Below are 67,593 nucleotides of genomic sequence, written 5' to 3'. Positions count from 1 at the left end.
GAAAAGAAAAAGACTTTAGTTCTGTATTCAATTTATTCTGAAAAAATAAATGGGATTTAAAAACATCATGGAACTGAACTCAGTGAAGGAATTCATCATCAGTGTTTTTTGCAGGTGTCACTGACTGCGCCTCCTCTTCCTGGTACGAGGAGAAACCAGATGTTTCACACACACACACACACACACACACACACACACACACACAGGATCCATTTTTGTATTCAGACTCAACATTCCCTGGAAAATATAAACTATAGATTGGATTTACCTGAGGTCACTCGAAGGTCATCTGAGGTCACCTGAAGGTCGCCTAAGGTCACCTGAAGGTCATCTGAGGTCACCTGAGGTCACCTAAGGTCATCTGAGGTCACCTGAAGGTCACCTGAGGTCATCTGAAGGTCACCTAAGGTCACCTGAGGTCATCTGAAGGTCACCTAAGGTCACCTGAGGTCACATCCTCCCAGGAGACACTTAGTGCAGAATAAGAGTCAGGTCACGTGGTCTGACAAGTCCAGACAACCCTGGTCCAGACCCTGACCCTAACCCTGGTCCAGACCCTGACCCTAACCCTGGTCCAGACCCTGACCCTAACCCTGGTCCTGACCCTGACCCTAACCCTGGTCCAGACCATGACCCTAACCCTGGTCCTGACCCTGACCCTAACCCTGGTCCAGACCATGACCCTAACCCTGGTCCTGACCCTGACCCTAACCCTGGTCCAGACCCTTACCCTAACCCTGGTTCAGACCCTGACCCTAACCCTGGTCCAGACCCTGACCCTAACTCTGGTCCAGACCATGACCCTAACCCTGGTCCTGACCCTGACCCTAACCCTGGTCCAGACCCTGACTCTAACCCTGGTCCTGACCCTGACCCTAACCCTAACCCTTAAGCCTTAACCCTTAAGTCTGTCCATGTGGGGTCCACAGGGTTTGGACTCTGGTTCTGGATTTTCTGGTCCACAGTCGGAGTCGGTCCAGTCCTCCAGATGTGGTGTCGCTCACAGATGGGAGGTGGAGTCCTGAAGGGGGGTGGAGTCCTGGAAAGGGAGTGGAGTCATGGAGGGGAGTGGAGTCCTGGAGGGGAGTGGAGTCTGGAAGGAGGTGGAGTCCGGAAGTGAGGTGGAGTCCTGGAAGAAGGTGGAGTCCTAGGAACTCAGTGTATAATCATGTGTGTGCGTTGGCCTGGTCGCCGGTGGCGTCCACAGTTTTATAAAATACACACTAATTACAGACCAGCTAACGGTCCACTGCGTCTGTCTGGAGGTCTATGTGGGGACCTGTGCTCTGGTCTAAAACTTTGGACCAGTAGTGTGTGTGTCTCCATGTCCCTTCCTTCTTCTCCTTCTTCTCCTTCTTTTCTTTAATCCCACTCTTCTTTCCTCTGTACATTCTTTCTCCTCCTCTGCAGGTGTGAGGAGGCGTTTCAAACTCTTCCACCTTTTCATTTAGCTCCAAACTGAGGACAGAACAGACGGTGAAGCACTGACTGAAACAGCTGCTGGACCGGTCTGAACCCCAACCCAGTCCTGCTGGACCCTAACCCAGTCCTGCTGGACCGGTCTGAACCCCAACCCAGTCCTGCTGGACCCTAACCCAGTCCTGCTGGACCGGTCTGAACCCCAACCCAGTCCTGCTGACCCTAACCCAGTCCTGCTGTACCGGTCTGAACCCCAACCCAGTCCTGCTGGACCCTAACCCAGCCTGGTTGGACCGGTCTGAACCCCAACCCAGTCCTGCTGGACCCTAACCCAGTCCTGCTGGACCGGTCTGAACCCTAACCCAGTCCTGCTGGACCGGTCCTGAACCCCAACCCAGTCCTGCTGGACCGGTCTGAACCCTAACCCAGTCCTGCTGGACCGGTCTGAACCCCAACCCAGTCCTGCTGGACCCTAACCCATTCCTGCTGGACCGGTCTGAACCCTAACCCAGTCCTGCTGGACCGGTCCTGAACCCCAACCCAGTCCTGCTGGACCGGTCTGAACCCTAACCCAGTCCTGCTGGACCGGTCTGAACCCCAACCCAGTCCTGCTGGACCCTAACCCAGTCCTGCTGGACCGGTCTGAACCCTAACCCAGTCCTGCTGGACCGGTCTGAACCCCAACCCAGTCCTGCTGGACCCTAACCCAGTCATGCTGGACCGGTCTGAACCCCAACCCAGTCCTGCTGGACCCTAACCCAGTCCTGCTGGACCAGTCTGAACCCTAACCCAGTCCTGCTGGACCCCAACCAGTCCTGCTGGATAGGTCTGAATCCCAACCCAGTCCTGCTGGACAGGTCTGAACCCTAACCCAGTCCTGCTGGACAGGTCTGAATCCAACCCAGTCCTGCTGGACAGGTCTGAACCCCAACCCAGTCCTGCTGAACCCTAACCCAGTCCTGCTGGACAGGTCTGAACCCTAACCCAGTCCTGCTGGCCCCTAACCCAGCCCTGCTGGACCGGTCTGAACCCCAACCCAGTCCTGCTGGACCCTAACCCAGTCCTGCTGGACCGGTCTGAACCCTAACCCAGTCCTGCTGGACCCCAACCCAGTCCTGCTGGACCGGTCTGAACCCTAACCCAGTCCTGCTGGACAGGTCTGAACCCTAACCAAGTCCTGCTGAACCCTAACCCAGTCCTGCTGGACCGGTCTGAACCCCAACCCAGTCCTGCTGGACAGGTCTGAATCCCAACCCAGTCCTGCTGGACCCTAACCCAGTCCTGCTGGACCGGTCTGAACCCTAACCCAGTCCTGCTGGACCCCAACCCAGTCCTGCTGGACCGGTCTGAACCCTAACCCAGTCCTGCTGGACAGGTCTGAACCCTAACCCAGTCCTGCTGAACCCTAACCCAGTCCTGCTGGACCGGTCTGAACCCCAACCCAGTCCTGCTGGACAGGTCTGAATCCCAACCCAGTCCTGCTGGACAGGTCTGAACCTCAACCCAGTCCTGCTGGACCCTAACCCAGTCCTGCTGGACCGGTCTGAACCCTAACCCAGTCCTGCTGGACCGGTCTGAACCCTAACCCAGTCCTGATGGACAGGTCTGAACCCCAACCCAGTCCTGCTGGACCCTAACCCAGTCCTGCTGGACCGGTCTGAACCCCAACCCAGTCCTGCTGGACCCTAACCCAGTCCTGGTGGACCGGTCTGAACCCCAACCCAGTCCTGCTGGACCCTAACCCAGTCCTGCTGGACCGGTCTGAACCCTAACCCAGTCCTGCTGGACCGGTCTGAACCCCAACCCAGTCCTGCTGGACCGGTCTGAACCCTAACCCAGTCCTGCTGGACCGGTCTGAACCCCAACCCAGTCCTGCTGGACCCTAACCCAGTCATGCTGGACCGGTCTGAACCCCAACCCAGTCCTGCTGGACCCTAACCCAGTCCTGCTGGACCAGTCTGAACCCTAACCCAGTCCTGCTGGACCCCAACCCAGTCCTGCTGGACCGGTCTGAACCCCAACCCAGTCCTGCTGGATAGGTCTGAATCCCAACCCAGTCCTGCTGGACAGGTCTGAACCCTAACCCAGTCCTGCTGGACAGGTCTGAATCCCAACCCAGTCCTGCTGGACAGGTCTGAACCCCAACCCAGTCCTGCTGAACCCTAACCCAGTCCTGCTGGACAGGTCTGAACCCTAACCCAGTCCTGCTGGACCCTAACCCAGTCCTGCTGGACCGGTCTGAACCCCAACCCAGTCCTGCTGGACCCTAACCCAGTCCTGCTGGACCGGTCTGAACCCTAACCCAGTCCTGCGGGACCCCAACCCAGTCCTGCTGGACCGGTCTGAACCCTAACCCAGTCCTGCTGGACAGGTCTGAACCCTAACCCAGTCCTGCTGGACCGGTCTGAACCCCAACCCAGTCCTGCTGGACAGGTCTGAATCCCAACCCAGTCCTGCTGGACAGGTCTGAACCTCAACCCAGTCCTGCTGGACCCTAACCCAGTCCTGCTGGACCGGTCTGAACCCTAACCCAGTCCTGCGGACCGGTCTGAACCCTAACCCAGTCCTGATGGACAGGTCTGAACCACAACCCAGTCCTGCTGGACCCTAACCCAGTCCTGCTGGACCGGTCTGAACCCTAACCCAGTCCTGCTGGACCCTAACCCAGTCCTGCTGGACAGGTCTGAACCCTAACCCAGTCCTGCTGGACAGATCTGAATCCCAACCCAGTCCTGCTGGACCGGTCTGAACCCTAACCCAGTCCTGCTGGACCCTAACCCAGTCCTGCTGGACCGGTCTGAACCATAACCCAGTCCTGCTGGACCCCAACCCAGTCCTGCTGGACCGGTCTGAACCCTAACCCAGTCCTGCTGGACCGGTCTGAACCCTAACCCAGTCCTGCTGGACAGGTCTGAATCCCAACCCAGTCCTGCTGGACCGGTCTGAACCCTAACCCAGTCCTGCTGGACCCTAACCCAGTCCTGCTGGACCGGTCTGAACCCTAACCCAGTCCTGCTGGACCCCAACCCAGTCCTGCTGGACCGGTCTGAACCCTAACCCAGTCCTGCTGGACCCCAACCCAGTCCTGCTGGACCGGTCTGAACCCTAACCCAGTCCTGCTGGACCCTAACCCAGTCCTGCTGGACAGGTCTGAACCATAACCCAGTCCAGCTGGACCCTAACCCAGTCCTGCTTGACCGTCTGAACCCTAACCCAGTCCTGCTGGACAGGTCTGTGTACCAGGACCGGGTTCCACCAGGTCCTTTCGTGGCAGGTCCAGGTCCTGGACCTGTGGAACCCCCACAGGTGTTTAGTGTCAGACTGCAGTGGAAGCTCCTCTTCTCCTAAAATGACTCCCATTAAATGCTCAAATCTGTTCAGTTGTTTTCATTTCATTGACTCCAAATGTGTTGGAACACGTTCATCTCTCAGACCAATTGGTTCAGAATCAGTTTGATCCCAGATCAGTGGACTGGATGTTGTTCACTTCTCCTCCATTCCCGTGTCTGTGTTTGTTCATTCCATCTCTGCTCAGTGCATTTGTCCGTAGACGCTCAGCGTCCATGCACTTCAATGGGACTGAGTGGAACTGCTGGAAAAACCACTACAAACTGGACCAGCACTGGACACATGACACCTGTTGTCCCGCCCCCAGACGCTCAGTGTCTCCGGGGGGCGAACGGAGCTGTGGGCGGAGCTCAGCCGGGCCGGACGCCGAGCTTCTGTGCACCGATCGGAGGACGGGTCCGAAGGCTGAATGCGGTTTGATTGACAGCTGTTTTCAGATCTGCTCCTTCACTGACACAGTTCAGTTTAATACCGTCACACATTCTGCTGGGAAATCACAGAAACCAAATGAACTGTTCATTTACTGACCTGGAAGAAAACACAAGCACTGGACTAACTGGTACACTGGACTGAAGTTACATGTTTACTTGTTTCAGTTCCATAATTTAATTATTTCTTGTTCAGTTTCATATGGTTGATTCAGGCAGACTGAGGTCTGAGCCTCCAGTCCTGGATTTGAACGAGGACGAACAGGGAACAGGAAAACAGGGAATTCTGGAGTTTTCTAACAGATCTGGAATTGGAAAGTTCAGCGCCTCAGCTGAACAAACTGGTGTCACCAGTCTGAACAAACTGGTGTCACCAGTCTGAACAGTGTCAGCTCCATGTGCAGGAGGAGAACAGAGCTTCTGGAGTTTAAAGGCTCCAGTTCTAAAGGCCTAAAGCCGACTGAGCAGACCAGACCACGCTGGTCCAGTCCTGGACCTTCAGTGGACACCGGTCCAGTCCCTGAACAGACACCTACTACAATAAGGTCACTGAGCATTTTCTGAAAAAGGAACGGAGGGAACAATTTATGTTTAAAGAACTGGACAATTTTTTTTTTGATGTAAGCGACAATGAACTAACCCTGAAAGACGAACAGCTGACACTGGGTCCATCAGAACCCTAACCCAGGTACCTGGTCCATCAGAACCCTAACCCCTCTGGTATGAAGGACTCATTGGACTTCATTCAGCAGTATTTTCATTCCACACATAACCCTGATCCTGGGTTAGGGGTCTGGGTCCAGGTCCATGGACAGGTTCTGGTCCTGCTTCACTGACCCCCCTCAGGGTATGGGTCCAGGTCCATGGATGGGGTCTGGTCCTACTTCAGTTGTGCTTGGTGTCTTCAGCGTCTGCAGGTCTGCTGGTACCTGGACCGACCCCCCTCCCTTACCTGTGCCACGTTGGCACCCCCAGCCCACTAAAGTCTTTATGGGCCCCCTTTAAAACCGGGCCCCCCCAGGTCCATCAGTGGGGGGCTCCAGGTCCTTCTTCCTCCCCTTTCTTCTTCTCTTTTCATCTTACTTGTTCTCTCTTTCTCAGCAGTTTTTAAATGGTGTTTGTTTCCACATTAGCGTCTTTGAACCTTATTAACCATCCCCCCCCCCATTAACCCCCCCCCCCCCCGCTCCTGCACACGTCTGAACCACTGCTGTTTTCTGTTATTACATAGCCACGTTAGCAGGGCACTGTGGGTAAACAGGCTGTTTTCTGTTAGCATATAGCCACGTTAGCAGGGCACTGTGGGTAAACAGGCTGTTTTCTGTTAGCATATAGCCACGTTAGCAGGGCACTGTGGGTAAATAGGCTGTTTTCTGTTAGCACATAGCCACGTTAGCAGGGCACTGTAGGTAAACAGGCTGTTTTCTGTTAGCACATAGCCACGTTAGCAGGGGACTGTAGGTAAACAGGCTGTTTTCTGTTAGCACATAGCCACGTTAGCAGGGGACTGTAGGTAACAGGCTGTTTTCTGTTAGCACATAGCCACGTTAGCAGGGCACTGTAGGTAAACAGGCTGTTTTCTGTTAGCACATAGCCACGTTAGCAGGGGACTGTAGGTAAACAGGCCACACCTCCACCTCCTAATGAGGACAGGCTCTGTGTAGACTGGGCCTGCAGGTTTTGAAGTTTTATGGAGGTGTTTGAACTGGGTTTTCTGGGCCTTTAGGGTCCTCCAGGGGCTCCTCTACAGATGCGCACCTCTGCCTGTTTATGGTGAACTCATTTATGGTGGACTGGTTTATGGTGGACTGGTTTCTGTTTGTCACTTTAAGGATGTCCTGGTGTTCACATCTGCAGAAGACACTTCATCCACAGGAGGACAGTCTGGACATGACCACGGCAATGGCAATAAATGATGCAATAGAAGAAATCACTAACACACTAGATAAAAAAAAAAAACTCATACAATTGGAATTTTTATCGATCTCAAAAAAGCATTTGATGTAATCAATCATTCAACCCTACTCAATAAACTTCAACTCTTGGGTATGGGGGGGTTGCTGGGGAGTGGCTTTGAAGCTCCCTAACACAGAGGGCGCAGTCTGTAAAAATGGGACAATAGTCATCAGGACATCTTGGCATTCTTGTGGTGTCCCCCAAGGATCTGTTTTGGGACCCAAACTACTCAACGTTTATATTAATGACATATTTAATGTATCTGAATTGCTTAAACTCATAGTTTTTCCAGATGATACTAACATATTCTTCAGTGGGGGTAATCATAACGAACCTGGAACCACAGTAAATGTGGAATTAAGTCAACTGAAAAAGTGGATGGATAATAATAAATTGTCATTAAATTTAAATAAGACTAAGGCAATAATGTTTGGAAACTCTAAAACCAGCTCAGAACTACCGATAATGATTGACAGAATTCAAATTGAAAATGTCAATGAAACTAAATTTGTAGGAGTTCTAACAGACAGTAAACTGTCATGGAAAGGCCACGGCACACACAGAAAAATAAAAATCTCCAAAAGCCTAAATAAATAAATAAATAAATAAAATGAAAACATACCTTGATGAAAATGCACTCTGTACTTTGGACTGCTCCTCCCATACTTTACAGATTGTGTTGACGTGTGGGGAAACGGTTACCAATGCACCTTTAATCCATGAGTCATATGACAGAAAGCAGCAGAACAGATCAGACAGAAGGATGGACTTTTAGAACACACTCACACTGTTTATTCAGTCTAAACCCATCATCTGTCAAATATTAGACTGCAATAATCTAATTTAAAGCATTCAACAAATTACTACGAAGTAATAAACAAAAAAAAAAAACAAAACTGCACAATTCAGGAGAGGACTCATAATCTGAGAGGTTTTGGAGATTTGGCATGACCCACATTTGGAAGCACTGGAAACTGTTTTTGTTTGTATGTGCAATGAAACTGTGGAACAGCCTGGACATCCAACACAAGCAACAGCAGCATATGCTCTGATTTAAAGTGTTCTATAAACAGATGGTCTGGTCCCAGTGTAAAGATGGAGGGTCTAAAAACTGATGTTCCATTAATATTCTGTCTTAAATGTTCATGTGTTTGTTCCTCTAGTCGGTCTGTGTTGTCCTTTACCTTCTGCTATTCTCACCATCACTGGGATGGGCTGTTCTTTACCACGAGAGCTATTGGAGTTTGGTGGGTTTTTTGCCATTGTTGGTCTGTAATTATTATCGTGGAAGTTGACGGTTAACTGTTACCATGGTAACACCACCAGGAATGTACTTTGCTTCTATTTTTTTTTTTTACACACATTTTGGCTCTACAATGTAAATACTGTCAATTGAGTTCATTCTAATTTGGTTTAGGCCTATTTTGTTCTATTTTATTCTATTTTGTTCATTGTTCTGGTTCGAAGTCAAAGGACAGGAGTGAGTATTTAAAATGTTCTGTTCAGTTATTGGATGATGAGATTGGGGGTGGGATTAAATCACTTTTTCTTCTTTCCACTCCTTTTCAACTGTAGATGAATGAGTTTTGTGGAATTTTGAATTTGCATGAATTCTGTAAATGCTGGAAAGAAACAAACAAACGAATGAATGAAATGAAAGAATGAATGAATGGATTTGAGCCCCTGTTCTGGTCCAGTCCACCCCCAAAGGCCCCTGTTCTGGTCCAGTCCACCCCAAAGGCCCCTGTTCTGGTCCAGTCCACCACAAAGGCCCCTGTTCTGGTCCAGTCCACCACAAAGGCCCCTGTTCTGGTCCAGTCCACCCCCAAAGGCCCCTGTTCTGGTCCAGTCCACCCTCAAACCCCCCTGTTCTGGTCCAGTGCACCCCAAAGGCCCCTGTTCTGGTCCAGTCCACCCTCAAACCCCCCCTGTTCTGGTCCAGTCCACCCCCAAAGCCCCCTGTTCTGGTCCAGTCCACCACAAAGGCCCCTGTTCTGGTCCAGTCCACCCCCAAAGGCCCCTGTTCTGGTCCAGTCCACCCTCAAACCCCCCTGTTCTGGTCCAGTGCACCCCAAAGGCCCCTGTTCTGGTCCAGTCCACCCTCAAACCCCCCTGTTCTGGTCCAGTCCACCCCCAAAGGCCCCTGTTCTGGTCCAGTCCACCACAAAGGCCCCTGTTCTGGTCCAGTCCACCCCCAAAGGCCCCTGTTCTGGTCCAGTCCACCACAAAGGCCCCTGTTCTGGTCCAGTCCACCCCCAAAGGCCCCTGTTCTGGTCCAGTCCACCCTCAAAGGCCCCTGTTCTGGTCCAGTCCACCCTCAAAGGCCCCTGTTCTGTTCCAGTCCACCCTCAAACCCCCCTGTTCTGGTCCAGTCCACCCCAAAGGCCCCTGTTCTGGTCCAGTCCACCCAGCCCCCTGTTCCGGTCCAGTCCACCCTCAAACCCCCCTGTTCTGGTCCAGTCCACCATCAATGACCCCCCCCCCCCGTACTGCCCAGGTGTCCTCAGAAAAAGAACTGTGGGGGACAGACAAGGACTTAGGACGCTGGACACATGAGTCTGTGTTAGTGGTCTACAGGGTTAGGGGGTTCAGGACCAGACTAATGTGTTAGTGGTCTACAGGGTTAGGGGGTTCAGGACTAGACTAGTGTTTTCGTGGTCTACAGGGTTAGGGGGTTCAGGACTAGACTAGTGTGTTTGTGGTCTACAGGGTTAGGGGGTTCAGGACTAGACTAGTGTTTTCGTGGTCTACAGGGTTAGGGGGTTCAGGACTAGACTAGTGTTTTCGTGGTCTACAGGGTAAGGGGGTTCAGGACCAGACTAATGTGTTAGTGGTCTACAGGGTTAGGGGGTTCAGGACTAGACTAGTGTTTTCGTGGTCTACAGGGTTAGGGGGTTCAGGACTAGACTAGTGTGTTTGTGGTCTACAGGGTTAGGGGGGTTCAGGACTAGACTAGTGTTTTCGTGGTCTACAGGGTTAGGGGGTTCAGGACTAGACTAGTGTTTTCGTGGTCTACAGGGTTAGGGGGTTCAGGACTAGACTAGTGTTTTCGTGGTCTACAGGGTTAGGGGGTTCAGGACTAGGCTAGTGTGTTTGTGGTCTACAGGGTTAGGGGGTTCAGGACTAGACTAGTGTGTTTGTGGTCTACAGGGTTAGGGGGTTCAGGACTAGACTAGTGTTTTCGTGGTCTACAGGGTTAGGGGGTTCAGGACTAGACTAGTGTTTTCGTGGTCTACAGGGTTAGGGGGTTCAGGACTAGACTAGTGTTTTCGTGGTCTACAGGGTTAGGGGGTTCAGGACTAGACTAGTGTTTTCGTGGTCTACAGGGTTAGGGGGTTCAGGACTAGACTAGTGTTTTCGTGGTCTACAGGGTTAGGGGGTTCAGGACTAGACTAGTGTTTTCATGGTCTACAGGGTTAGGGGGTTCAGGACTAGACTAGTGTTTTCGTGGTCTACAGGGTTAGGGGGTTCAGGACTAGACTAGTGTTTTCGTGGTCTACAGGGTTAGGGGGTTCAGGACTAGACTAGTGTTTTCGTGGTCTACAGGGTTAGGGGGTTCAGGACTAGACTAGTGTTTTCGTGGTCTACAGGGTTAGGGGGTTCAGGACTAGACTAGTGTGTTTGTGGTCTACAGGGTTAGGGGGTTCAGGACTAGACTAGTGTGTTTGTGGTCTACAGGGTTAGGGGGTTCAGGACTAGACTAGTGTTTTCGTGGTCTACAGGGTTAGGGGGTTCAGGACTAGACTAGTGTGTTTGTGGTCTACAATTTGTTTCCATCACCTTCACAAATGCACTCAATGTAAACTGGCCGTCCAAAGTTTTAGAACACCCCAGTTTTCCTCTGGTCTCAGAGTTAAACCAGTGTGATCTTCTGGTGTTAAACTGGTCTCAGAGTTAAACCAGTGCGATCTTCTGGTGTTAAACTGGTGTCAGAGTTAAACCAGTGTTATCCTCTGGTGCTAAACTGGTCTCAGAGTTAAACCAGTGTGATCCTCTGGTGCTAAACTGGTCTCAGAGTTAAACCAGTGCGATCTTTTGGTGTTAAACTGGTCTCAGAGTTAAACCAGTGTGATCCTCTGGTGTTAAACTGGTCTCAGAGTTAACCAGTGTGATCCTCTGGTGTTAAACTGGTCTCAGAGTTAAACCAGTGCTATCCTCTGGTGCTAAACTGGTCTCAGAGTTAAACTAGTGTGATCCTCTGGTGTTAAACTGGTCTCAGAGTTAAACCAGTGTGATCCTCTGGTGTTAAACTGGTCTCAGAGTTAAACCAGTGGGATCCTCTGGTGTTAAACTGGTCTCAGAGTTAACACAGTGTGATCCTCTGGTGTTAAACTGGGGTGCTCAGAGTTAAACCAGTGGATCCTCTGGTGTTAAACTGGTCTCAGAGTTTAAACCATGTGGATCCTCTGTGTTAAACTGGTCTCAGAGTTAAACCAGTGCGATCCTCTGTGCTAAACTGGTCTCAGAGTTAAACTAGTGTGATCCTCTGGTGCTAAACTGTTCTCAGAGTTAACCAGTCAGTGGACTCTGCTCCTCCTCTCTTTACACTGGTACCCCTGCTGACCCCTGGTGGACACTTACACAAACTGCACTGACACAAACCACAACTTCCATTCACACACTCAGACCCTGGACCTGGGACCAGGACAAGGACCAGGACCAGGACCAAGGACCAGGACCACGGACAAGGACCAGGACCGGTTCTACTGGGTTCTACTGGTTCTGCTGGGTTTTACTGGGTTCTACTGGTTCTACTGGTTCTACTGGGTTCTGCTGGGTTCTACTGGGTTTTACTGGGTTCTACTGGGTTTTACTGGGTTCTACTGGGTTCTACTGGGTTCTGCTGGGTTCTACTGGGTTCTACTGGGTTCCGGACTGGACTGGACTGGACTAAACTGGACTGAACTGGACTGGACTGGACTAAACTGGACTGAACTGGACTGGATGGGATGGGACTGGACTGTACTAGTCTGGACTGAACTGGACTGGACTGGATTGGACTGGTCTGGACTGGACTGGACTGGACTGGTCTGGTCTGGTCTGGTCTGGGCTGGACTGCACTGGACTGGTCTGGACTGGAAGGGACAGGACTGGACTGGACTGTACTGGACTGGTCTGGACTAGACTGCACTGGACTGGACTGGACTGAACTGAACTGGACTGAATTGGACTAGTCTGGACTGGTCTGGACTGGACTGCACTGGACTGGACTGGACTGGGCTGGACTGAACTGGTCTGGACTGGACTGAACTGGTCTGGACTGGACTGGTCTGGTCTGGGCTGGACTGCACTGGACTGGACTGGACTGGACTGGACTGAACTGAACTTGACTGGACTGAACTGGACTGATGAAGGGGACGGCAGCAGACACACACACACACACACACGGGTTTGTGTTAGCGTTAATAATAACACTCATATGTTAGTGTTAATAATAACACTCTGATGTTAGTGTTAATAATAACACTCGTATGTTACGGTTAATAATAATACTTACATGTTAGTGTTAATAGTAACACTTATATGTTAGTGTTAAAAATAACATTCATACGGTAGAGTTAATAATAACACGTATATGTTAGTGTTAATAATAACACTTATATATTAGTGTTAATAATAACACTTATATGTTAGTCTTAATAATAACACTTACATGTTAGTGTTAAAAATAACACTCATATGGCAGTGTTAATAATAACAGTTATGTTAGTGTTAATAATAACATTCATATGTTAGTGTTCATAATAACACTCATATGTTAATGTTAAAAATAACACTCATATGGTAGTGTTAATAATAACAGTTATGTTAGTGTAAAAAATAACACTCATGTTAGTGCTCATAATAACACTCATATGTTAATGTTGAAAATAATACTCATATGGTAGTGTTAATAATAACACTTATGTTAGTGTTAAAATAACACTCATGGTAGTGTTAATAATAACACTCGTATGTTATTAATAACACTCATATATTAGTGTTAATAATAACACTCATATATTAGTGTTAATAATAACACTCATATGCTAGTGTTAAAAATAACACTAATAGGGTAGTGTTACTAATAACACTCATATGTTAGTGCTCATAATAACACTCATATGTTAATGTTAAAAATAACACTCATATGGTAGTGTTAATAATAACACTTATATGTTAGTGTTAAAAGCACTCATATAAGATAAGATAAGATAAGATAAGATAAGATAAGATATTCCTTTATTGATCCCACAATGGGGAAATTCACAGTGTTATCAGCAGCATGAAACATACACATACACATAAACATACACATACACGTAAAAACAGTCATAAATTTGAATAAAAAAATTGTTTAAAAAGGATAGTGCAAATATGGTTTGGTATGATGTAGCGCAATGGTTATAATATATATATATATATATATATATATATATATATATATATATATATATATATATATATACACAGGGGTTGGACAAAATAATGGAAACACCATCTATGATGCCACAATGTTAGGTGTTTCCATTATTTTGTCCAACCCCTGTATATATATATATATATATATAAAAACAGATTTGAATATATACAGCATAGATGGGATAGAGGGAGGGTTGTTCTTCCTCCACATATGTGGTGATCTACTGGGAGCAGGACTGGTTGTGCAGTCTGACAGCAGAGGGAAGGAAGGACCTGCGGTATCTGTCCTTTGTACAGCGTGGGTGAAGAAGCCGGTCACGGATGGTGCTTTCCAGGGCTCTTACAGTCTCATGTAGGGGGTGGGAGACATTGTCCATGATTGATGACAGCTTTGCTGTCATTCTTCTGTCCCCCACCACCTCGACTAGATGGAGACTGCAGCCTAGGACCGAACCGGCTTTCTTCACCAGTTTGTTCAGTCTTATCCTCTCTGCTGCCGTGATGCTGCTGCTCCAGCAGACCACACTGTAAAGGATGGCAGATGCCACTACAGAGTCGTAAAAGGTCCTCAGAAGAGCTTCCTGCACTCCGAAGGACCTCAGTCTCCGCAGTAGGTGGAGTCTGCTTTGGCCCTTCTTGAAAAGAGCCTGGGTGTTGGCAGCCCAGTCCAGGTTCTGGTTCAGGTGAACACCCAGGTACTTGTAAGAGTCCACTATCTCAATGTCTGTTCCCTGGATGTTCACCGGAGAGGGAGGGGAGGCCTTGTGCCGGCGAAAGTCCACCACCAGCTCCTTTGTTTTTCCAGGATTAATCTGGAGGCAGTTCCGCTGGCACCAGGCCACAAAGTTCTGCGTACTCATTTTCGTCGCCATTGTTGATGAGACCAACAATAGCTGAGTCATCCTGGTATGGTAGTGTTCATAATAACACTCACATGTTAGTGCTCATAATAACACTCATATGTTAATGTTAAAAATAACACTCATATGGTAGTGTTAATAATAACACTTATATGTTAGTATTACAAATAACACTCATATGGTAGTGTTAATGATAACACATACATGTTAGTGTTATTAATAACACTCATGTTAGTGTTACTAATAACACTCAAATGTTAGTGTTATTAATAACACTCATATCTTAGTGTTAATAATAACGACACTCATGATAGTGTTAATAATAACACTCATATGTTAGTGTTATTAATAACACTCATATGTTAATGTTAATAATAACACATATATGTTGGTGTTAATAATAACACTCATATGTTAGTGTTATTAATAACACTCATGTTAATGTTAATAATAACACGTATATGTTAGTGTTAATAATAACACTCATATGTTAGTGTTATTAATAACACTCATATGTTAATGTTAATAATAGCACGTATATGTTGGTGTTAATAATAACACATATGTTAGTGTTATTAATAACACTCATGTTAATGTTAATAATAACACGTATATGTTAGTGTTAATAATAACACTCATATGTTAGTGTTATTAATAACACTCATATGTTAATGTTAATAATAACATGTATATGTTAGTGTTAATAATAACACTCATATGTTAATGTTAATAATAACACATATATGTTAGTGTTAATAATAACACTCATATGTTAGTGTTATTAATAACACTTATATGCCAGTGTGTGTGTGTGTTTTTGGTCTGGACTGTTTATGAAGTCAAAGTGGGTGGAGCTTTTAAATGGGGGTGGGGCTGGGGGTGGGGGGTGTGCTCCTCCTGCTGTGGGTTCAGATCCGTGAGCGTCAGCTGGACACATGTACGTGTGTGTGTGTGTGTGTGTGTGTGAAGAGGGCGGAGCCACAGACAACAGAGGTGTGTTTTGATTGGCTGTCAGTTCCATGTGTTTTTTGGACCGGTCCGTTCTCTAATTTCTCTAATGTTTCCTCGTCTGAGTCCTCACACACACACGCAGTACACAAGGATGTGTTTAGAGGGTCAGGGTTAGGATTAATCCAGACCCAGACCCTGACCCAGACCCTGACCCTCCAATTTATCAACTTGTGTGAACACATAATGTCCCCATAAAATCAGTAAGACCAAACTGAAGCCTGTCCACACCCTCCCAGTCAGACCCCGCCCCCCCTCTGACTCCCAGATGGAAACAGCAGACTGTCCATCAGCTCCAGCAGGAAACAGGCTGGTGTGGGTGGAAACAGCCACGTAGAGGCTGTTCAGTAATTAAAGGAAAGCACCGAGGAAGAGTTAGAGACATGAACGAATGAACGAAAAAACAAACAAACGAATGAACAAACAAATGAACTACAAACAAATGAACTACAAATGAACAAACAAACTCCTACTGCTTTAAAACAATTTGAAACAGGAGCTTTAACACACCAACCTTTAATAAAGAGGTAGACTGAGAGCCTACATGGTACCAACATGGTACCAACATGGGGCCAACATGGGGCCAACACGGTACCAACATGGGGCCAACATGGTACCAACATAGGGCCAATATGGTACCCCCATTTTACCAACATGGTACCAAAATGGGACACACATGGGGTACTGACATGGGGCATATATATATATATATATATATATATATATATATATATATATATATATGTGTGTGTGTGTGTGTGTGTGTGTGTAGTTGTGAGCCTGTCGGTGCCTGCCTCCTCATTCCTGGAGTTCCAGATTCTTTCTAATGGTTTTTCCTTGTGTGTGTGTGTGTGTGTGTGTGTGTCTGTGTCTCTCTCTCTCTCTCCCACAGTTGTTTTCCACAATTTCCATTCCATCTGTTTTTTTCTTCTTAAAATTGATGTAGTTGGTCTGAAATATTCCTTCAATATGAACCATGATCACAACTGGAAACACCTGAGATCAGGACTCCAGGAAATATACACCACCCTATGAATTCATGTAAATATACCCCACCCTTTGAATTCATATAAATATACACCACCCTTTGAATTCATATAAATATACACCACCCTTTGAATTCATATAAATATACACCACCCTTTAAATTCATGTAAATATACACCACCCTGTGAATTCATGTAGATATACACCACCCTGTGAATTCATATAAATATACACCACCCTTTGAATTCATGTAAATATAGACCACCCTTTGAATTCATATAAATATACACCACCCTTTAAATTCATGTAAATATACACCACCCTGTGAATTCATGTAAATATACACCACCCTGTGAATTCATGTAAATATATACCACCCTTTGAACTGACCTGTTATTATTATGAGATTTACACTTGTATGTTCACAGTGTTCTGAACCCTGAACAGATGAGTGCAACAGCAGACAGAGGGTTAGTGTTAGCATTAGCATTAGGGTCAGGGTTAGGGTTCTTCAGTCCTTCAGGGTTAGTGTTAGCATTAGCATTAAGGTCAGGGTTAGGGTTCTTCAGTCCTTCAGGGTTAGTGTTAGCATTAGCATTAAGGTCAGGGTTAGGGTTCTTCAGTCCTTCAGGGTCTCTGGAAAATGAAAATGACTGAGTTTGAACAACAGTTAAATGTAGACGTGTCCTTCTGCTGCAGCAAACTGAAGGACAACACTGCCCCTGTGTGGACATGATGGGGGTTTACACCAGTGGGTTTGTACCAGTGGATTTACACCAGTGGGTTTACACCAGTGGGTTTGTACCAGTGAGTTTATACCAGTGGGTTTGTACCAGTGGGTTTACACCAGTGGGTTTGTACCAGTGGGTTTACACCAGTGGGTTTGTACCAGTGGATTTACACCAGTGGGTTTACACCAGTGGGTTTATGCCAGTGGGTTTGTACCAGTGGATTTACACCAGTGGGTTTACACCAGTGGGTTTATGCCAGTGGGTTTGTACCAGTGGGTTTATAGTTCTCGGTCCTCAGGTTAGGCTCCTAGTTCTAGGTCTTCAGGTTGGGGTTCTAGTTCTAGGTCTTCAGGTTAGGGTTCTAGTTTTAGGTCTTCAGGTTAGGGTTCTAGTTCTAGGTCTTCAGGTTAGGGTTCTAGTTCTAGGTCTTCAGGTTTGGGTTCTAGTTCTAGGTCTTCAGGTTAGGGTTCTAGTTCTAGGTCTTCAGGTTGGGGTTCTAGTTCTAGGTCTTCAGGTTGGGCTTCTAGTTCTAGGTCTTCGGGTATGGGTTCTAGTTCTAGGTCTTCAGGTTAGGGTTCTAGTTCTAGGTCTTCAGGTATGGGTTCTAGTTCTTCAGGTTAGGGTTCTAGTTCTAGGTCTTCAGGTTAGGGTTCTAGTTCTAGGTCTTCTGGTTAGGGTTCTAGTTCTAGGTCTTCAGGTATGGGTTCTAGTTCTAGGTCTTCAAGTTAAGGTTTTAGTTTTAGGTCTTCAGGTATGGGTTCTAGTTCTAGTTCCTCAGGTATGGGTTCTAGTTCAAGGTCATCAGGTTGGGCTTCTAGTTCTAGGTTTTCAGGTTAGGGTTCTAGTTCTAGGTCTTTAGGTTAGGGTTCTAGTTCTAGGTCTTCAGGTTGGGGTTCTAGTTCTAGGTCTTTAGGTTAGGGTTGTCCAGACCTAGTCCTAAACTCAGACCCACAGGTGCTAATGCTAGCAGGTCCTTTGTGTCTGTGTCATCCTTTAACCTTTAATCAACAGCGATGACAAAGTAATCTGATTACATTTATTCAACAGGACTCTCATTTTACATGTGTTTATTTATCATGGATTAAAAAAAACAAACAAAAAAACAATCAACGCTTCTGCATTTACACACAAGAATCCTTGGTGAAGTAAACAGACATATTAATGTAAACAACGACAAATATTCACTGAATTCTGATTCAAAACTATGATTGTGTGCATGTTTTAATCTTAAACTTTATTACTGAATAGAAGCACAGTTCTGATATTTAAACTAAAGCTATTAGCTATAGTTACTACTGAGCTAACTGCTAATTACGTAGTGTGTCCACTATACTTACTGTTAGCTAAAGCTATTAGCTATAGTTACTAATGAGCTAACTACTAAAGGCCACTCCCACTCATTTGGTAACGTACACACTTCAAAGCACTTTCCCTTAATGTGACAAAAGAACAAAGTTTGTAGCTAACGTCGCCTAAAAACTTTTACAACGGAAAGAGGTGGTAGAGCTGGTGTTAGGGTTAGAGTATAATGCTAACGCTAACCCAGTGGTTCCAACCTGTCTTTTATTCCTGACCCCATTTGAACATCTCTACAATTTCAAAACAGACATTTTTGCTAAAATCTGTTTGTTTTTGATCCTTTAATAGTTTTCTATCATATGTTTCAAATCCAGGTTCATTTTACAGGACAGTTAGTCTGCAGAATAATGTATACAATGCACCTTTGTGGTGTGTGCGTCTCAGTTTCTCTTAGACGTTTTACGACCAGGTGGGTTAGGGTCACGTGATCAGGTCATTCCACATTTGTCCTGTCAGATATTAGATCTTGCATTTGATTTCAACTGGATTTTTATAAGAAAAATCTGTGATTTTTAATTATTCTGAAATATATATTGAATTAATTTTTTAAAATTATTAGTATTTTTTTTTAATCAATTACTAGAAATATTTGAGTTCCAGGTGAGTCCATGTGGGGTCGTGACCCCAAGGTTGAAGAACACTGAACTCAACCTGATCCATGTGTCAACGTGAAGCTAATGCTGCGTTTCCACGACATAGTAGTGACTTGACTCAACCTGGCCCTTATGTGTTTCCATTATGAAGAAGGACCTGGAATCTGGTACCTGGTACTAGTTTTTTGGACTCTGGTACTTGGTACTAGTTTTGTGGACTCTGGTACCTGGTACTAGTTTTTTGGACTCTGGTACCTGGTACTAGTTTTCTGGATTCTGGTACCTGGTACTAGTTTTTTGGACTCTGGTACGTGGTATTAGTTGTTTGGAATTTGGTACTTGGTACTAGTTTTTTGGAATCTGGTATCTGGTACTAGTTTTTTGGACTCTGGTACTAGTTTTTTGGAATTTGGTACCTGGTACTAGATTTCTGGACTCTGGTACCTGGTACTAGTTTTTGGGAATCTGCTACCTGGTACTAGTTTTTTGGAATCTGGTACCTGGTCCTAGTTTTTTGGTACCTCCTCCTCTGAGGTTCCAGGACTGGGGACGAGATCCTAAAGGTGACACTGTGTAAACACTGCAGAGCTCTGATTGGTCAGAGTGGTGTGTGTGCCCCGCCCTTTTCCAGTAAATCTGTCAGTAGGTGAATCCACATGATGACAGTCTGTAAAACTACACCATGGTTTGTCCAGGAGGTTCAGACGCAAACATTCAGCAGGAGTTTGACCAGACAACAGGCAACCAGTGAGTTTATCAGCAACTGTGAGCAGAGCACACAGAAGGAACGCACCGCATCGCTATGACGACCAGGGACTGGAAAGAGGGAGGATCTGGAATGGAAAGGGTCTGGAATAGGACCTGGTACCAGAGTGGAAAGAGTCTGGAATAGGACCTGGTACCAGAGTGGAAAGGGTCTGGAATAGGACCTGGTACCAGAGTGGAAAGGGTCTGGAGTAGGACCTGGTACCAGAGTGGAAAGGGTCTGGAATAGGACCTGGTACCAGAGTGGAAAGGGTCTGGAATAGGACCTGGTACCAGAGTGGAAACAGTCTGGAATAGGACCTGGTACCATAGTGGAGTTGAACCGGTTCCACGTAGTGGAAAGGCAGTGTAATGTTCCCTACATGGAAGAAGAAGAACCCTTTAAGAACATGTGGAGTCCGGACTGGTGGGCGTCCTCCTGTAGCAGAGGAAGTTCAGTTTGTGGGTGCACTCTTCAGTTTGGAGGTGAGGTGGTCCCTTCTTCTGTAGAACACCACAGCCCCGCCCATCAGGTGGACAGTCTCCCTCAAACTGAGCCGCTTCTCCACCCACCCACCGCCACTGACCGGCCAGGAACCGCAGACCGGTCCACACCTGACACAGAGTGGGAACAAAGAAACAATGAACAATGAACCCTAACCCTGGACCCATGGACCCTAACCCAAGGACCCTAACCCTGGACCCTAACCCAAGGACCCGTGGACCCTAACCCAAGGACCCTAACCCTGGACCCTAACCCACAGACCCTAACCCTGGACCCTAACCCAAGGACTCATGGACCCTAACCCAAGGACCCTAACCCTGGACCCTAACCCACAGACCCTAACCCAAGGACTCATGGACCCTAACCCAAGGACCCTAACCCTGGACCCTAACCCACAGACCCTAACCCTGGACCCTTACCCAGGAACCGCAGACCGGTCCACACCTGACAGAGGTGGAACAAAGAAACCATCAACACCAACAACCCAATTATCGACCTGTAAGCCTCCTGCCTGTCAGGTCTAAAGTTCTAGAAAAAAAATATTACAGAACAACTTTTACAACATCTGGAAAGCAAAAATCTTTTGCATCCCTTACAATTCGGCTTTTGACATAATTATTCAACCAAAACCGCTACTTGTCTATTTCTAGAACAAGTTAAACAATCACTTGACAACGATAATATTGTTGGAGCTGTGTTCGTTGATTTAAAAAAAAAAGCTTTTGACTCTGTTAACCTGTTCATATCAGAACTTTCATCTGTTCATTTCTCTAAACGGTCAGTGTCCTGGTTCCGTTCAGATCTGCAGAATCGTGAACAATGTGTTGTCATCAATAAATGTAAATCCTCTTTCCAGGAAATTCAAACAGGAATTCCTCAAGGACCCATCCTGGATCCACTTCTTTTTAGTTTGTATCAATAATCTTCCTGTGGTTTGTCCAGAAGTCCGTTTGCAGATGTATGCTGATGACACCGTTGTTCATGTTTCAGGGCCAGACTCTGTGGTAGTCCATGAAAACCTGAACCACAGTCTGAATCAGGTCTCCTCTGGGTCCAGGACTCCTGTCTGACCCTTAGCACAAACAAAACCACGTGGATGTGTTTGTCCATCACAAAAGCTTCAAATGCAGCTGTGCAGGTCCAAAGAAAAGGGCAGAGCACTGAACAGCTGAAGGAGAAATATGTGGGAAGGATTTTACATTCACAATTAAATTTTCAACGCCGTGTCAAGAGAATGTGTAAAAGTGTCAGACATGAACTGCTTTAAGATCAGAAGGAAATACTTAACTGTTGAGTGTGCAACGCCTCTACAACTGGGCCCTGAAGATCTGGGACCATAAGACCATTAGATTTAATGACTGTAACCCTTGATCAAATACAGGTTTCATCATTTACCAATTTTATTAATTTGAACACAGTGAAACTGTTTTAGAAGCATTCATGGACTGGACTGAAGCCTGTGAGTGCCTGTGTGTGTTGGACCAGGGTCAGACCAGGGTCACCAGAGCAGGGTCAGCAGGTCCTCTAATGCAGACTGCAGGTTCCGCACAGAAAAACTGCCTCTGCATTCACTGTGAAAGGAACTGATGTGTGGAACCTTCTAATGTGTGGAACCTTCTAATGTGTGGAACCGTCTAATGTGTGGAACCTTCTAATGTGTGGAACCTTCTAATGTGTGGAACCGTCTAATGTGTGGAACCTTCTAATGTGTGGAACCGTCTAATGTGTGGAACCTTCTAATGTGTGGAACCTTCTAATGTGTGGAACCTTCTCTCTGTTGAAATCAAATGTGTGACATGCTGAGGTTTATTCAAACTCTTGTAAAAACATGCATGTGTCAGACACAGCAGTGTCCTCCTGTTTAATGCTTGGATCATGTTCATCTGTTTCTTTGTTTTAACTGGTTCTTTTCTTTCTTATCCCACAGTTTTATCTGTTAAAGCTCATTGTCTCTTCATTTCTCTCTGTGTTTGAACTTTTCATAAAAGTCCATCTGGACCACTGCTGCACATGAGCTTTTGTTCTAAACACTCTGATGCATGTGTGGAACTGCTGTGGTCCAGTTGGTCTGTGTTTGTTGTATCTGTCCCATCAAAGAAAGAAACCCACAGACCCTAACCCTGTTCCTAACCCACGGGCCCTAACCCTGTTCCTAACCCTGTTCCTAACCCACGGGCCCTAACCCTGTTCCTAACCCTGTTCCTAACCCACGGGCCCTAACCCTGTTCCTAAACCAAGGACCCTAACCCTGTTCCTAAACCAAGGACCCTAACCCTGTTCCTAACCCACGGGCCCTAACCCTGTTCCTAACCCTGTTCCTAACCCACGGGCCCTAACCCTGTTCCTAAACCAAGGACCCTAACCCTGTTCCTAAACCAGGGACCCTAACCCTGTTCCTAACCCACAGGCCCTAACCCTGTTCCTAAACCAAGGACCCTAACCCTGTTCCTAACCCACAGGCCCTAACCCTGTTCCTAACCCACGGGCCCTAACCCTGTTCCTAACCCACGGGCCCTAACCCTGTTCCTAACCCACGGACCCTAACCCTGTTCCTAACCCATGGGCCCTAACCCTAACCCTGGTCCTAATCCTGGACCTACCGTGTCAGTGGTGGCCTCTTGGATCTTCTCTTGGGCGTAGTGGTGGTCATCTGCAGTGACCAGGGTGGCCAGGTTGTAGCGGTGGCTGTTGTAGGCCATGGGGTCCATGGGGTCCTGGTCCTCCATAGTCCTGCAGTGTTCTAAGGCCTCCTCCCAGGTCTTGTTCTCCTTCACCAGAATCAGGCGTTCATTCCAACATGTGAATGTGTGTAGTGTGTTGCACTGGTCACTCTCCCAGACCGTCTGGCCCTGGTACTTAAAGGCGCAGTGTTCATGGTCCTGAGGATGACCTGAAAGGAGGACAAGTCCCAGAGGCTTGAACAGGTTCTATCCACACACAAGGTCAGCGTTGGCTTCAGACTCTGGACATTCACAGAACTGACCACTGCATCATGACGGAATTTGGATACCTTGTCATTTACATTATACAAATATATGTAGTTATACAAATGAGTGTTTTCAAAGAAGGCCGATATATTCAAACGTCCTGAGGACAGTAGAGTGTGCACGGCTGGCTCAGGTTTCATCTGTTTGAACATTTACATGGAGGGCAGGTGTGGTTCAGGTGGAACTGGCATTTTTCCAGAAAACAAACCTGAATGCAAACAACAGTTAAGGATTAGTTTATGATGAACCAACAGCTGATGTCCTGGAGGATGTGTCCCATTTTTAGTCCAACGGTCTGATGGACTATTGGTACCATTAGTCCAACGGTCCAAAGGTTAGGGTTAGGTACCATTAGTCCAAAGGTTAGGGTTAGGTACCATTAGTCCAAAGGTCCAATGGACTATTGGTACCATTAGTCCAAAGGTCCAAAGGTTAGGGTTAGGTACCATTAGTCCAAAGGTCCAATGGACTATTGGTACCATTAGTCCAACGGTCCAAAGGTCTGATGGACTATTGGTATCATCTGTCCAGGTCTAGTTGGACCTACTCTCAGTCCAGTTCCTCTTTAGTCCAGGTCTAGCTGGACCTACTCTCAGTCTAGTTCCTCTTTAGCCCAGGTCTAGTTGGACCTACTCTCAGTCCAGTTCCTCTTTAGTCCAGGTCTAGTTGGACCAACTCTCAGTCCAGTTCCTCTTTAGTCCAGGTTTAGTTGGACCTACTCTCAGTCCAGGTCCTCATCAGTCCAGGTCTAGTTGGACCTACTTGGTTCCCAGGAGGTGAAGTTGGCCCTCTGGTTTCCTCTGGACCACCTCCACACGGGGTCACCCCACCCCCGGTGTAAACCGATCCATCCGTGGACACGCACAGCCTGGGCGTTGTCTGCTTGACCGCTGATGGTGACCAGGTCAGTGTGGTGTTGTCTGCAGTAGGACCGCGCTGACCACCACGTCTGACTGAAACCACAGTAGAAGTACTGGGGAGTTCGCAGGTTTTCTGCCACACACACAGGAGGAAGGTGGAGCAGCAGCAGAAGCGTTAGCATCAGCGGCGTCGTACCCTTCATTGGATCGCTACGCCCTGCACAAACAAATAAGACAGATTCAAATGAGGAAGAGCGATCAGTTCTGATGGGACTGGACAGGTACCAAAGGAACCAGAGGAGAATTTACACTGATGAGTACAAGAGAAGCAACTGTGGAAACAACAACAACAACAACAACTTAAACACTGATGAGTACAAGAAGAGCAACTTTGGAAACAACACCAACAACAACAACAACTTAAACACTGATGAGTACAAGAGGAGCAACTGTGGAAACAACACCAACAACAACAACCACAACAACAACAACAACTTAAACACTGATGAGTACAAGAGGAGCAACTGTGGAAACAACACCAACAACAACAACAGCAACTTAAACACTGATGAGTATAAGAGGAGCAACTTTGGAAACAACACCACCACCACCACCACCAACAACAACAACAACAACAACAACTTAAACACTGATGAGTACAAGAGGAGCAACCGTGGAAACAACACTGACAACAACAACCACAACAACAACTTAAACACTGATGAGTACAAGAGGAGCAACTGTGGAAACAACACCAACAACAACAACAGCAACTTAAACACTGATGAGTATAAGAGGAGCAACTTTGGAAACAACACCACCACCAACAACAACAACAACAGCAACTTAAACACTGATGAGTATAAGAGGAGCAACTTTGGAAACAACACCACCACCACCAACAACAACAACAACTTAAACACTGATGAGTACAAGAGGAGCAACTGTGGAAACAACACCAACAACAACAACCACAACAACAACAACAACTTAAACACTGATGAGTACAAGAGGAGCAACTGTGGAAACAACACCAACACCAACAACCACAACAACAACAACAACTTAAACACTGATGAGTACAAGAGGAGCGACTGTGGAAACAACACCAACAACAACAACCACAACAACAACAACTTAAACACTGATGAGTACAAGAGGAGCAACTGTGGATGAACAGGAAGGACAAACAACACTAGAAACAACAACACACCAACACTAACACACACAGGTCCACAGTCCCAGATGTGGCTCCACATGGTTCAGTGACTCTACATTTGTGTTGTAACTATGGGACCATGTCCAGCTGTGACACCCTAACCCTAACCCTAGACCTTTACCCTAACCCTAACCCTAACCCTAACCCTATACCTTTACCCTAACCCTAACCCTCTGGTTCCATCTCCACTGGGTCCACATCCAGTCTGTGTTTGGACTGGAAACATGTGGGTCATCAGGGAATATGAACCACAGCTGACGGGAACAGATACAGGACCGACCCAAATGCAGGACCACAGACAGGGTACTCACCAGACCAGAGGACTGAAGACAGGAGACCAGGTCCAAGACCAGGAGAACCAGACCAGACCAGAGGACTGAAGACAGGAGACCAGGTCCAAGACCAGGAGAACCAGACCAGACCAGAGGACTGAAGACAGGAGACCACATCCAAGACCAGGAGAACCAGACCAGACCAGAGGACTGAAGACAGGAGACCAGGTCTGGGAAACAGTCAGGAGTAAAACACTGTGTGGTCTGACCTGAAGCAGAAGAACCACCTGTGAACGAACACAGGTAAATGTCTAAACTGCAGCCTAGGAGCGTCAGCTGTGACACAGCTGAGTGGAATCAGCTGATGAGGAGGAGGAGCACCTGAGTTAAAGGAGCAGAGCGAAAAGAAGAAGAAGAAGAAGAAGAAGAAGAGCAGCACAACAGACACATGTGACAAACACATCCAATCAGACACAGATATGGACATCCAAGAATCAGCCCACCCTAACCCTGATCCAAACCCTGACCCTGATCCAAACCCTGACCCTGATCCAAACCCTAACCGGATGGAGTACCAGGACCAGATGGAGTACCGGGGAGGGACCTGAAATCATGCACTCATCAGCGAGCTGCAGTTTTCACGAACACCTGTAACCACTGACTGCAGCAAAACACAGCCCCCACCTGCCTGAAATCTGACACTAGAACCACCAGAACCACAGTCCACACCTGCCTGAAAACTGACACCAGAACCACCAAAACCACCAGAACCACCAAAACCTCTGCAATCACAGGGTTCAGTGACATCTGTCCCATGGTCCTGACTCCGGTGATCCTAAACTGTGTGTAGTCTGGTGTTGCAGCAGATCAGATCAAGGCCTACATCCCACCTGCCTTCACCAACATCAGTTCACCTACAGGTCCACCAGATCACAGACCAGGCCAGCTCTACACTGCCTCAGCCACTTGGAAAGCCCCCACACCAGGAGAGTCCAGAAGAGTCCCCACACATACATCAGGTGCTTTTTGTGGACTTCAGCTCAGCTCTGCCAGTCCTTCTGCCGACTGTTCAACAAACTGCAGACCCTGCAGCTCAGATCCCCCCCACCCCCGTCTGTGGATCAAGTGCTTCTTGGTGAACAGACCTCTGCGCTCTATTGTGCTCCACACAGGTGTTCCTCAGGGCTGCGTCCTGAGTCCAGTTCGGTCCACGCTGTACCCCCAGGATCAGGTGGTGCTTCCATCCGGTCCACGCTGTACCCCCAGGACCAGGTGGTGCTTCCATGCGGTCCACGCTGTACCCCCAGGACCAGGTGGTGCTTCCATGTGGTCCACGCTGTACCCCCAGGACCAGGTGGTGCTTCCGTCCACAGCTCCAACATCCAGATCAAATTTACTGATGACACGACCGTTGTGGGAGTGGTCAGCAACAACAAGGCACCAAACAGACAGGAGGTCCACGTGTTCTGTTAGAATAAATTATTTTATTAATGGAGTTTCAACATCAACAGAAGTGAAAAAAACAGACAGTCAGTGAACGTCACATGCACCTGTGTACCCTGTCCATGTAGAACTGGTTCTAGAACCACAAACGTGTTTATTTGGAGGAACTACACACAGGTTTAATATGAGACTGGAGCAGGTCCAGGAGGTCCAGGATGGATTCAGGACCACCTGTGTGAAGGTCCTGCTCACATACAAAACCAAGAGCAGGTTTAGGAAGTCCAGGAGAGTCCAGGAGAGTCCAGGAGAGTCCAGAAGAGTCCAGGAGAGTCCAGGAGAGTCCAGAGGAGTCTAGAAGAGTCCAGGAGAGTCCAGAAGAGTCCAGAGGAGTCTAGAAGAGTCCAGGAGAGTCCAGAAGAGTCCAGAAGAATCTAGAAGAGTCCAGAAGGGTCTAGAAGAGTCCAGGAGAGTCCAGATAGTCCATGTTTGGTGTGTCTAGGAGTTAGCTCCAGTCCGTGGTCCTCGTATGATGTGGATCCTGGCTTCATCGTCCACTTCGTCCATGATTCTCTCCTGTTTGACTGACAGGATGGTGTAAGTGACTGGACAGTAAGAGGTTAAAGAACAAGTGGAACTGAAAACAACAGTTCAGGTTCTACTTTTAGATGCAAAAACGACAAAAGGAGAGGAAGTTTTCTGTTAGAACTAAAGAACAAACTGGTCTGGATGGTCTGGTAAAGGTAACCATGGTAACCCTGGTCTGGATGGTCTGGTAAAAGTAACCATGGTAACCCTGGTCTGGATGGTCTGGTAAATGTAACCATGGTAACCCTGGTCTGGATGGTCTGGTAAAGTCTGTTAAAGTCTGATGAACAAACTGTCCAGAAAACGAGTGAGAGTATTTTAAAGGACTGGTTTGGACCAGAAAAGAGACATTTCCTCAGCTAAACTAAATGTATACCCTGTGTACTGTATATAACTGTTACTATATATAACTGTATATGACTGCATATAACTGTACATGACTGTATATAATTGTAACTGTATATAACTGTACATAACTGTAACTGTATATAAATGTCTATTATATAAGTGTAATCTATCTGTCTGTATACCTGTACTGTTTATAACTGTATATCACTGTATATGACTGTATATAAGTGTAACTTTATATAACTGTAACTGTATGTAACTGTATATAACTGTAACTGTATGTAACTGCATATAACTATATATTATATAAGTGTAATCTATCTGTCTGTATACCTTCTGACTCTGCTCCAGGTTGAACTAACATTTACATTCTTTAGTTCAAAGTGGTTCAACTGGGATCTGTTCTGGGTCCTCCAGAGTTTTCAAAGACCACAGCAGTAGACTGTGGACCAGACCTGTCCTGGACCCTGTCCCTGTCTTGGACCCTGTCTCTGTCCTGGACCTTGTCCCTGTCCTGGACCCTGACCCTGTCCTGGACCCTGTATCTATCCTGGACCCTGTCCTGAACCCTGTCTCTGTCCTGGACCTTGTCCTGTCCCAGTCCCAGACCCCCTGTAGTCTGAAGGATACACATTCCCAGCACAAACGCGCCTATGCTCAGTCCGGTCATCCGGTTCCTCCTCCGGATCCGGGCCATGTTGTTCTTCCAGTAGTCCAGCTCCTGTCTCCGGCGGAGCAGCTGCTTCTGGGCCGCTGTCTGCTCCGGTTCCACGCCTCCCGGTGCTCCGGTCTCCATCATGTTTGGAGCCTCAGCTGCCTCTGACCTGTGAACCGGAAGTGGTCCTGGTGAACCGGAAATAGTCCTGTTGTTCCGGTTTTACCTGGTAGTTGGAGTGTGCACAGTCAGATTTAACACTGACGCACTTTTACACCCATAAGGTTTAAAGTTCACACACACTGACAGACGAATAACATTTATTTATTAAGTTTGAGCTCATTTATCAGGAGTATGACATTAAACACATGATCAGCTTAAAGATATACAAGGAAACAGTGTTTGGCGGAACAGAACTACACTACCCATCATGCAATGCGCATGCGTAAATGACAACTTCCGTAGTGCGGACCTTAAAAGCTGAAATGTTAGGATGTTTTTTCGCCGATTTCCAGATATTTAGTCCCATTTCTGAACACTTGCGTAACTTTATATTAAAAACTAAAGCTAAAAATGGACGGTTTACAAAAACACCGTTCACTTTATAAGGAACGAACCCGCCATGGAAGGAAACTTACCGAAAAGTAAGAAAGAAGAGCTAATGTGAAGAGCTAATATGACTGAACGTAAGATAACGTGTCTGTTATACTGACTATATGTCTGTTATACTGACTACATGTCTGGTATATTGACTTATATTCGTCGTCAGTTGCTTTAGTTGCTTTTAGTCATATTAGTTCTATATATTAATTCTGTATCCGTTCCATTCGTCGTCAGTTGCGTTAGTTGGATTTAGTTGTATTAGTTCAATGTATTATATGTGTATCCGTAGGTTGTCAGTTGCTGTAGTTGCCTTCTCAGTTGCTGTGTTTCCGTTGCTTCTCAGCGCTGTGTGAACAGGTTGCAGAACAGTCGCTCCAGGCTGTTGGAGCAGTACCGTCGGACTGGACTCAGCCCACAGTGCAGCACCTCTGGAGCCTCGGTCATCATCCAGGAGGTGATGGAGGAGGAGTGGAGCGCCCTGCGGTCCGAGGCCCAGGAGAGGGCCTCCCTCTGGGGGTCCGAGGCCCAGGAGAGGGCCTCCTTCTGGGGGTCCGAAGACACGGCACAGGTGGGTCTGCCATCAGCCTCACCATTTACTGAACTGTACAGGGTACTACTGAACAGGGTCCTGTTGTCAGGGTCCTACTGTACAGGGTACCCCTGTCCAGGGTACCACTGTCAGGGTACTACTGAACATGGTCCTACTGAACATGGTCCTACTGTCAGGGTACTACTGTCAGGGAACTGCTTTCAGAGTACTACTGTCAGGGTACTACTGAACGGGGTTCCACTGTCAGGGTCCTACTGTCAGAGTACTACTGTCAGGGTACTGCTTTCAGGGTACTACGGTCAGGGTACTACGGTCAGGGTCCTACGGTCAGGGTCCTACTGTACAGGGTCCTATTCTACAGGGTACTACTGTCAGGGTACTACTGCCAGAGTCCTACTGAACAGGGTCCTACTGAACAGGGTACTACTGTCAGAGTACTACTATGCAGGGTACTTCTGTACAGGGTCCTACTGTCGGGGTACTACTCTCAGGGTCCTACTGAACAGGGTACTACTGTCAGGGTCCTACTGTCGGGGTAGTGCTCTCAGGGTACTATTGTCAGGGTACTACTGACAGAGTACTACTGCCAGGGTACTACTGTCAGAGTACTACTGTAAAGGTACATTCTGCTGGGTACTGCTGTCAGAGCACAACTGTCAGGGTCCTACTGTCGGGTTTTACTGTTGGGTACTACTGTCTGGGTACTTCTGCCGGGTCCGGGTCTCCCGGATGAGTCTGTCCTCCTGTTTGTAGTTTCCATAGCTGGAGATGCTCAAATGTAACGTGTTTGTTTGTTTGTTTGTGTGTCCAGGTGTTTGGTGTCATGGAGCAGTTCGATGAAGTGTCAGGACTGGAGGACATCCACCAGGAGCTGCTGTCCCATGGTGGGTCCTCTGCAGTCCCACAGAACGCACATGGGTTCAGTTTAAAGCCTATTCTCAGTTCTATTTTCGGGCCTATTTTCAGGCTTATTTTCAGTTCTATTTTCAGGCCTATTTTCAGGCCTATTTTTGCTAACACGGACTTGTTCCTGTGTTTCTCCACAGAAATGTCTATAATTGCAGAGTATGAACAGAACATTCAGCTGGAGCAGCAGTATGTGTCGTCTGTAGTGGACGAGATGGAAGAACTGCATGTCATCTGTCCAGTCTGTCACAGGTGAGTCCACCTGGTCCATGTGGTCTGTACAGGTCTGGTCCAGTGGTCTGTACAGGAGGTCTGGTCCAGTGGTCTGTACAGGAGGTCTGGTCCAGTGGTCTGTACACACAGGTTTAATTTCTGCTGTGTTTATCCCTCTGGTACCCCGTCCTCCAAGGCCCTTACTAAACACAGTGTGTCTTTTTCACACACTTGTGGAATAATGTCAAAAAAATTTTCATACAGTTTGTTTTTAATTCTTTTACACTTTTTTCTTTTTCATCATCTTGAGCTGTAAATAAAAAATACCAAATACTCAATAACTGTCACATTTTTAACCCTTTAAATGCCATGTCTGTAATGGAAACGAACCATTTTTTGATGCAAAAAACCACATTTTTTTTATTCAGTATACTCCATAACAAGTGGATCACATATTTCATTTTTTCATCCTGGCATATGCCAATCATTAACTCCAACACTGGTTAATTTGCATTATTATTATATTTTATGCTAAATACTAGCGTCTGTCACCAAGTGCGCGTAAAATGCACACCTATAAATCAAACTGTTAAATATTATATATTGATTTATTTTTCTGCTCTAATTTGATTTTTATTTTTGTAAATCCAGGTCAGCCCTAATCATACATATCAAATGTTAGAAATAGTGCATTTTATGCACACTTGGCAGACAGATGCTAGTCTGGTCATTTCTTTTGTTTACAATGTGCACATTTTAGTTGGTGGACAGAATTTTAAAGATCATGCACAAATGAACAACTTTTGAATTCTAACTTTATTTAAATTGTGAAAAATAATATGAAGTTTTTTAACACAAAGTGCAAAGTGTGCCTAAAAGGCGCACCTGGATACCGGAGGGTTAAAGTGTGTTTCAGTCACTGAAGTTTGAACTGTAATTACCTCCGCCAAGGAGGTTGTTTTTGCCAGGGTTTGTTTGTCTGTTTGTTTGTCTGTCCGTTAGTGTGCAACATAACTCAAAAAGTTATGGACAGATTTTGATGAAATTTTCAGGGTTTGTTGGAAATGGAATAAGGAAGAAATGATTAACTTTTGGGGGTGATCAGGGGTGGGGGGGCCCACGGGGGGGGGCACTGATCAGCCTTGGCGGAGGTCTGCGCTCTGAGTGCTTCTAGTTTAAATATGTTTTATTAAACCATAGTTTAGAACAGTTCCATCCTCTATGAAGTCTAATGTTTTTTATGTCATAAACATTAATCAAACAAAACAAGTGCATTTTCCCCGGACAGCTGTTTTTAGCTGCGTTTCCACTACGTGGTACCCACTGGACTCTGGTACCCACTGGACTCTGGTACCCACTGCACTCTGGTATCCACTGGACTCTGGTACCAGGTCCTGTTCCTGGAGGCCGGTTCCATCACAGGATACTACCAACTTTAGAGTACCTGGTCGTCATTGCAACGCTGCGCCTAACTTCTGTAACGTCGTCTTCAATGCAATACAGCTGACGGTAAAAACAAAGATGGACCATGGTGTGGTTTAGCGGTATAGTGGTTTAGCTGTTTAGCAGTTCGTCGTGGATGAACCTCCTCATAGATTAAGTTTCAACTTCAGTCTGATTTTTTTTTTTTTTTTAAAACGACCGGTCGCTCATTGATGACACAGACAACTGTCGGACCAGTCAGTGCTCTGCAGTGTTTCCACGTCACATTTTAGTACCTGTGGACCCGTTTTGGAACCTTGGCTCAGGAGGTACTACTAAACTAGTACCAGTTCTTTTACATACAACCCAAACAGTCTGAGTTGAGCTGGTACCATGCAGTGGAAACCCAGTGTTTATGGACTGTTTAGGTGGAGTTGTCTTTTATCTGGGTCTTTTTGAAAACATTGTGTCCGTTTTAAAGTGATTCTTTCAGTTGATTGGACGATGTCTTCACTGTTGTTGCTCTTGTGTTTTTCAGAAACAATCTGAGCTTCAACAGTTCCTTCATCTCCTGCTGCTGTGGACTGAACATCTACACCAAGGTGTGTCCAAGAGTCTGAGAAAAGAGGGAGAGACGCTGGAAGGATGGATGGATGGACGGACGGACGGACGGACGGGCGGGCGGGCGGGCGGGCGGATGGACGGACGGAGGGGTGGATGGATGGACGGATGGATGGACGGACGGGTGGATGGATGGATGATGGGTGGACGGATGGATGGACGGAAGGACAGAAGGATGGATGGACTGGTGGATGGACGGGTGGATGGATGGATGGATGGGTGGATGGTATTATCTGATGGACATATGTTAAATGATTGTATTCCCATGTAGGGTTTAGGTCTCTAACCCTCTTGTTGTGGTCTCTTCTGTAGACTGTCTCAGTGACCCCTCAGTTCCTCCAGTCTCCTTTTCAGTCCAGTCTGTCTGAACACTTGCTCCAGTGTTTGGGTCTCTTTCAGGTCTCTAACCCTCTCTTTGTGGTCTCTAACCCTCTTCTCTTTGTGGTTTCTTCTGTAGACTATCTCAGTGACCCCTCAGTTCCTCCAGTCTCTTCTTCAGTCCAGTCTGTCTGAACACTTGCTCCAGTGTTTGGGTCTCTTTTGGCTCTCTTTTAGGTCCCTAACCCTTTTCTCTTTGTGATCTCTTCTGTAGACTGTCACAGTGACCCCTCCGATTCTCCAGTCTCTTCTTAAGTCCAGTCTGTCTGAACCCTTGGTCCAGTGTTTGGGTCTCTTTTGGGTCTCTAACCCTCTTCTCTTTGTGGTGTCTTCTGTAGACTATCTCAGTGACCCCTCAGTTCCTCCAGTCTCTTCTTCAGTCCAGTCTGTCTGAACCCTTGGTCCAGTGTTTGGGTCTCCTTTGGGTCTCTAACCCTCTTCTCTTTGTGGTCTCTAACCCTCCTCTCTTTGTGGTGTCTTCTGTAGACTATCTCAGTGACCCCTCAGTTCCTCCAGTCTCTCTTCAGTCCAGTCTGTCTGAACACTTGCTCCAGTGTTTGGGTCTCTTTTGGGTCTCTAACCCTCTTCTCTTTGTGGTGTCTTCTGTAGACTATCTCAGTGACCCCTCAGTTCCTCCAGTCTCTTCTTCAGTCCAGTCTGTCTGAACACTTGCTCCAGTGTTTGGGTCTCTTTTGGCTCTCTTTTAGGTCCCTAACCCTTTTCTCTTTGTGATCTCTTCTGTAGACTGTCTCAGTGACCCCTCAGTTCCTCCAGTCTCTTCTTCAGTCTGTCTGAACCCTTGGTCCAGTGTTTGGGTCTCTTTTGGGTCTCTAACTCTCCTCTCTTTGTGGTCTCTAACCCTCCTCTCTTTGTGGTGTCTTCTGTAGACAGTCTCAGTGACCCCTCAGTTCCTCCAGTCTCTTCTTCAGTCCATTGTGTCTGAACACTTGCTCCAGTGTTTGGGTCTCTTTTGGGTCTCTAACCCTCTTCTCTTTGTGGTGTCTTCTGTAGACTATCTCAGTGACCCCTCAGTTCCTCCAGTCTCTTCTTCAGTCCAGTCTGTCTGAACACTTGCTCCAGTGTTTGGGTCTCTTTTGGCTCTCTTTTAGGTCCCTAACCCTTTTCTCTTTGTGATCTCTTCTGTAGACTGTCTCAGTGACCCCTCAGTTCCTCCAGTCTCTTCTTCAGTCTGTCTGAACCCTTGGTCCGGTGTTTGGGTCTCTTTGGGTCTCTAACTCTCCTCTCTTTGTGGTCTCTAACCCTCCTCTCTTTGTGGTGTCTTCTGTAGACAGTCTCAGTGACCCCTCAGTTCCTCCAGTCTCTTCTTCAGTCCATTGTGTCTGAACACTTGCTCCAGTGTTTGGGTCTCTTTTGGCTCTCTAACCCTCTTGTTGTGGTCTCTAACCCTCTCTTTGTGATCTCTTCTGTAGACTGTCACAGTGACCCCTCAGTTCCTCCAGTCTCTTCTTCAGTCCAGTTTATCTGAACACTTGCTCCAGTCTCCTCAGTGTCCTCACAGTCCAGTGTTCTCACTGACACCAAACACAGACACCCCCCCCACCCTGATGAGCAGCTGTACGGTAAGAATGGGACCAGGGGTCAGGGGTCATGGTTCCTTCCTGTGTGTGACTGTGCTTGTTTCCTTCCAGGCCTGTGACTTCCTGTCCGTCGTCCTGTGACTTCCTGTCCGTCGTCCTGTGACTTCCTCCAGCTGATGGAACTGTCACTGACATCTGGTTGATCTGCTTTGTCTTCTGTGTGTATTCAAATAAAGTTTATTTTCATACTTGGTGTCAGACTCATTCTTAAACTGTCAGTGAATAAACACATGAAGAAGGTTCTGCTGCTGTGACTCAAACACTCCAGAACACAGAAGAACAACACATGTGTGATGGGGTGTGTATGTTCACTGCTCACATGAGCTGTGATTTAAAACTGCAGATGTCGACCGTTGTGTTTACAGAAACCCCAGGATACAGAGTTAGATGGAAACCACATCACCAACCACAGCAGGGACACATCTGTTTCTGTCCTGCCCTTTTTTTCTTTTAAATTAACTTATTTATCATTATTATTCTCATAATTATTTTGTTTTATTTTCTGGTGAGTGGAGGGGCAGTTAATGATAGCAGGTCAGTGGTTGTTTCTCCATAGTAGTCATAGACATAGTCCCCATGTTTTGTATCAGTGTTAGGAAATTCTATGGAATTTGTGAAAGTACAGATGAAATCTCTGCAGGTTCTATACATTTACTTCATGAGCTTTACATGTTCGAGCCATTTTTCAACCATTGACTCGTACTGAAGTTCTACTGAACCTTCTCCTACCTCCATCAGTCACAGATAGTTTATTCATCTGGAGCTCAGAGATTTTAGTCCCATTTTAGACAAACAGCTCCAGAGCCCTTTTCACCTTTCAGTCATTCAAACCTCATCCGTCACAATGGACATTTTGTTAATTTTGGTACTTTTTTTTTCTCTTCATCTGGCGTTGTTTCGTCCAGGACTGTCAAACTCATGTTAGTTCAGTTCCACATACAGCCTAATATGACCTGCAGGTGGCCAGTGATGATTAAAATAATAATACACAAGTAATATCAATCCCAACATGTGTATGTCTAATTTCTGTGTTTTAGAGTGAAAAAACTAAAATTACTGTATATTATCAAAATTTTTACACCGACAAACTATCCTTTAAAAAATGTGGAAAAACACGAACCATGACCAAAATGAAACTTAAGAAAAAAAAGTGCAATTTTAACAATTTATGCCATTATTTGGCCTCAGCTTCTCATTTTCACATGTTCCTTACATCGTGCAGGTCCCAGTGGATCTACAAATGCACAAAACATTTAATAACAGACAGAATATTGGTACAATTACACTTAATTCTCTTAAGAGATTTCAGGTTGTTCATATTCAGGTTTTTCACATTTTTTTTAAAAAAAGGCTACATTTGTGTAATTTTACTTTTTTTTTTTTTTACACTAAAACAAAGACAAAAATTTGTAGTTTTAATTATTTATACTTTATTCTGATAGTATTTCACTGCTCTGACCCACTTCAGATGAAATTGAACTAAATTTATTTTAACATCCTTGATTGTTAATATCTTCAGTGTAATTTTTGCATTTCACTAATTCATCCAGGGCTGGACTGGACCCTTTGGTGGGCTGGACTGGACCCTTTGGTGGGGTGGTTTTGGCCCCTGGGACGCATGTTTGACACCTGTGGGTCAGTCTGTTAGTGCACATAGCACCATGTTTGGGATAAAGTCTGTTGACAAAGTTTAGAACACTAAATGTATTTTTTTTTTCAAAGAAATCATCAGAACACTTTGAAAAAAAAAGAAGTGAGCAGATTGAGAAAAGGTCGAGTACTGTGGAGGATGACAGCCAGACTCGGGGGGGGGGGGTGCAGTGGAGGTGTCCATATTCAGTTTTGGATAAAGTTGATTTTGAACCAGTGAGCAGAACCTCAGTACAGGAAAAAAAGTATGAATTCTGACTTTTTCTCTGAATGATAATTTAAAAATTTAACCTGATTTTTTCCCAGTGGCCCTTAATCCTCTTCCATACAAGGAAAAATAATGAATAAAATAAATACGTATAATTCCAAACTTGCATGGATATGTTCCCAGTGTGGCCTATAGGAGGCGCTGTGGGTGCAACCGTGTGGATCACCGGACCGGAAATGGGACCGGAAATAGGAAGTGGGCCCGGCAGAACGGAGCGGAGCAGAGATGGCAGCCGCGGCAGTGGCTGAGTTTCAGAGAGCACAGTCTCTTCTGGGGACGGAACCGAGAAGCCTCCATCGACATTTTACATTCAATAGGTGAGTTTTAAAACACACACACGGACAGAACTAAGGACACACGGACACTGAACACCACAGTTCAAAAGGGGAGAACTGCAGTTAGCATGCCCCACTGTTAGCGGCTAAGCTAAGGTGTGTTAGCGGCTAAGCTAAGGTGCGTTAGCTAGCCCAGTGGTTGCAGTTTCTTTCTCTCCCTGTTCTCACAGTGAGTCAGCAGCAGCGGGGTAGCCGGCTAGCAACATACCGGCTAGCTTAGCACAGAAGGTAATGTTCGCTAACGCGGCTCATTCATTTGCAGTTAGCAAACAGTTAGCGTTAGCCTTGTTAGCAGCTAGCCCCTGTGGGTCTGCTGTCAGGCCGAACTGGAACAGTTCTGGTACTATCCTGACCACCTGACATCAGCCTGTGTTTGTCCTGTTTAAAGCTTCAGTGTATCTGTCATAGTTCTGTCATCTGATCTGACTACTCCAGCCTTTCACAGTTGGACCAGTGTTCTGCTTGTGCATTCACACACAACCCATGACACATACACAAATAAATACACCTGGAGCTAAACAGGACTGAATGTCATCCTCTAGAACACAGGTGTCAAACTCATTTTAATTCAGTTCCATATTCAGTCCAATTTAATCTGCAGTGGGCTGGACCAGTACAATACTAGCACGGTAGCCAATAATTAATGACAACTCCAAATAGTTTTAGTGCTAAAAAAGAACATTCAATTATGCCAATATTTACATGTACAAACCAAACAAAAAATGTGAATAACCTGAAAAAAAAAGAAATTTGTTAAAAAATATAAGTGCAATTTTATTAATATTCTGCCTCGACTTATCATTTAGACATGTGCATTACAGATCAGATCTACAAAGACACAAAACATTTAGTAACAGGCAGAATATTGTTAAAATTGGGCTGAATTTACTGCAGACATTTTAGATTTTCACGTTATTTTCATAATTTAATGTTTTTTAAACTAAATCAAAGACAAAAACTGGTGTTGTCATTATTTATAGGTTATTATGATAATATTTTTCAGTTTGATGCCCTAACTTGCACTTTGCAAATTCATCCCCAGGGCCAGATTGGAACCTCTGGTGGGCCGGTTTGGCCCCCGGGCCACATGTTTGACACCTGTGCTGCAGAAGTAGAAGGACAGAGCCCCATATAGACCTGTATATAATGGTGTGTGTGTGTGTGTGTGTGTTGTAGTGAAGCGGGATGTCCAACAGACTGATGAGGAGCAGTCCGTGTTAAAGAACAGAGCATCCTGGAGCTGGGGGGGCTGTTGGCCAAGACCGGACAGGCTGCAGGTAACACCTGTTTTCAGATCACTGTCTCCCCCCCCCAGATGCTTCCTGTGTTCCTCACTATTTCATTCTGTACCTGTGTACCTGGGCATTTATACTATTTATAAATACTGATTATTAATACTGCATATTAACCCTTTCATGCATGAAATATGAGAACCTTAATCCATATTTTTTTCTTGAGTGTTTTTATCTTACCGGCTGACAGGCTGTAAGCTATTGTTGTCATGCAGCGTCTGTCGTCGTCCATCATCGTCCGTCGTCGTCTGTTGTCATCCATCGTCGTCCGTCGTCGTCTGTTGTCATCCATCGTCGTTGTCGTCTGTCGTTCGTTACAAAAATTTCAATCGTCGTCTTCTCCAAAACTACAATTCCGATTGACTTTAAACTTGGTATACAGCTTCTTTATGATGATGTCAACAAAAGTTGGTGAAATTATTTGGATCTGGATCTGATTCTGGATTTGGTGTGACTTTGAAAAATGTCCCCATTATAAGCGATAGGAAGTGGATCAATGCAATAACTCAGTAAATATAAATGATATCACCTTGAAATTTCTACGGTACAGCCCTGATGGAGAGATGACCAAAACATAATGGCCGCATGCTGATCAGGATCTTCTTCTGGATCCGGGAACTTATGGAAAATTTAACATGGGCTTTTATGGGGAAAAAAATTTCAATCGTCTTCTTCTCCGAAACTCCAGTTCTGATTGACTTCAGACTTGTTACACAGCTTCTGTACGATGATGTCAACACAAGGTATTGAAATTATTTCGATCCGGATCTGATTCTGGATTTGGTGCACTTTGAAAAATTTCCCCATTATAAGAGATAGGATGTGGATTGATCCAATAAATCAGTAAATATCAATGATATCATGTTGGAATTTGAATTTTTTTAAAGATCTGATTGGAATATGACCAAAACATGGGCTATTTCTGTAATATAATAAATGCACAGAACTGGGTGATAATAAATGGCATCTGGATACATTTCCCAGAGTTTTTAATTTTGCTGGTAAGCTACAGGGCCATTGGGTCCCATATTTATTCCTCTTTAGGCATGAAAAAACAATGCAAATATATTTGTTTATGAACCTATTTTTAACCACGGGGTCCGGCCGGGCCCAGCCCGAAGGAGAGACGTGGGCCCGCCCTCCGGTGGACTCACCACCCACCGAGGGAATCGTAGGGGCCGGGTGCATTGTGGATTGGGTGGCAGTCGACGGCAGGGAGCCCGACAACCTGATTCCCGGACACAGAGTCTAGCCCTTGGGACATGGAATGTCACCTCGCTGGGAGGGAAGGAGCTGGAGCTTGTGAGGGAGGTTGAGAGATACCGTCTAGATATAGTGGGGCTCACCTCCACACACAGCTTGGGCTCTGGAACCCAACCCCTCGAAAGGGGCTGGACTCTCCACTTCTCTGGCGTTGCCAGTGGTGAGAGGCGGCGGGCTGGTGTGGGCTTGCTAATAGCCCCTCAGCTCAGCCGCCATGTGTTGGAGTTCACCCCGGTGAACGAGAGGGTCGCGTCCCTGTGCCCTCGGGTCGGGGACAGGTGCCTCACTGTTGTCTCAGCCTACGACCGAACAGCATTGCAGAGTACCCGGCCTTCTTGGAGTCCCTGGGAGGGGTGCTGGATGGTGCTCCGACTGGGGACTCCATTGTTCTCCTGGGTGATTTCAATGCCCATGTGGGCAACGACAGTGAGACCTGGAGGGGGGTGATGAGGAGGAATGGCCTCCCTGATCTGAACCCGAGTGGTGTTTTGTTATTGGACTTCTGTGCTCGTCACAGTTTGTCCATAACGAACACCATGTTCGAACACAGGGATGTCCATAAGTGCACTTGACACCAGGACACTCTAGGCCGGAGGTCGATGATCGACTTCATTGTCGTATCATCAGACCTCCGACTGCGTGTTTTGGACACTCGGGTGAAGAGAGGGGCGGAGCTGTCAACTGATCACCACCTGGTGGTGAGTTGGATCCGCTGGCGAGGGAGAAAACTGGATCGACTCGGCAGGCCCAAACGTGTTGTGAGGGTCTGTTGGGAACGTCTGGCAAAGCCCGATGTCAGTGCAGTCTTTAACTCCCACCTCCGGGAGAGCTTCTCCCAGATCTTGGGGGAGGCTGGGACATTGAGTCCGAGTGGACCATGTTCTCCACCTCCATTGTTGAAGCGGCTGCTCGGAGCTGTGGTCGCAAGGTCTCTAGTGCCTGTTGTGGCGGCAATCCCCGAACCCGGTGGTGGACCCCGGAAGTAAGGGATGCCGTCAAGCTGAAGAAGGAGTCTTATCGAGCCTTGTTGGCCTGTGGGACTCCCGAGGCAGCTGATGGGTACCGGAAGGCCAGGCATGCTGCAGCCCGAGCGGTTGTGGAGGCAAAAACTCGGGTCTGGGTGGAGTTTGGGGAGGCCATGGAGGAGGACTATTGGTCGGCCTCAAGGAAATTCTGGCAAAACCATTCGGCGCCCTCAGAAGGGGAAAGCAGTGCACCACCAACACTGTTTACAGTTGAAGTGGGGAGCTGCTAACCTCGACTGGGGATGTTGTCGGACGGTGGAAGGAATACTTCGAGGATCTCCTCAATCCCACTGCTACGTCTTCCATGGAGGAAGCAGAGGCTGAGGTCTCAGAGGTGGACTCGTACATCACCCAAGTTGAAGTCACCGAGGTGGTTGGCAAGCTCCTTGGTGGCAGGGCACTGGGGGTGGATGAGATTCACCCTGAGTACCTTAAGTCTCTGGATGTGCAGGGACTGTCTTGGTTGACATGTCCCTGTAACATCGCATGGTAGTCGGGGACAGTACCTCTGGATTAGTAGACCAGGGTGGTGGTCCCCCTTTTTAAGAAGGGGGACCGGAGGATGTGCTCCAACTATAGGGTGATCACACTCGTCAGCCTCCCGGGGCAAGTCTATTCCAGGTACTGGAGAGGAGGATCCGACCGATAGTCGAACCTCGGATCCAGGAGGAACAGTGCGGTTTTCGTCCTGGTCGCGGAACACAGGACCAGCTCTATACTCTCCATCGGGTTCTCAAGGGTTCATGGGAGTTCGCCCAACCAGTCCACATGTGCTTTGTGGATCTGGAGAAGGCGTTCGACCGTGTCCCTCGTGGTATCCTGTGGGGGGTGCTTCGGGAGTAGGGGTCCGGGCCCTTTGCTAAGGGCAATTCGGTCCTTGTATGACCGAAGCAGGAGCCTGGTTCGCATTGCCGGCAGTAAGTCAGACCTGTTCCAGGTGCATGTTGGACTCTGGCAGGGCTGCCCTTTGTCACCGGTTCTGTTAATAATTTTTATGGACAGAATTTTGAGCCGCAGCCAGGGGCCGGAGGGGGTCCGGTTTGGGGACCACAGGATTTCATCTCTGCTTTTTGCAGATGACATTGTCCTGTTGGCCTCATCGAACCTGGACCTTCAGCGTGCCCTGGGGCGGTTTGCAGCCGAGTGTGAAGCGAGCGGGATAAGGATCAGCACCTCCAAATCTGAGGCCATGGTTCTCGACCGGAAAAAGGTGGTTTGCCCTCTCTGGGTCGGTGGGGAGTCTTTGCCCCAAGTGGAGGAGTTTAAGTATCTTGGGTTTTTGTTCATGAGTGAGGGAAGGATGGAGCCTGAGATTGACAGACGGATCGGTGCAGCATCTGCAGTGATACAGTCGCTGTACTGGTCGGTTGTGGTGAAGAAGGAGCTGAGCCGAGAGGCGAAGCTCTCGATTTACCGGTCGATCTACGTTCCTACCCTCACCTATGGTCATGAGCTTTGGGTCATGACCGAAAGGACAAGATCCCGGATACAAGTGGTCGAAATGAGTTTCCTTCGTAGGGTGGCTGGGCGCACCCTTAGGGATAGGGTGAGGAGCTCAGTCACCAGGGAGGAGCTCGGAGTAGAGCCGCTGCTCCTCCGCGTCGAGAGGGGCCAGCTGAGGTGACTCGGGCGTCTGTTTCAGATGCCTCCTGGATGCCTCCCTGGGGAGGTGTTCCGGGCATGTCCCACCGGGAGGAGGCCTCGGGGAAGACCCCAGATACATTGGAGAGACTATGTCTGTGGCTGGCCTGGGAACGCCTCGGGGTCCCCCCGGAAGAGCTGAAGGAGGTGTCTGGGGAGAGGGAAGTCTGGGCATCCCTGCTTAGACTGTTGCCCCTGCAACCCGGCCCCGGATAAGCGGAAGAAAATGGATGGATGGATGAACCTATTTTTCATGGAGTTCCAAAAATATCCATTCATCTGGACACCATGGGTTTAATTTATGAAGCAAAGAAATGTGTATTTAAAACTCATCATCAGAAAGTGATAAACTGTGTGAAAACTATGAAATAAAAACATTTTAATGCAGTTAATCTGATGTTTTCTCACATTATCCTCCTCAAATATAGTTATTACTCCATTTCATGGAGATAAAATCCTCCTGAGACCCAGGAAATTTACAATTTTAGCTTTTTACACTGAAGGATTGTCTTGTTTGGAAACTGCATAATGCAACAGTTTTTTCAAACACATTTTTAAAATCATTTTTATTTATTATTTATTTATTTATTTATTTTTGTAAATGGAATGTCCTTTGCAATTGACAGCATTTAAGTAAAACTGTCAAACTTTTGTCCCCTACAGAGGACAAAATGCATTGCTGGGTTTCAGGAGGATATGCAAAAAAAAAAAAAAAAAATAATAATAATAATAATAATTTAAAAAAAAATTGTTTCATAAAACTGTTAATTACAGTCTAATAACAGTTAGCAACTGATTTCCACTCAAACATGTTTGTGCAGATCAGGTTTATCAAGAACAGCAAAGTTACAATAATTTTCTGAACTGCAGTGTTTGGGATGGTGCATTAGTGTCCACTGTGTTGGCTAATCTGGAACTAAAACAACAAAATCCATGAATATAGAAGAGAACAGCTGGAGAAGAACTGTCCACTGGAGTGACCGCTGGAGTGACCACTGGAGTGACCAGTATGCATATAAGGGCTAATACTGTATATTACACTGTTTATTAATTGTTGCTTGCATTTTAAAGAATAATTTACCAAACAATTTTTATGTCACTACTTATAAAATACAGACTCACCTTTTTTCCCTGAAGTCTGCTCTCCCCAGCATTTGAACCACCACATGTAGAAGCCATGGTTCCACAGGTCACAGACTAGTTTGATATCAGACTATTGTACAGTGTTTGAAAGTTGTGTACATTATCTGTGTCAGATAAACACAGATGCAACTGTTCCTTCACATGTCAACCGTGATCTAATATAAGACTATTAGATCCTGTTTGGACTGAACCAGACCTAAAATACTGAAGGACTGTGAATGTTGTCCTCAGTGATTGCTGTGTGGTCTTTAACCCTTTCATGCACAGTGGTCACTCCAGTGGACAGTTCTTCCCCAGCTGTTCTCTTGTATATTCACAGGTTTGGTTGTTTTAGTTCAGGGGTGCCCTATCCAGGTCCTCGAGAGTTACTATCCTGCATGTTTTAGGTGTTTCCCTCTTCCAGCACACCTGACGGTCATTATCAGGCATCTGCAGTGCTAGATGATAGGGTTATCCTTTGAATCAGATGTGTTGGAAGAGGGATACATCTAAAACATGCAGGACAGTAGCTCTCGAGGACCAGGATTGGGCACCCCTGTTTTAGTTCCATATCAGCCAACACAGTGGACACTTATGCACCATCCCATAATAATACATTGACATTCAGACCATTACTGTCCTTGTTCAGCCTGATCTGCACTAACATATTTGAGTGTAAATCAATTGCTAATAGTTATTAGACTGTAATTACAGGGCTTTTTTTTAAACAACTTTTTTTTTGGCATATCTGAGTAATATCTAGAGACCCAGGAAAGGAAAGTTTTGGCTTTTTACATTTGATAGTTGTCTTGATTGGAAAAAGTTTTTTTCAGATAGATTTTTTTTAAATTATGGAATGTCCTTTGCAGTGGACAGCATTTTTTTAAATTTTTTTTTAAAATAAAGCTGTCACACTCTACAGAGGACACAAATGCATTGCTGGGTCTGAGGAGGTTCTAGAATGTTCAAATGTGAGAACAGATTAACAGCATTAAAAACATGTATTTGATAGTTTTCACACAGTATGTCAGTAATGCATGGTGTCCAGCTGACTGGACTGTTTTGGAACCCCATTCATATGAAAAAAAAAAAAAAAAATCAATCACATTGTTTTTTTTCATGCTTAAAGAGGAATAAAAAACACTCAGGAAAAAAAAAAAAAAAATCTTGATTAAGGTTCTCATAATTCATGCATGAAAGGGTTAAATCAGGGCTGTCAAACTCATGTTAGTTCAGTTCCACATTCAGCCCAGTTTGATCTGCAGTGGACCCAACCAGTAAAATAATAACAGTGAAAAAAAGTTAAATTACATTCTGATCAGGTTTACATCTACAAAGTTTCCTTAAAAATCTGAATAACATGAACAACTTGAATTGTCTGAAGAAAAACAAGTGTAATTTTACCAATATTCTGCCTCAGTTTATCATTTACACATGTGCATTATAATCACACAAAACATTTAGTAACAGGCAGAATATTGGTCAAATTACATTTACTTTTCTTAAGACATTTCCGTTTGTTCATATTTGTTCAGGTTATTCACATTTTTTGTAAAAGTATAGTTTGGTAATGGAAACATTTTCATGTAATTTTACTTTTTTACACCAAAAAAACAAAGAGAAAATTTTGGGTTGTCATTATTTATAGGTTATTCTGATAATATTTTACTGGTTCTGACCCAGTTTAAATCTAATTGGACTGTATGTGTCTGTGTGTGGAACCTGAATTAAAAGGATGTTGATACTACTGATTGTTAATGTCTTCAGTGTAATTTTTGCATTTCACAAATTCATCCTGCAGGGCCGCATTGGACCCTTTGGCGGGCCGGATTAGACCCTTTGGCAGGGGGGCCGGATTTGGCCCCTGGGCCGCATGTTTGACAACTGTGGTTAAATGATGCACAAAGCTCCCTCCCATCTCTCATAAGCCTTTGTTTTGGGCCCTCAGAATTAGGGGGTTTGCTGAAGTACGTGCGCCCCTTCCTCAACTCCATCTCCAGGCCAAGGCGGCTCGGCTGGTGCGCTCCCTGCTGGACCTGTTCCTGGACCATGGAGGCGGCCACGGGGCAGGAGGTGTGAGCTGTGTCTGGAGTGCATCCAGTGGGCCAAGGCCGAGGAAGAGGACCTTCCTCAGACAAGCTCTGGAGGTGACGTCATTTAGACTGGGCTGGGTTCAGGACAGGTGTTAGACCTGGGCTGGGTTCAGGACAGGTGTTAGACCTGGGGTGGTTCAGGTGGGCTCAGGTGACCACAGGCCGTTAACAGGCAGAGAACTGCACCAAGACACAGGAAACTAGGAGTCTAGTCCACAGGTGTCAAACCTGTATCCTGGGGTCCAAGTCCGGCCCACCAAGGGTTCAGTTCAGCCCCTAGGATGAATTTATGAAATGCAAAAATTACTGAAGATATGAACAATCAACGATGTTCAAATCATTTTAGGTCAATTCAATGTAAAAATGATCAGACCAGTAAAATACTATCAGAATAACCTATAAATAGTAAAAACTGTACATTTTTCTCTTTGTTTGAGTGTAACAAAAGTTACATTACATAAGAATATTTACAGTTACAGACTAGCCTTTGACAAAAAATCTGAATACCTAAAATGTTTTAAGAGAAGTATGTGGAATTTTAATAATATTCTTCCTGTTATTTAATGTTTTGTGTATTTGCAGATCCACTGTGATCTGTAAATTGTGATTCGCATGGGTCATTCCATGGCAATTCAACCAATGGTCCCCACATGACCCCCTCAGAAAATTCTGAACAAATTCACACTTGTTCACCTACCAGATAAACCAACACATCCAACATTTTAATGTCATATCTGTAATAGTTTAACAGATACAGCCCTTTGAAAATTCATGTTTTGTTTTTTTTAATTTTGCAAATTTCCCAGAATCCCCAAATTTTCAGAAAGCCTGTTTGTCTTGATAATGTCTTTCTGTGACATTGATCCTTTCAGATCAATCCAACAACACATTTTTCCTCCATGATGAATAAGTTTGTTCAGGATTATGAATAGAATTCCCAAAATTAGGCTGATCAGCATCATAAAAATTCTTGGAAATCTGAGCTCCATTTCTGTCACTGACCCTGGTGAAACTGGGTCAACTGACCAGCTCCCTCCAATTTCCCAGAAGTCTCTACTACAGGCATCAACCTGAGCCACTTCTGGTAAATCTAGAATTATTCTATTTGAACCATCATGCAGTTCCACAGCCTAGTTCAAATATCTGCAGTATTATCAGAACTTGTGCAATAATCAATGCCATTCTACTGTTCAAATTGACATTTACACCTATGTTTGGAATACAATTTGAAGAAAAGAGTCATGCAGTAGAAAAGATATTAAAAATAGAACCAGTTCTATTCCAAAGCTAAAATTTTGTGCACAACATCTTAAACATTATGAAGACATGGTCCAAATGTCCAAATGTTCATGAAACTGTCCACATGGTCATGTGGGTGCTCAAATAAAGAGTACTTTTGTGACAAATTGAATTGGACCCATTTTTCGTCATGTCCTCACATCAACACTTTTCATTAAATGTGGTCTTTTTCAGTAGATTGTTGCATCTGGACCAGAAGAATCCATGTAAAAACATGAGGTGTGACCATTCATCCATTCTGTCCCAGTGACAGTCTGAAGAGAGAGGACATTTGAAGAATGAGCCTTTGGGCCTGATTTCAAGGCTCATAGAGCAAACATGAAGGCACCTACAGTTATTCTGATGCCAAATCTGGTCTTTCAGGGGGATTTCAGCCCAGACAGTCAGTTTCAGCAGTGTGGATGGAATACCTAAGGACATAGAGCTGCTCAAAGTTTGGACCAAAAGCAATTTACAAAATGAAAAAAAAAATTTCAAGGTTGTATCTGTTAAACTATTACAGATATGCCATTAAAATGTTGGATGTGTTGTTGTTACTCGTAGGTGAACAAGTGTGAATTTTTTTCAGAATTTTCTGAGGGGGACATGTGGGGACCATTGGTTGAGTTGCCATGGAATGACCCAATAGGACTGTCCCAGTTAAATGTGGCAGTGGGTTGACTCTGGTTGAGGTTAGGATGTAAACAATTATCGACTAATGATTAATTGTTGATAAGATTTGCTCGATTAAATTATTAATTGTCAGTTAATTGCCTGTCCACCTGTCACACCTGTCCGAAGGCTGTTTGGTTTGTCCACACTGTGACGCCACAGCTGGAGTAGGCGGTCATTGAACCGATCATGGAGTTGATGAGTTAGAATGTCTGTTTGGACACGGAGGAGGAGGAGCCAAAGACAGACCGACCGTCTGTTTGTGGGAGTGGTGCACCTCCAACTAATCCACACGTAAGGTGGGGTCGGTATCGTAGCGTCTTCCTGGAGGTTGTCTAGTCCAGGGTCAGTGAGACAGAAGTTCAAACATCCTCAGACTCAGATCCAGACCACAGGGATGGAATGCAGTTGTGAAGCTTCGGAAGGAGAAAGAATGAGTGAAAAGTTTCACTGTCACTTCTGTGAGGGCACAGACTGAACCGCCCTGTACCCCCATGGTATTAGAAGGAGGGCAGTAAAGGGACGCCGGCCATACTGCGCGCGTGCGAGTACCCCCCCCCCGCCAACGAAATGCCACATGCCTGTACCCCCCATTCCACACCGCCACATCAACAGATGAATTCCACAGGAAACACTGACTGTATCCATGGTTCAATAAATCAATCATTAATGAATATGCATGATTTATCATGAAGTATATGAACTATAGTTAGCTTTTATTCTTATAGATTGTATTTGAAAAGAAAGTTTAGGTTCTCCAGGAAATTGCTGCTTACAATTAATCTTTAATTGATTGATAAGGGCAACCAACTAACGATATAGTGAATTATGGATAATTTGCATCCCTCGTTGAGGTGTTTGTCTGACTTTATAAGACTATGAAATTACACTGAAGAACATTTGACTTCCATCAGTTAGCTCTGTTTGGTCTGACACATAAACTGCAAATGTGCATGGACTCCACTGAAACCACAAAAAGAAACTGAAAACACCCTGACTGAACTGAAACCAGCAGAAAGAAGACTGAAAACACACTGACTGAAAACTGAAACCACATAAAGAAGACTGAAAACACCTGACTGAAACGGAACCAGCAGAAAGAAGACTGAAAAACACACTAGACTGAAACGGAAACCAGCAGAAAGAAGACTGAAAGACACCCTGACTGAAACTGAAACCAACTAGTGATACACCTGGAACATAATAGATAATAATAATAAGAATAAGTAATGATAATGATAATGAGATGATAATAATGTTGTTGTTGTGTTCTTTCTTTCTCAGGCTCGTCTGGTCCTCTGTACTTGTGACACTCAGTCGTACCAGGACGGCGCTGCAGGCTCGTATGTCTTCATCCTTCACAGTTGACACTGGCTCCATGTTGTGGTCCACCTGTTGGACAGAACATGCATCTAACCCTAACCCTCACCCTGCAGGCTCCCAGCTGCTGCAGGAACTCAAAAAGATGGATGACAAGGCCCTGCTGGTGGAGGTCCAGCTGCTGGAGAGTAAGACCTACCACGCCCTTAGTAACCTGCCTAAGGCCAGGGCCGCACTCACCTCAGCCAGAACCACAGCCAACGCATCTACTGCCCCCCCAAACTGCAGGCAGCACTGGACATGCAGTCAGGTAAGACTAACCCTAACCCTGATGCTAACCCTGACCCTAACCCTGACCCTATGTGAATCCAACCTTACATGTCCAGCTCTGCAGGGGTTCTGGACGCCCAGCAGGACATGCCCCCTCATGTCACCTGACTCTTGTGTGTTTGCAGGAATCATCCACTGCAGCAGAGGAAAAGGACTGGAAGACGGCTTACTCCTACTTTATGAGGCCTTGAAGGCTACGACTCCATCGACAGTCCCAGAGCCATCACAGCGCTCAAATACATGCTGCTCTGCAAGATCATGCTCATGCGTAAGGTCACCTGGTCCACATGTGAACCAGCTGGTCCACATGTGAACCAGCTGGTTCAAAGACGTGTAGTTAAAAGATCTGCAGATACTGGCTCAGATTGGCAGATACTGGCTCAGATGTACAGATACGGGCTCAGATGTACAGATACTGGCTCGATGTGCAGATACCGGCTCAGATGTGCAGATACCAGCTCAGATGTGCAGATACCAGCTCAGGTGTGCAGATACTGGCTCAGATGTGCAGATACCAGCTCAGATACTGGCTCAGATGGGCAGATACTGGCTCAGATGTGCAGATACTGGCTCATATACTGGCTCAGATGGGCAGATACTGGCTCAGATGTGCAGATACTGGCTCAGATACTGGTTCAGATGTGCAGATACCGGCTCAGATGTGCCGATACCGGCTCAGATACCGGCCCAGATGTGCAGATACTGGCTCAGATATGGTTCAGATGTGCAGATACCGGCTCAGATGTGAAGATACCGGCTCAGATACTGGCTCAGATGTGCAGATACTGGCTCAGATACCAGCTCAGATGTGCAGATACCTGGCTCGATACCGGCCCAGATGTGCAGATACTGGCTCAGATACTGGTCAGATGTGCAGATACCGGCTCAGCTGTGCAGATACCGGCTCAGATGTCAGATACAGGCTCAGATACTGGTTCAGTTGTGCAGATACTGGTTCAGGATGTGCAGATACTGGCTCAGATACTGGTTCAGATGTGCAGATCTAAGGTGGAGAATCATTCACCACTTCAGTTCTGATTCTTCTGGAAAAAAAAGACAAACATTTGTAGAAACCTGTTGTTTGTGACAGTAGAGGTCTGAATGTTCATAATCAGGTTCAACTGTCTTCTGAACTGGTTTTTATGGTGACGTTTATACTGAATTTAAGCACCTGATCATGTGACTCCACATGTGTGACATGGAGTCATGTTGGATCCATTGAAGTGTCCACTAGTGTTTGGTTCCAATCCTGTGTTAGCTCCAGTCCTGTTGTTTGGCTCCAGTCCTGTGTTTGGCTCCAGTCCTGTGTTTGGCTCCAGTCCTGTGTTTGGCTCCAGTCCTGTTTTCCATCACACTCTGTCTTCTGTGGTTTCAGGCCAGAGGATGTCCAGGCGCTGATTAGTGGAAAACTGGCACTGCGATACGCTGGCAGACAGGTACGGTTCTTCTGTCTGTTCTAGCTCTACGCTGGCAGACGGGTACGGCGCCTTCTGTCTGTTCTAGCTCTAGCTGGCAGATGGGTACGGCTCTTCTGTCCGCTCTAGCTCTACGCTGGCAGACCGGGTACGGCTCTTCCGTCCGTTCTAGCTCTACGCTGGCAGACAGGTATGGCTCTTTCTGTCCGATCTAGCTCTACAGTGGCAGACAGGTACGGCTCTTCTGTCTGATCTAGCTCTAAGCTGGCAGACGGGTACGGCTCTTCTGTCAGTTTCTAGCTCTACGCTGGCAGATGGGTACGGCTCTTCTGTCCGATCTAGCTCTATTCTGGCAAGACTTACAGCTCTTCTGTCTGATCTAGCTCTAAGCTGTCAGACGGGTACGGCTCTTCTTTCCGTTCTAGCTCTACGCTGGCAGATGGGTACGGCTCTTCTGTCCGTTCTAGCTCTACGCTGGCAGACGGGTACGGCTCTTCTGTCCATTCTAGCTCTGTGTGTCCTCCATGTGTCTTTCCAGTCCCTGTCCATTCTCCAAACCTAAACTCTTTGTCCAGTCTAGTCACAGATCACCATGGTAACAGATTGGTTTGATGTTGTCCATTAAATAAGTCCAGGTGAATCCACCCATCAAACATTAGTTCCACCTGATACATGTTCCAACCTGAAGAACAAACACACACCCAGGAATGATCCATGACCCCCCTGGGAGGACTGCACACCCCCCCAGGGGACCCACTCCCCAGTTTGACCAACACTGTCTAACTACAGGGTGTCCCATAAGTCTCCATACAGTAGGAAAAATAACGTTTCTTGACATAAACCATTTTATTTATATAATATGCTCTATATGACTGCCATTTTGTCCGGGAACACATTTCAATGCGTGTCCTCCACTGCTGAGAACTATAAAGAAGAAATATAAAGAAATGCATATTAGAACCATATACAGTCCAACCTCCAAAGTATGGAACAGCAAGTTCAATTCCTTTGTTTTTGTTGCATACTGAAGACATTTGGGTTTCAGATAAAACGATGAATATGACACAAAAGTTCAGAATTCCAGCTTTTATTTGGTGGTTATTAAATCAAAATGTGTTAAACAACCCAGGAAATATGGCCTTTTCTTTGAAACCACCCACTTTTCAAGTGAGCAAAAGTATTGGAACATGTGACTGATGGGTGTTTCTAGTTGCCCAGGTGTTGCCTTTTAGATCGTTTGCAGAGACATTAAATATTTCTTGTTTTTGGGTTTGACCTGTGAAAACAGCATTTTCTGCTAAGCAAACATGAAGACCAGAGAGCTGTGTATGGGAGAAAAGCAAACCATTTTGAAGATGAGAGAAGAGGGAAAATCGATCAGAGCTATTGCACAAACATTGGGCATAGCCACTACAACAATTTGGAATGTTCTGAAAAAGAAAGAAACTACTGGTGTAGTGAGCAACAAACATCGAACAGGTCGGCCCAGGGTAACAACAGCAGTTGATGACAGAAACATTGTGAGAGCTGTGAAGAAAAACCCCAAGACTACAATCACTGACATCACTGCCAACCTCCACAGGGCAGGGGTGAAAGTGTCACAATCCACTGTTCGAAGAAGACTTCGAGAGAAGGAATATAGAGGCCATACCACAAGATGCAAACCACTCATCAGCAAAAAGAATCGGAAGGCCAGATTGGATTTTGCAAAGAAGTACAGAGATCAGCCACAAAAGTTTTGGAACAGCGTTTTATGGACTGATGAGACCAAGATTAACCTCTACCAAAGTAATGGAAAGGCCAAAGTATGGAGAAAGAAAGGATCTGCTTATGATCCAAAACATACAAGCTCATCTGTGAAACATGGTGGAGGTAGTGTCATGGCTTGGGCTTGCATGGCTGCTTCTGGAACGGGCTCACTAGTCTTTATTGATACAAAACCATTCTGTCTGGAAATTTACAGAAAAATGCATCCAAACTAATCGGGAGAAGCTTCATCATGCAACAAGACAATGACCCAGAAGCACACAGCCACACACAAAACACTTCATCAGGGGGAAAAAGTGGAAGGTCTTGGACTGGCCAGTCAGTCACCGGACCTTACCCAATAGAACATGCATTTTACCTCCTGAAGAGGAGACTGAAGGGAGAAACCCCCAGAAGCAAACAAGAACTGAAAGAGGCTGCAGTAAAGGCCTGGAACAGCATTTCTAATGAAGAATGCAACAGCCTGGTGAAGTCAATGGGTCGCAGGCTCCATGCAGTTATTGCAAGTAAAGGTTTTGCCACCAAATATTAAATGTTATTCACTTTAAGTTAATTTAATAATGTCTGTTCCAATACTTTTGCTCACTTGAAAAGTGGGTGGTTTCAAAGAAAAGGCCATATTTCCTGGGTTGTTTAACACATTTTGATTTAATAACCACCAAATAAAAGCTGGAATTCTGAACTTTTGTGTCATATTCATCGTTTTATCTGAAACCCAAATGTCTTCAGTATGCAACAAAAACAAAGGAATTGAACTTGCTGTTCCAATACTTTTGGAGGTGACTGTATGTATGGAATGTGTTATGTCTCCTATGTACGGAGACTTATGGGACACCCTGTAGTGTTCGTAGCTCAGATTTTCACAGTTCAGCACACAACAATGAAGACTATAGTTGAGACACTTTGTAAACACACAGCAAACAGTAAATCTCAAAAACCACAATTAATTTCGGTTAATGAACTACTGCCCCAGTTTCTTTATCTTTAAACCATCTTGGTTCTCTAAATCTCCAGTTATCTTGGACAAAAGGCTGCGTGTTCCACAGATTTTTGGACCAACGGTGGCTCTGGACTACTCCATTTAGGCTGCTCCAGAGGGGGGGGTCACGTGATTTAAATTAACTCACCAGTTATGTTTCAGATGGAAGGACCAAACCAGGAGAAATGAAGAATTCACAAAAAGAAGGTTTGAGGTTTAAAAAAGTTAAAACAAAGCTTGATTTATTGCTTCAGGCAAAAATAGAAAAAGTTACAAAAAGAAAAAAGTCAGTTATCAATTAGTCTAGCATCAAACACAATATTTGTCTCACAGGAAAAGAAAAAAAAAGCCAAAAAAGAGTTTCCTTTATTACCTTTTTATAGTCTTTAGTGACTCTTGGAGACTCCCATTTTTCAGTGTCATAATTCATTATACACATTATTGGTTAATAATAGTTACTGGGCAGAACATGTCAGTCACTCCAGAAGCTAATTCCAAGAAAAGCACATGCTGAAAGTTTACTTGAGTTTAACAAGTGCTCTGGACACCTGTCAATCAAACCAACTGCATAGCTGAACCGCAAAGAGTTTCAGAAAGTACGCTCTTGCTTAACACCTGCACTATTAGGCTAGCATTTCTGGACCACAAAAAATCCCCAGGTTCAAAATCTGTTTTTTTCTGCTCGACTCTCTTTACCACAATTACTTTCTAAAGCTATAAAATTAGATCTTTTACATAAATCTGACCTTTTCTCCAAGTTCAGCACAGACAGGTGTGAGTTCATCAAAAACCACACACACACACACACGAACCAAACCTGACTGTTCAGTGCAATAAAATAAAAATACAAGATACAGTTGGAAAATAGAACTCAGAATATAACTTAGACTTGCAAAATTAAAAAGATTCTTCAAGCAAAGCAACTTGCAATGTGAAGATTAAGCAAACAACTTATAACATTACATTTCCTCTTCTTTTCCATTGTGGTTCATGATGTCTGATTTATGATGTTCATCTGACACTTTAGAGCTAGTCAAAGTCACACATTCATCTTCCATTTAATACGATCCACACTATACACTAAGCACCAACATATTGACACAGACAGGCAGTCACACACACACAGTCACACACACACACACACACACGAGCCTCAGCCGTTGGTCAGTGTGGTGTCATGTGATGATAGGCTGATGGTGGTGTGGAAAACACCGTCCACCTGACCTCTGACCTGTGTCTTTTGTGTGTGTTCTTCTGCAGACAGACTCTCTGAAATGTGTGGCTTTAGCCAGTCAGAACCGCTCCCTGGCAGACTTTGAACAGGTGGGTACAGTTGGATGTGTCATACGTGTTACAGTCACTGAACATCTGATTAAAGCCTGGGTTTAACCCCCCTCCCACAAAAGGCGCTGACAGAGTACAAATCTGAGCTGAGGGACGACCCCATCATCAGCACCCACCTGACCAAACTGTATCACAACCTGCTGGAGCAGAACCTCATCAGGGTCATCGAGCCCTTCTCCAGAGTCCAGGTAGGCCCCAGTCCACCACCAGAGTCCAGCTAGGCCCCGGTCCACAACCAGAGTCGAGCTAGGCCCCAGTCCACAACCAGAGTCCAGCTAGGCCCCAGTCCACAACCAGAGTCCAGCTAGGCCCCAGTCCAGCTAGGCCCCAGTCCAGGTAGGCCCCAGTCCAGGTAGGCTCCATCTCACATGCGTCCAATCGTCCGGGCCTTGAACAGACTCTGAATGTCATGTGTCTCCATAGTCTATCACAAGAGGCTTGTCCAACTCCCATGATGCTTCAGTGCAGATGTAGTTATAGAGGGTTTGCACATCCGTCACCCCCCCCCCCCCCAGGCCACACCCCTCTCAGTCAGACTGAGTGTCTTAAACCAACCTGCTCAACATGATGGAGTATAGCAGTAAACATATGGAAGTAAATCTGTCTCATCAGATTTTGAATTATAGAAGACATTGAATTTGTAGCACTGAATTATTTTTTGCACTGAAATTAAGTATCTGAATTGTTGTCTCTGAATTTAACTATGTTCATACATTTAGAATTTAAAAAAAAATCAGAGGCAAAAAATTCAGATACTTAATTTCAGTGCAAAAAATAATTCAGTGCTACAAATTCAATGTCTTCTATAATTCAAAATCTGATGAGACAGATTTACTTCCATATAAACACAGCCAGAGTGGGAAAATGCGAAATCTGAAATTAAATGAAGGACAGTTGGACTGGACATGGATCTGTATGAGCTACCAAAGAACAAGGGGTCCATGAACACTGACATGTGGACACAAATGGAGGATCCTAACCTGATCCAGGGTGGAGGGGATCAGCGCTATTTGGACCTGAAACAAATATACATGGTTTCATCATGACTGACAACCAGGGTCCAAAACTAGGGCCCAGAACCAGCTGATCCAAAGGCTCCAAAACTAGGGCCCAGAACCAGCTGATCCAAAGGGTCTAAAACTAGGGCCCAGAACCAGCTGATCCAAAGGGTCTAAAACTAGGGCCCAGAACCAGCTGATCCAAAGGCTCCAAAACTAGGGCCCAGAACCAGCTGATCCAAAGGCTCCAAAACTAGGGCCCAGAACCAGCTGATCCAAAGTGCATTTCCAGTAGACCGTGGACTGACCCCAGTGAATATATGCATGATCTACTGGGACTGAGCAGATTTACTGAGTCTAGTTCAGATCCAGTCCTTTATCCAACACAGGTACTACTGCTGTGGACCAGCAGGGCAGCACTGGATTCTGGGAAATTAGCAGATTTACACCACCTGGTTTAAATTAACACATTATTCTGATCATATTATGACTTTAATATCAGAATATGACGACTTTAATCTCATCAATGAATGACATTTTTATGAGTTTTTTTTTTGTAACTACGACTTTATTCTCCTAACATCGTGATTCTTTTTGTATTCCACTTTATTCTCATAAAATTACAGGTTTTATAATCATATTTTATGACTTTATTCTCATAAAATTACAGGTTTTATATGGATATTTTATGACTTTCTACTGGAAGTGACCAGTGTTTTCTTTTCTTCTGTGGTCCTAATACTCCGTCGTAGCTTTATTCTCCAGTTCCTCCGTATTTGTAAACTAGGTTGGCCTCAGTTTCAGTTAGTTTACTAATCATGTAGAAGCACAAGGTTCACAATCACAAAATGAAGGCAAAAAACCATGAAAGATCTGATCATGAAACCAAGAGCTGCACTAAGAAGGAACGTTAGCCAAAACAATAGGTCATTACAGGTCTGATTGGACCCAAAAATACAGCATCAGTGAATGTTAGCTGACCCCAAACAGGATCCACAGATCTAGGACTTCATATAAGTCAGTGGTTCTGTCCTGGTTCTTCATTTGATGTCCTGGTTGAACTCTCATCCCTGTCCTCTGTCCTCTTCTCTGTCCTCTTCTCTCTTCTTCTCTGTCCTCTTCTGTCCTCTTTATCCTCTTCTCTATCCTCTTCTGTCCTCCTCTCTGTCCTCTTCTCTCTTCTTCTCTGTCCTCTTCTCTGTCCTCTTTGTCCTCTTCTCTATCCTCTTCTGTCCCCCTCTCTGTCCTCTTCTGTCCTGTTCTCTGTCCTCTTCTGTCCTCTTCTTTCTTTTCTTTCCTCTTCTGTCCTTTTGTTTTCCAGATCGCACACATCTCGTCCATCATTAAACTTCCTAAGGTAAGGCTTTTCTTTCAGATGTGGATCTGCTTCTATTCAACTACAGACCTGCTCACTAATAACTGTTCTATTAAATGAATGTGTGCGTGTGTGTTTCAGGGAGACGTGGAGAGGAAACTATCACAAATGATTCTAGACAAGAAGTTCACGGTAGGTTTGAGGAGCTGACTCCTAAAGTTCAGTCTGATACACATCTGTGGAACACCAGCAGTGGTGGACACTAACCCTAACCCCAGTCTGGTACCAGAGCAGGACCTGGTACCAGAGTGGAGCTGACTCTGATCTGTGGACTTGTTGGTTCTCCTGTGGTTCTGTGTTGGTGAACTTGTTGGTTCTCATGTGGTTCTTGTTATGGAAAAAATAATGCTCTACTAATTGGTCCTCAGACTCAGAAATGGTGGTTCAGGCGCTCAGTGTCTTTCAGTGTAATTTTCTTGGAGCTCCAAACAAGTACCAGATCAAACAGAAGCTGGTGCTGTCTGTGTGACAGTCCACCAAAAACACTTAGTCTTTGTCTCTTATACAAAAAGAAAAGAAAGAATTATGTTGTATACAGCTTGTCGAGTTGGTGCCAGGAAGTCCCGGAACCCAGAGATTAGTGTTCTGTGAGAAATCCTTTTTATTCCACACAGGTGTCAGACTGGCCTTCGACACTCCACACAACAGGCAGGAAAGGTGAACATGATCCCAGAAACGACAGACAAAGTCACTTATGCCTCGTTTTCCACTACGTGGAACCAGCTTGACTCGGTATTCCTGGAGAGTGTTTCCATTACAAGACACTACCCACTTTACAGTACCTGGATGCAGTGTGTTACTTCCGTGTCATCTGCTCAGAGAGTTGCTGATAAACTCGCTCATTGCGTGTTGTCTCGTCTGAATTTTTACGTCGGCCACCAAAGACTGAATCTCCTCGACCGACCATGGTGTAGTTTTGGGCTGTTATCGTGTGGATTAATGTACTGCTATATTTACTGTCCACTTCCGCATCTGTTTTTTGTAAAACGGCGGGTCACAGAGAAAACTGTCTGACCAATCAGTGGTCTGCAGTGTTATACGTCACATTTTAGTATCTGGTCCCCAGTCCTGGAACCTCAGTGGAGGTGATACCAAAAAAGGAGTACTGGGTACCAGATTCCAGGTCCTTTTTCGTAATGGAAATGCAAGAAAGGCCGAGCCGAGTCTAGCCGATACCACATAGTGGAAACGGGGCATCAATGTTTTATGACCTGTGGAATGTATGTACGGAGATATGGAATAGATCTAAAAGCCTATGGAATAGATAGAACTTTCCACTACATTCTGTCTGTGGTTCTGTTGGTTCTCCTGTGGTTCTGTCTGTGAACCCTAACCCTGCAGGTATTCTGGACCAGGGTGCAGGTGTGCTGATCGTGTTGGTTCTCCTGTGGTTCTGTTGGTTCTCGTGGTTCTTCTGTGGTTCTGTTTCAGATATTCTGGACCAGGGTGCAGGTGTGCTGATCGTGTTGGTTCTCATGTGGTTCTCCTGTGGTTCTGTTTCAGGTATTCTGGACCAGGGTGCAGGTGTGCTGATCGTGTTTGAGGAGCCTGTGGTGGATCAGACATATGAGTCTGCTCTGGAGACCATCCACAACATGAGTAAAGTGGTGGACTCACTGTACAACAAAGCCAAGAAACTGACATAAGGTGAAGAACCCTGACCCTGAACCCTGACCCCTAATCCTAAAGCCAAGAAACTGACATAAAGTGAACAACCAGAACCCTAACTCGGGCTGCAGCATTAATTGATTTTAAATTGAAATCTGATTTTTTAATTAGGATGATTTTTAAAAAAGGGAAATCATAAAATTGATTTCATCTTTCTCATGCCTCTGGGCCACACACTTGTGGGCTACCGTAGGCTCCTCCTCCAGGCTACCGTAGGCTCCTCCTCCTCCTATCATTGACAGCGGTCTGTCACAGATGTCTGTGTAATGACCTTAAATCTGTTCATGAGCCCACAGTAGTGATACCAGTGTAAGCTGTGGCTTCACGCACGGATCCCGCAACTGAAATATAACTGCATGTGGATCACTCATCTTCTGTTGTCCCGGATCCTACCATACTGTCTTCTTCTGATCTGGGTCGTGGGGTCATCAGCCTCAGCACAGGAGCCCACACAGCCCACTGCCCACACACGTCCACCAGATCCAGGATAGAATCCAACCAGTGTGTCCTGGGGCGGTCTGTTCCATGCACAGATCCTCCAGTTTAAGTAGAACCACATGTGGATCAGTCATATTTAAATAGAACCACATGTGGATCACTCATATTTAAACAGAACCACATGCGGATCACTCATATTTAAACAGAACTACATGCGGATCACTCATATTTAAATAGAACCACATGCGGATCACTCATATTTAAACAGAACTACATGCGGATCACTCATATTTAAACAGAACTACACGCGGATCACTCATATTTAAATAGAACCACATGCGGATCACTCATATTTAAACAGAACTACACGCGGATCACTCATATTTAAATAGAACCACATGTGGATTCACTCATATTTAAATAGAACCACATGTGGATCAGTCATATTTAAATAGAACCACATGTGGATCACTCATATTTAAACAGAACTACATGCGGATCACTCATATTTAAATAGAACCACATGCGGATCACTCATATTTAAACAGAACCACATGCAGATCACTCATATTTAAACAGAACTACATGCGGATCACTCATATTTAAATAGAAACCACATGCGGATCATCATATTTAAACAGAACCACATGCGGATCACTCATATTTAAACAGAACTACATGCGGATCACTCATATTTAAATGAACCACATGCGGATCACTCATATTTCACAGAACCACATGCGGATCACTAATATTTAAATAGACCCACATGCGGATCACTCATATTAAACAGAACCACATGTGGGCTCACTTATTATTTAAATAGAAACCACATTCCGGATCACTCATATTTAAACAGAACCACATGAGGATCACTCATATTTTAAATAAACCACATGCGGATCACTTATATTAAACAGAACCCACCATGAGGAATCACCTCATATTTAAAATAGAACCACATGAGGATCACTCATATTTCGTGGTCCACACACACAACTGATGCCTGTCTTACACTGGTGTCCACTTCTGTGGGCCAGATACCCAGAAAACAAAAAAAAAAGAAACTTTTTTTTTTTTTTTTTTCATAATTAATTTCTTTCTTTACTTGCTAAATTTTTCATTAACAAATGTAATTTATGTAACACAAAATCAAGATAATATTTATATGTTGAACGTTGTTTACTTTTATTTTAAAGCTGTTGGTCACTCTGGAAACTAAAGGCTGTAAAAACCATCAGTATTTGCTCTGATTTGGACAGTGGATTGTAGTGGATTCTCCCTGGAAAACTTGTTCTGTTATTTTCTTGTTGTATATATTGTTTGTATACTCTACTTCATTAAATAAAGATTTAATGAAAAAATAAAACTTCTGTGGGTTCATCATGTGATCTCATCACAGATGTGAGGTTGGAGCAGTGCCTTCCATTATGGGTTGTTCATGAAAACCACATGTGACTTCTGTTGTCTTCTGTAGTTTTACCCAAAAATTGAAATCAAAAATCGAGTTTTTAGAGGAAAAAAATCGGATTTTTTTTTTTTTGTTTTTTTTTTTTTGCCAAAGTCGTACAGCCCTAACCCTAAAGTGATGAACCCTAACCCTGAACCTGACCCTAACCCAATGAACCCTAACCCTAACCCTGACCCTCAGGCTCTGTTGGTCTGCCTCTGATGCTGTTCAGACTCCTGTATTAAAGTCTCTCTCTCTCTTTTCTTCTCCTCTTCTTCTCTTCAGAGTGGGTCAAAGGTCAAACCCTTGTTTCGTTCCTCTAGGAGCACCACAGGGGGGGGGGGGGGGTAGAGGAGGAGGAGATTCTACAGACACTTTGGACCCACCAGAGGAGCAGATCCAAACCAGCCCCCCCACCATGGGACCAGAACAGAAGGACTAACTGGAGCACAACAGCCCTGCACCTCTTCCTGCTCCTCCTGCTCCTCTCTCTGCACCTCCATCCTCCTCACACTAAGTGCTCCCCCCCCCCCCCCCGGACAAACTCAGCCACTGCATTCCTTTGGGTTCTACTGTGTACAGTGGACAGGCCTGTTCCTGTTTGTGTTCCTGTTTGTGTCTGCACCAGACATCAGGGAACCGTCTACAACACCAACAAATACACATATACATAACTGTAACATATATATATATATATATATATATATATATATATATATATATATATATATATATTATATAATATAATATAATATACACACACATACATACATAGACATCCATGTAATATATATACATACTTCTACACACGTCTTATATATCCTCATATGTATCCTGGCTGTGTCAGAGTGGGGGGGGTGATGGTGCTGACTCACTGGATTCCAGCTCAAACTGAATGTTGGAGTCCTGCCCCATCTGTGACATCACACCCACTCACCTGGTGTGACCTTTGACCTCTCCCTCGCCCCCTTTCACAGCCCAGTACACGCCTCACTCACAGTGCATTGTGGGATTGGCGGACCACACTGGCGCGGGGGGGGTGGTGCTCTTCAGTCCACGTGGGACCACAAAGAGAAGACATGACGGACAGCACTAAGGGGCCCGCCCCCCACTATGTCCACTTCCTGTTTGTATATACTGTTTCCTGTGTGTTCACCCCCCCACCATCAGAACAGACCTGGTCTGAACTGAACCTGTGCACAGAACTCCGCTGGACGTGATTGTTGGTTATGGTGAAAGAAGGCGGGGCTTGTACAGTTTAAAATCAACCTGTAAATTTCTGGGAATTTATTTTACCAGGGTTCAACGGTTTACCAGATAATGTAGAGAAATGCAAATAAAAAAGTTTAAAGGGTGTGTCCTGTGTGGTGGTAGTATCCTGGAGGAGAGAATGGAAGATGTGTTCGTCTGGAAACCCTGAACCCTGACCCTGATCCGTTCTGTTAGCAGAAGGTGTTGCAGATAGTGAGGGGTCGATGAGGCCTCATGAAGCATGTTGACACAATGACACACTGTGTTGATACTGTGTCACTGAATACTGACACCTGGTGGACTTCAGAAATCCCTGCAGGCAACCTACTTGACAGACTGAACTGACACTGATTTGATGACCTAGTATATACAATAATATAATTTAAGTTCATTGTATTTTTATATTGTGTTATTTCATATCTTCATTTAAATTTAAAATATCTTTGATATTTTTAGATACAGTCAATAAATAATGTGAACATGGATCTCATAACATGAAAATCTAAGTGAACATGTTGTGAATGAGGATGCTTGTGGACTGGGATTTTTTTTTTTTGTTTTTACAAATTTTGATTCAAAAAAATAAGCCTTTCCAAAGTTTTGGCCTTCAGCCGATTTCGCTTTTTGATGCAATTTCTCCGGCTTTAGAAAATAATCGTTCACATGGCACCGAGGAGGCTGGTGTGCAAAGAAACGTAAAGAGAGCTGAAACAGGTGAGGGTAATTTCTTCTTTGACTGTCCCAGTATTTTCAGTGGATCACTGGAATGGGGGATGTTGCCTTCTGACATGTATCTCTGGAACCTCAATTATTGCATCTGCTCTGGTGCTGGGTGGTTTGCCTGCTGACTTCATTGTCCAGATATTGCCACAGGTTGTCTACGAAAAACAACAGATGGGTTTTAGTACATGATTTGCAACAATTAAATGAACAAATAACAGATAGGCTGAATAACATGCCTGAAGTTGTTGTCCGAGGAAGGTCCAGGCTGTGGCTCGGTTGATGTGTGGCCCATTAAAGCAGCACATTCAGCTCTCAGTCTCCTTATTGCTTCGCTACATTTGTTGGAACTTCGGAAACCGAGTGATTTAAATCTTGGTCAAGAAGTGTTGGAAGTGTCAACACAGTCAGTGACTCCAGATTGGCAGCAGGTGTCAGTGGACACCACGCCTAAGGTGTTCATGTAGTTGTATTGCGGTCAGGTGTGTGCAAATTTGAAGCATTATGCTCAAGTGCATGATAAAGCATTTTCATCATGGGGATGACCTTTGACCCAGAAACTCTCTTCTCTTCTGACAACTCCACTGTGGCCTGATAGAAAGGGCAAGCACAAGCAGTGTCTCTGCTCTGACTGTGCACTCGTCTGCCATCAGTGGAGTATGATTAGTGCTGAGCGAGGAAGAGGAACCCACACTGGTCCTTCTCATCATGTAGCCTTGATAGCATCTGATATGTGCTGTTCCAGCGTGTTGGTACCTCACTGATGAGTTTTAGGGTTGGCCGTCCCATCTGTTTGCTGCACTTGAGCGAGCTTTCTTTTGCTGTAGTGCTTGATCTAAGTAGGAAACAATTTGCCTGGATTGTTTCTTATTGCTGTAAGTGTTGGTATTGATCACATGACTTTTTTACTAATAAATTAAGAGTATGTGCGACTGCAGATTGAATGGCGATGTCAGGCTTCTTGTTGATGCTATCATGTTTGGCGCTGCATCGGTCACTAGACACTTTACCAGTTATGGCCCTAGTCATCCATCATGCCCATTGTTGACTGGGCCATATTGTCAGCAGTGTGACTTTGTGGAAAGTGCTGCACTCCTAACACAGATGGACACAACTGCATATTTTCATTAATGTAGTGACAGGTAAGAGCCGAGTAAGCCTTCATGTTCACAGATGTCCACATGTCAGCTGTAGTACTCACTGCCACAGCTGCTGTACTTCCCTTCTCACTCGGTCCTGTTCCTCTCCATATTTTTGAGCAACCATTTCTTTCACAGTCTGAAAATAAACCAAGTTTTAAAAGAAAATCAATATATTGAATTATTCCTAGACATTTGCTGTACAAACCTTTCTGGTTGGCAAAACATATGAAGGCTCAAGGACCTGAAGGAGTTCCACCTGAACCCTCGCCTTCCACAATGCTGAGAGGTCGCAGTCCTTTAAGACAAAATTCAGTACAGCCTCGTCCAAGATCTGTTTCCTGGAGGCTTGGTGGGTAAAAAAAAAAAAAAAATGAAGTAATACAAACATAATATGCATAAATTACCAATACAGTGACCACAGAGAAGTTTGTAAAATGCCGTATAGGCATACCTGTGTTCATTACCTGGTGCAGGCCGGTTTGTGTCCTCATTTTCATGAAGTGCTCGGTAGTGCCTGAGCAGTGAAGATGTGCTTCTGTTTGTGTGTGATAGTTTCGTGTTTGACAGATGCCACATTTAACCTGCAGTAAAATGAAATAAATAAATAAAACTTACGTTAGTCACTGAATTAATGGTACTTTGAATGGATTTTAATTCTGACAGATCCAGTGGAAACTGAGGATCAGGATGAAACAAGAGATACAAACAAATAACCTCGTTGGCGAAATAAGATCAAAGTGATCCCACACGGCCGAAACCTTTCTTTTCCTGTTGGGCTCCATAGTGGACAGATAGAGGGGGGGGAAGAAAGAAAAAAAAAAAAAAAGGCGCTTCAAAATGTTGGCAGTCGTTTGGGATACATCCCGGTGACGATGCGCTTCCCTTTAAACACAGTTTGGCGCCCACAGTGACACAGCAACTGCATCGGTCAACGTGACTTTCTAAAGCGATATGCGCACCGACACGGGGTTTCGCTTCTATGAGCTCGACACACACACCGACGCGTCGGTGTTGCTGGACCCAATATTAGTGCCGACGCAGCAGCCGCCGTCAACCCGGGACCATGTGTCGGTAGAGCGGCTGTCTGTCTCAGTCGGTGTCGGTCAGTCCGCAGCCCTCTAAGTCGGTCTGCCGGCGGCATGGCCAAGGTGCACCGCGGCTCCTCCGGCTGTCGGGCCGTGGTGATGGCCGGGAAGTACCTGTCGAGCTCCGGTCGGCAGCAGCGGAAAGTGTTCGGTCCTCAGCGGCGGATGGGGAGCTCCGGCGCGGGCCGCGTAACAGGAAAAGCCGCGGCTTCGGCCCAGCTGGACCAACCGGTGGTCTTCTCCGCCGCAGACAGACACGTGCTGGCCAACCGAACCTGATCTAACCGGGACGTGAAAGCGTTTCTGAATGAGTAGGAGGAGACCCCCCGGGAGGCCCGCTACTGCTGACCAGTTCCAGAGGGCGTCTTCGGCTCAGGCCTCTGCCTTCGCCGTGCTGGAGGTAAACCGGATACGGGTTAGGGTTCGAGCTGGGCGGGAGTACCGGCGGCTCGGTTTGGATGTCAGATGTGTTCAAGATGGTAACAGTAACGATTGTATGAGAAGTGGGAACTGTCCCACAGGTAGTGCAAGGTAACACAGATGTAAACACATGGAGAGCAGAGAATGCGCCATGTGTGTTTTCAGCTAAACTAACACCACTGACAGGAAGTGAGTGTTTGAGCTAAGCTAACACTACCGACAGGAAGTGTCTGTTTGAGCTAAGCTAACACTACCGACAGGACGTGTTGTTGAGCCTAAGCTAACACTACCGACAGGAAGTGTCTGTTTGAGCTAAGCTAACACTACGACAGGAAGTGTGATTTGTTTGAGCTAAGCTAACACTACCCGACAGGATATCAGTGTGTGTTTGAGCTAAGCTAACAATTACCGACAGGAAGTAGTTACTGTTGAATACGAAAATTATGAACAAGCAAGACAAGTCCCTGTATTTCTGAATGGGAAGAAGATGTTATTAACCAGAACTCAAAACCTGAGACCATTTATCCAGTGTCGATGCCACCTGTGTCCATTGCCACAGTGTCCCTGTCACCTGTGTCCATGCCACCAGTTTGTCCCTGGTCACCTGTGTACTCCTGTCAACTGTGGTCCATTGCACCAGTTGTCCATGCCACCAGTGTTCACCCTCTTGTCACCCTGTGTCCCTGTCACCCATGTTTGTCCATGCCACACATGTGTCCCTGTCACCCTGTGTCCCTGTTCACCTGGTCCATCCAAAGACCGAGCCAAGGAAATTCCCACATGCTTGACACTTCATAACTTAAAGCCTCAGTCACAAATGCCATTACGAACATTTATGAACATGTTTAAATGATTATGGACCATTTGGTATGAACTGTCTGAAGGCGTTGGTTGAGGGTTCAGCTTTGCCTTGTGTGGTTTTTATGGACGCTCCTGTCCTTGTTGTTGTGTGGGACCGCTCCTGTCTTCTTGTGGTTTGGTGTGGATGCTCCTCCCAGACTTCATATCTGAGTGGCAGCGGTTTTCTTCTTCTAAATTTTCCTTGTCCTTTTCAGTCGTACTGGTGTGAGCGGCCCTTGGCACCTAACACTACTCCAGACTAAGACATGCCTGGCCCATTGCTGGAACAGTTTGGAGGATGCTTTTTTTTCTTGGTCCCCCCCCTTCCCAAAAAACAACCTCAGTATAGTTGAGGTCTTAGATCCCACATAGTTTGAAGAGCTCCACAGTTCCTGTAAGACATGGTTCACATAGGCTTCCTTTGGTTCAGTGAACGTTACAGCTGCATTAGTGTTGGTTTGACAGAAGGTCTCCTCAGTCTTCTGGACTTCTCTGGTTTTATCAGAACTCTGTGTTCTTTTATTCACACATCTGCACAAACCTGAGCAGAATGCTTCACTTGAATGTGTGGACGGCCACAGGGTCAGGGGTGGTTCTGGCCTCCAGGGCTCAACTGCCAGTCCACATGCACACATTTGGACAAGATGGGACTTCAGTTCCCATGGTTGTTGTAGATATCGATGTCATCAGAAGGATCAGAAAGCCCAGTGTTCAGCTTTGATCTGAACTTTGTCTTTTCCACCCTTCCTTCACCCTTCCTTTAATGGTCTCAGACAAACAGGACCTCTCTGGGGGTCCTGGTCAGACTTGCCCCTAAAGGACCAGACCGTTTCCCCTGGTGCTGCCTTTATCCTGAGTAATGGTTGTTAGCTTGTTTCAAGTCACTCCTCCTAAATCATCTGTCACATCTGTTTTCTGGACTGAGTTGAGTCATGGACCAATGATGTCATTATGTCGTGGACAACAAACTACAGTATCAGACAAAACACCAAACAGATAATGTTCACACCTGTCTACAACGAAATATAAGTGGATGAGCCTTTGATATTGTTGTTTTTCTGTAAATTTGACTGATGGACTTCCTGTCTTTGTGTTTGTCCATCTTGGTGTCCTGGGGTCCGGCCTGGGGTCCATCCTTGGGTCTGTCCTGGGTCCATCCAGGTGGACAGTTCAGTGTTTGCCAGCAGGGATGCCGTCCAGAGCCTGGCCTTCGGACTGTCCTCCTCCAGCGGATGGATATGAAGCCGGTGGTGGTGATGGGCTGGTCCGAGGGGAAGAGGAGGGGTGCGGGTTCCTGCCGATGCAACGCCCTGGCTCTAGATGCACCCGGGGACTGGTGGGGCGGAGCCAGAAGCTGACGGAGGCGCTCCAACAGCACTCTGCCACCGTCCTGCCCTTCTTCTCCGCTGAAT

General features: G+C 45.6%; 3 protein-coding genes, 1 long non-coding RNA gene and 1 pseudogene across 4 annotated transcripts; 3 read left to right on the top strand and 2 right to left on the bottom strand.

Annotated features, from left to right (window-relative positions):
• Positions 1–20,083: 20,083 nt before the first annotated feature.
• LOC115416596 (C-type mannose receptor 2-like) lies at positions 20,084–25,892 on the bottom strand. Its single transcript, XM_030130415.1, has 4 exons — positions 25,877–25,892; positions 24,090–24,404; positions 22,941–23,230; positions 20,084–20,450 (listed from the first exon to the last, which is right to left on the bottom strand). The coding sequence occupies exons 2-4, from the start codon at positions 24,388–24,390 to the stop codon at positions 20,238–20,240; spliced, it is 804 nt and encodes a 267-aa protein (XP_029986275.1). The 5' UTR covers positions 24,391–24,404; positions 25,877–25,892; the 3' UTR covers positions 20,084–20,237.
• Positions 25,893–26,661: 769 nt separating this feature from the next.
• Positions 26,662–27,501, top strand: LOC115416600 (uncharacterized). The gene is made up of 3 exons (XR_003935008.1): positions 26,662–26,678; positions 26,945–26,950; positions 27,398–27,501. It is a non-coding gene; the product is annotated as an uncharacterized LOC115416600 (long non-coding RNA).
• An 83-nt stretch (positions 27,502–27,584) lies between these two features.
• On the bottom strand, positions 27,585–34,948 carry coa3b (cytochrome C oxidase assembly factor 3b). The gene is made up of 3 exons (XM_030130418.1): positions 34,942–34,948; positions 28,685–28,873; positions 27,585–27,723 (listed from the first exon to the last, which is right to left on the bottom strand). Exons 2-3 carry the CDS (start codon positions 28,851–28,853, stop codon positions 27,617–27,619), a joined length of 276 nt encoding a protein of 91 aa, XP_029986278.1. The 5' UTR covers positions 28,854–28,873; positions 34,942–34,948; the 3' UTR covers positions 27,585–27,616.
• Positions 29,167–35,187, top strand: LOC115416597 (RPA-interacting protein A-like). The gene is given in 8 exon segments (XM_030130416.1): positions 29,167–29,313; positions 29,316–29,353; positions 29,656–29,880; positions 30,674–30,746; positions 30,909–31,020; positions 32,942–33,005; positions 34,833–34,982; positions 35,052–35,187. Coding segments are annotated over 8 exon segments (723 nt in total). The 5' UTR covers positions 29,167–29,282; the 3' UTR covers positions 35,082–35,187.
• A 1,956-nt stretch (positions 35,188–37,143) lies between these two features.
• Positions 37,144–57,332, top strand: LOC115416599 (26S proteasome non-ATPase regulatory subunit 11A-like; annotated as a pseudogene).
• Positions 57,333–67,593: the final 10,261 nt, after the last annotated feature.

Source organism: Sphaeramia orbicularis, unplaced genomic scaffold (genome assembly GCF_902148855.1).
Source record: "Sphaeramia orbicularis unplaced genomic scaffold, fSphaOr1.1, whole genome shotgun sequence".
Taxonomy (NCBI): domain Eukaryota; kingdom Metazoa; phylum Chordata; class Actinopteri; order Kurtiformes; family Apogonidae; genus Sphaeramia; species Sphaeramia orbicularis.
This window is presented reverse-complemented; position numbering and strand designations above follow the sequence as displayed.

Bases quoted from the DNA above. Each gene is read 5' to 3' on its own strand.
- LOC115416596 (XM_030130415.1), bottom strand. From the start codon at position 24,390: ATGAAGGGTACGACGCCGCTGATGCTAACGCTTCTGCTGCTGCTCCAC. The intron at 23,231-24,089 runs GTAGGTCCAACT...TCCTCCTTTCAG, and splicing joins CTTCACCTCCTGGGAACCAA to GTCATCCTCAGGACCATGAA. The intron at 20,451-22,940 runs GTAGGTCCAGGA...ACTCTGTGTCAG, and splicing joins AAGAGGCCACCACTGACACG to GTGTGGACCGGTCTGCGGTT.
- coa3b (XM_030130418.1), bottom strand. From the start codon at position 28,853: ATGATGGAGACCGGAGCACCGGGAGGCGTGGAACCGGAGCAGACAGCG. The intron at 27,724-28,684 runs GTATCCTTCAGA...CTTACTGTCCAG, and splicing joins CGCGTTTGTGCTGGGAATGT to TCACTTACACCATCCTGTCA.